The sequence below is a fragment of the Lutjanus erythropterus genome, chromosome 19 (assembly GCF_056507025.1).
Source record: "Lutjanus erythropterus isolate fLutEry1 chromosome 19, fLutEry1.hap2, whole genome shotgun sequence".
Lineage (NCBI taxonomy): Eukaryota > Metazoa > Chordata > Actinopteri > Lutjaniformes > Lutjanidae > Lutjanus > Lutjanus erythropterus.
Genome location: NC_139335.1, coordinates 24468795 through 24540883, shown reverse-complemented (window position 1 = coordinate 24540883; position 72089 = coordinate 24468795). Strand labels below are relative to the sequence as shown.

The following is a 72089-nucleotide window of genomic DNA, read 5'->3' as shown; positions in this document are numbered from 1 at the left end:
CACACCCTCGTGGCCTGTTGGAACAACACACACACACACACACACACACACACACACACACAGATAGACACACGCTCACAGGGTCAAATACACTCTGTGATGTATCATCCAGAGATTCACAAGGGACTGTTAGAAGTGAGGAGGGAACATGTGTTGGAGTTAGGTGACTGCTGTGTGTGTGTGTGTGTGTGTGTGTGTGTGTGTGTGTGTGTGTGTGTGTGTGTGTGTGTGTGTGTGTGTGTGTGTGTGTGTCACTGCTCCCTCCCCTCTGTGTAGTTAATGTAAAACGTAAAAACACTGCTGTAATTACAGCTGCTCCCCTATCACTCTTATCTTTTTTATTTCCCTTCCTACACGTTCTCCCTTTTGTTGTCTTCCTTTGTTCCTTCCAGAAGTGGGACCAAGTCATTGTTTTTCAAGTCAAAAGTAAATCTTGGGTCTTCACACTACAGCTCAACCAATGTGGGATTTTTGAGACATATATTGATAGCAATTTTTGAGGGGAAAAATTCACCAATAACCAATATGATGGCCGATATAGTGAATTTTTGAGCTGGAATATAAATAAAAGAAAAAACTTTCTATAAGGATTGTGCACTGATGTGACTAAGTACTGAGTAGGCTATTTTATTCAACAAATAATTTAATTAAAGAATAATATATATTTTATTTAACATGTTAAAGAATTAAAAATATGCATATGCAAACTAGCTGTAGAAAGGAACATTGAGAAAAGAAAGATAAATACAAATTAAATAAATAATTAAATCTTCATCTGTAATTTTTGTCCCACGTTTTGCAAACTGGACGTAATTTTTTTTTGCTGACCACCATGTAGTTTTTCTTCACTAACAAAATCAAATTTGGTATCTTTTTTCTATTTAATCTCTTCTCTCCTGCAACTTGATTGGATGCTGTCAGATTGGTTCAAATGAAGTGAATCCTGGAATTAAGTGATGACTTGCTTGACAGTTAATTGTGTTCATGTTAACTGATTCAGTAAATGAAAGGAAATTAAATGATTTGTGGATTTTTAAATAACATACTTTTTCTTCATTGGGTTTAGGGGAAGGTATCAAGTATTGTCAAGTCAAAGGGTTCAAGTGAAGTCATGAGTCATTGATGTTAAAGTCCAAGTCAAGTTGCAAACATTTTTTGAATTTGTCATGTCTAAAGTTATCAAATTTGGAAGAAGAGGGAAGAAGGAAGATAGGGAGGAAGGAGGAAAAGACAGAACCAGAGGTGTGAACTCAAATTGCACCTGTGGTTCTTTTATTTTCCTTCTTCCTCTCTTTCTTCCTTCTTACTGGACCTCTGTTCCCTCCCTCCATCCACCAAACACGTCCTTTATGTATTTTTCTTTTCTTGCACTTAAGTATCTGTGTGCAAACTCTCGCTAGAGCCCCGTTCCCACCGCAGGAACTTTCCCAAGAGACTCAGAACCTTTGCAGGAACTGTATTTCCACCACAGGGAGCAAGGTTTAAATTCATTTCTGGGGACAGTTTTCTACCCAGCAAAAAGGCTGTGCACACGGGGTAGAAGTCAAAAGTAGAAGAACTTTGGGAGTGGGTCTCACAGCGCTGAACATTTGGGACTGACAGAGTACTCACAGCAATTTATTTCAACCACCATTTTTAAAATCTGCACCCACAACCTGTTTTGCTTTTGTTCAGTGTGTTTCAACACATCAACATGGAGTTACAAAAGGAAAGCATAAGTAAGTTAAGTGAGTTAAAGAGTCACACACAAAATTTATGTGTAAAAACAGACACCAACTTTTTAGTTTCTAAAAGTTCCGGGTACTTTGGGTGGAAAAGCAGCTTAGCTCTTCCTTCTTTTGTGCTTTCTCTCATCCTGAATGTCTCCTTCCTTCATTCAGTTTTCCCTCCTCGTCTCCTTTCTTTCCTTTCCTTCATTATGTATCTTCTTCAAATCACTTAAAAGTAGTTGTTGCATAAAAAAAAAACTGGTTAACTATTCACACATGGCCTTGCCTTAACCTGAATACTTAATGCCTCACACATGTTGATGTATTATTAAACATGTGCATCACATGTTGCATTTTCATACTACAGTTTACATTAAGCTTACATACATTAAACCATGCATGCATTCAGTGTTTCCTCTTATTCACAGGTGTATTAACAGTACACACACTCACTCACGCTGCTCCCAAAACTGAACAGTCATTCTACAACTGACATCTTGCCACATGCTCTCATAATAGCAGAGGAAGTGTATGAATCTCAGTGCATGCTTAATGCATAAGTGTGTGTCCATTATATTGCGTGTATACTCATAAATTTAAGATGGGAGTGGAAGCTGAAATCATAAGCGACAAAAGAGCAAAGTGTTTCCTTATGGCATGGGACCTAACGATGACACTGGTTTGCACAATTTAAACTCACAACACTGGCTTCTGTGAAAACACACAAACACAGAGCTAAAGAAGGTTAGCGGATGTATAAACTGAATTGGAGTTTTTTGTTGGATGTGTTACCAGAGTTGCACAAAAGATAGGCAGACAACAAATATCATAAATATGAGAAAGTTAAGCTTAAAGGAGCAATATGCAATTTTAACATGGACAGTCAGCTGCACTGATATCAGAGAAGTGAGTATTTCAACTTAACATTTTTCGTATATCTCTGATGATTATGATTATTACAGTAAATATATGAGACAATATTTTTTCTTTTTAAAGTGGCATTGCTGTCTTCACATTCAGTGCGATTTCAGGCTGTTTATTGAATGTCCACCAGTCAGTCTTGTTACAGTAACCGACAGCATCTTTTGTGCAATATTTGTAGCAAAAAATCAGCATCAACATCCCAGCGGTGTGATTTCAGCAGTACTCCTACAGGCTCCGGGGTTCGCATTGCTTCAGGGGATTCAGGCTAAAATACTGTATGTCTATATATGGTAAGAGCTGCTGTAGCAATTTGGAGACCGGGACCTCAAAATCTGCCAAGTACAATAAATACACAGGACTATGTGTTGGTGACATTGCTGCAGGAAAAAAAAATGACAAGCCGCAGTGACATTACTGACACGTTGTACAGGAACAACAGCACTTAGTGTCCAATGGATGGGGACAGCTTACTATAAATAACATCCCAAATGTTTACATTTTAAAGTGCTGTCAATATGTGCACCCGTAGTGTGGAAAAGGTGGCAGCTGTAGCAGATCGTCACATCCTCATATCTAACAAATACGCTCCATGTTAATGACCTTTACTCTTTGTGAGATAAAATGGCATAAAAGCATCTGACAAATGTTCATATTAGTAAATGTATGTTATGATCTTTCACTGACAGGCTTCATATAACAAACTGTGCAAATAACAAATGCCATGACTGAAAATAACTCACATGACATTGTTGTCACCTTGCTGTGTTGTGTGTTGGAAAACAGTTGCCTATACACACATGAAGCAGTGCTGAAGTCACATTAGCAATGGATTTGTGTACGTGGCCACGCAACAAATATATTCTACGTTTAATATTCACCCTTTTAGATCTGGTTTGGTCTCCAAGGGAATGTGGCTCTTTTCTTTGAATGCTCCACTATTTTCACCAGCTAGTTGCTAACCTAAGGTGCACAGAGACATCATTATTTCTATCTGCATCTGTTCATCCAGTAAAATTATCTTGTCTCTATATTCAGATACATTGATTTTTAGCTAAACTAAGTTTTATGAACTGCCCTAAGCCCAGCATCACCTCCCCTCAGGAGATGCTGAAAAAGAAAAAAACTAAAAAAAAAAAAAAAAAAAGATTTATTAATCAAATGATTCTGTTATGCATCAGAAATAGAAACTCTTAAGTAAATATATACAAGTATATACAAATATCCTTCAGTTGATGAAACGGTCACGAAGATGCTAAAATGCTACATAGAGATGAGAGGAACTGCAAAGAGATGATCAGTTTCTGTGATTTTCGTACTAATGTAAGAAGAGATTCATTTCAAATTGCAGTCATTTGTGTTAATATAAAAGTATTGATTAGAGTAGCTTCACATAGTTTTAGAATAAAAGAAACTCAGTCTTTAAAAAAAACCAAATTCTCTGTTTTATTGGTCTCTGTGGGTGCTTTTGTTTCGAGGGATGCTGATGTTTATACCATTTTAAACACTCATTTGAGCGGGTCTTGAAGCAGAGAATGCATTTGGCACTCGTAGCTATGCTGCATCATACTTGTTAGTTTAACTTTACTTTACCAGAAGTTCTGAGGATTTCTTTGTAGCTGAGTTATTTTCAGCTAGGCCATTTGTCTGCTCATCAGATCTTTTCAGTATCTTACATATTATTAGAAATTATACCATATAATAATTCACATAATGATTGTTTTAATTATTATTGTATTTTATTTTTTACATGATATTTTTTAGCATTTTGCTCTTTGAATATCACCATCACTAGACCATGTTCACAGCAGATGTTTTGACCTACTATAGTAGAAAAAGCACAGGTATTACTAATAACATTTATGACGGCTCTCTGAAAGTCATGTCCCACTAAGTCATGACGGAGTGACAGAGAGCCAGCAGGCATAATACCAGGACCATGAAACTGAGGCAGCTAAATAGAATTTAGTCATCATTAATTGTATTATTTACACCTGTGGTTTTCCCACTGTGACATGTCAAAATGTTTTCAGGGAAAATCGGTGCTGCAGTACCGCCCACACTGTGTGAATGATGAACGATCTCCTGCAGGAGCAGAAACACCCTCGCAATTAGTTCCGAAGACGCCTTCAGACGCTCTCTGCCATTCAAAGTGTGTCCTTTATTATGGTGATAAAAGTGCTGCTGGTGCTGTGTGCGCGGTCTTATGTGACAGTAATATTAGATGGCATTCTTTGAAAGATCAGGGGCGCGGTCTCCTCGCTGCGCTGCATCTGAACTTGATAGGTTGCGAGAGCCGGTGTTTGGCGACATTACTGTTGCACGGTGCTTTCTGGAAGACCGCTGCTTTTAATTAACAACAGCTGCAAGAGCCTTTTATAATGAGGGGCTCTCTCAGACCTAATTACTTGGCTTTACTGTTGCACATACAAGCCGGCACACACACACACATGCAGCCACACATCTCCCTACTTCAGGCCAATTAGAGATTCAACATTTAGCTGCTCTTTCTATCTCTCTGACTCTCCTATTTCCTGCTTCCTCTTCCTCTCCAGTGTTTTCTTGTAATTGGTCGTCTTGGGTTTTTTCTGAGAAAATCTACTATTTACTTTGGTTTCTAATGTTCAATCTTTATCTCTTATTTACTTGGAGTCCCAGGCCCTGCAGGCTCTACCATTAAGCAGCGTCTGACACCCATGACTCACCCAGTATGTGGCAGCTTTCTCTAAAATCTCATTTTACATCCCTGGAATTCTCAAGGCTGGACCATTTTGTTTTCCTCTGCATAATTTGGCTTCTAATCCAGTGAGTAGGCTGGTTCGAGCTGCTTAGATCGGCTGTCCCATTAGCCTATTGCTGTTCGGACCAATGATCAGGTCCTGTGGATTAATGTGAAGTTGTGAAGCCTATAGCACCTTTTAGACTGGACAAAAAATCCCACTAACATCTGGATTTTATCTTTAATGGGAAAGGGGATGATCAGTGCAGTAGGTGCCAGTATTTATCAGCTCCACCTCTGACTGGCAGTGATGGAAACATGACACCCAGGTGGACACACTCTCCCCTTTTTTCTCTCATACATGTGCCGGCTTGGCTTGACTCTGTTCGTCAGCCCAGCACAGCAGAGTATACACCTGTTTATAGGTGTGCGTTTAACTGATATGTGCTTGTCTTTAGTTGAGCATCTGTAAAACTGTACATTTCCAGCAAATGCTTCACAATAAAAGTCCCATTCTTTTGTCATAGAAAGGCTTTTATTATGAAGCTGCACAATCAGGAAATGTTTAGTTTTCATCGGCAGTAACTTAACATGACTCTCACAAGGTGAAAGCGAACAAGAAACAAAATAAAGCAGATACCTGAAAGTAGAAACTGCAAAACAGGAGAGATGATAAATTTCAAACCACAGAGTTTCAGTTAGAAGCCACAAAAGTACTGAGAGCTGAACACACAGACTTTTAAAAACCTTCTCTCTCTGGTCTCCTGCACACACAAGTTGAGACTCAGATTTCCAGCAAACATCAAAAAAGAAAAACACAAAGGCAAACTCATTTACTGGCAGTGGGGAAAAGGGTCAATCGCCTATTTTTAGCAGATGTATCCACATTTAAAACCTGGATATAAGTGCTAATTTTGGTGTAAAATTGGTGTACATGTAGGTTCAAAGTCAGTTAGAAGAAGAGCAATTCTCTTCTTCTTGTTTTATCATAAAATGCTGCTGCCTGTGACTCAATCTGGATTCTTGATTTACAGAAATGCATGCAGTCAATACTCATTACATAAACAATGGCCAGTGTTCTGCAAACATCAATATAAAGCCTTAACAGACTTAACATTTGTTCATTTCAACTATTTTTCAAAGGCTGGGTAGTTTTTGTGCTGCGCCTTCTGTGGCAGGTATTGACTCACTGATTTGTTTATGCCTGCTGAAGGTCATTTCATTCATACTCATGCATAAATATGGCCCTCTAAATGTTAGCATAGCCCTCTGATATTTAAGGCTCTAATGGACTGTTCGACTCAGACGTAGTCGGGATGAATGTTGGTTCTGCTGTGCAGAAGTCTGCTGTGCTTGACCTTTTAACTCCCCTCTCACAATCATTAGAAAAAGAGATACATGCTGAGAGGGAAAAAGAAAAAAACTGGGACATAAAGTAATACACAGACACAGAGCAGACTTGTGGGGTTTCTTCAAAAACTCATATTTCTAATATTGTCTTTAAACATCTGCTTTGTTTATTTATTTAGCCGAATATCTAAGGTGCAAGCCAACAGTGGGTGCTGTTTCACATTGTGCATTTTTGCCAGTGATCTTCTGTTCCAAGTGGCAGTGAAGTAGACCTGTGCAGCTAACTGATCCACAGCTCAGTATCCTTATGAATTTGTATGTTCAAGTAGTGTGCATGTCTAACAAATCTAAATCTGCTCATCACTTAACCACCAAACTACTCAGTTTCAATGTTGATATTTAAATTGTGACACGCTCTTACTGTTTTACCCAAGTTAATCTCTACTATATGCAGAGATGGGCACAAATGAATCAAAAAGTATCTTGACACAAATTCCTAATATCTGCACAATGTACATAAAGCTAAAGTTTCTTTAAATTTGATACAGGCAAGTTGTCATAACAAAGATATTGATAGGTTACATTGTCTTGGTCAACATCAAGTTGTCATAACAAAGACATTTTTGTCTTGGTTCATGTCACCATGTCATAATAAAGACATAATTGGCTTGACTAACAAAGACATCTCAGACAAAGTCATCTTTGCATTAAAGATGACATAATTGACCAAATGACACCAGTCATAAACATTCTTTAGACTTCTTTATGTTCATGACAGGTGTCATGAGATTGATGACAGTTATGACAGTCTTATGCACACCCCTTTAATTGAAGTGTTACCATTTTTTAAAGTCATATAATGATATAGTAGTGTGCTGACAAAAATATAATAAGTGTAAATGGTTAATACAGTAGGCTACATAAGAGTTATTAAGGAAGGATATTACCATTATCACTGTAATAATCACAAAATATAACATCAAAATTAAAATTATCTGAATAAAAATGTCTTCCCACTTCTTTTTAACTTGCTAACATGCTAACAACTCACTAACTTAGCCTGGAAAAATGTAAACACAGGCTCATTCGTTGCCACTGGGTGGCCATTAAAAATAACTGTATAGAAATATCCGATCTTTTTGCAGATGGTCTTGTTAGGTTTTGTAGTTCATATAGAGGTAATGGAAATAGTTTCATAACTAGTTAAAAACTCCTTGTAATAGCTTTAACAAAAAATGTTATGTGCATTTGATGTTGTAACTTCTTGCCTGATATATGACTAAAGACTAAAATTGCAGCTTTACTTGGTATGAAAAAATATTTAAAACTACTACTACTAAATACTTTAAAAAGTACTTTTTGAAACTTTCCTTTCACTTAGTGAATTTGAATCTCTCTCAGCCCCACCCCCATCACCTCCTCTCCACTATTGATTGTCTTTCATCTGCTCAACATTGCATTTAAGCCACACTTAAGGCACCTAAACGGTTCAGAAAGCTCACTTCTGTGGGTTGTGGTTTTTAAGAGGAAAAAATAAAAAGAGAAAACTCTGACGCTGCATTCTGCCATGGCCTCAGGAGTGGGATGAGAAATATCCCAATTAATCAGTATAGCGAGAAAAGGAAAAAAAAAATAAACCCTTGAGTCAGGTCCACTTCACGTCCCCTTTAATCAAATCCACCCCAACTTCCCTTTAATCACAGCACTTTTCTCTAATGCTAAATACTAAATAAAGCCTGGAGGGCACAAGGGGGCGAGAAAATCCCCGGGAGATGGTCTGTCATCAGTTGAGCTTGTTACTGGAGTGGAAAATTAACCTCTTCATAGACACCTGACGCAGAGATGGAGCGAGGTAGAGACATAGGTTCCCCGAGCACAGACAGTACATCCTGTCATTTGTATGCATTGCAGCACCAGCCCTAACTAAAAATCACGCATTTGTGCATTTTGTGCAAGCTCCCTTTTTGTTTCCCTAATAAGCCTCTTCTGCTAAGATCCCAACCTTTCTCGTCTTTCTTTTTCCCTCTCTCACTCTTCGGTGCGGTGAATAAAAAACTGCCAAATGAACCATATTTGTTGATTAGCCGACATCTTGTTCTGTCTGTACACATTCTGTTTCTAACCCTACACTTCCTTCTACAATTTTGAAAGCGAGACAGGATCTCTGCAAAAATGACACGTGTTAAGACTCAAGTCTTTGCTTCTCTGTACGGCTTTACTCCATCTCAATGATGAAAGCTCTGGCAATTGGCCCTTCGAAGCAAGAATTTTCTCTCTCACACACACACACACACGGACACACACTTGCCACCAACGTCCTCATTAGGGCTTCCTGCCACTTCAGCACTTTGTATCCTGTCTGGTTTTAGCGGAGCCAATTTAAATGACTTGCTTGTAGATTTGAATCATTTATGGGTGAAGTTTGGCATTTGCGAACCATTCCAGGATTTTCCACGTATCTAAATGTGATAAAATGCACCCAACATGTATCCTTGACCGGTTAATTTCCTGCTTATTCCTTTCCTTTACAAGAGCGGTGTAAGTGATATCTAAGACAATGTTAAATCTCAGCTTCGATGTCACCAAGACACATGATTTTGATTCCCAGTTTTAAATAGTCAGGCCTTTCCGTCTGTGCTTACACTGTGGAAATTGTTATGACCAGTGTGAATAGAGAGATATTCAAGTGACAAGTTCATAAGTGGATAGAGATAAGCCATTGCTCTCATTAAATAATCAATACATCACAGGAGGGCTGACAGCAAAATCATTTTCATATCTGTGAGAAGCACTTTTCTACAAGCCAGCAAATATGTTACAAGAGTACGAGAGTGATTCAGTTTAGATTTACTGAAAGAGGTATTGCACATTTAAACATGTTTTTTTTTAGCTGTAAACTAAACTGTATGTAGTTCTGTGCACACACACAGTATTTTGTAGTTTTTTATCATGCTAAAATATGAAAATAAAAGGAAAACAAGTGAAAAAGAATATTAAAGACATATATAAGAATATAGAATAGAATATGTTTACAATAAAATAACAATAAAGAAATAAAATAAATAAATAAAAATCAAGTAATAAAGAAATTCAGATATTGGAATCTGATATTGTCCAAGTTATTTATGAAAATATATTGGGACATTTTATAAGTTGGCCATTTCCAGACATATTTAACATACTTGGGGTTGCCCAAGTGGGGCACTGACTTATGCAGGGGTGGTATGAAGAATGTGTGTGCATGCATACATTAACGTACCATTCTTTAAAGTCTTTCTTTAAGTAAGAAATTGTACTCCCAGTCTACATACAAAAGAAAACATATTTAAAAATTTAAACAGGTGGTTCAAACTAAGATCCTGCCTCTCCTGATGTCCAATCATGCTTGAGTCATAGTGAATCAAAAATATTAACAGAAAGGAACTTTTTTCCTGAAAATCTTGAATACTTGCTGAAAAATGTGAATTCATATATATTTTTAAATATGTATTACACAGCACTCCATCACTTAAATGATAAATGTGGCCGAGGTGGTCCATTTTTTCTTTTCCCCATTATCCATTTCTGACCACTGTCACAACCTTGTCTACCTACTGTGCAAAATTTGAAGAACATTAATATTGCCATCCTAAAAAATACCTTCATCAGTTACCAAGGGCCACTGTGTTGTAAATCCAATTATGCATGCTGTCACTGTCAGCAGGTAACAGTAGACACAGAGTGTAGAAGGGAACCCCAGGCCCACCAGATCAGGTTGGACGTGTGTACATGTGCAAAGACACACTCTGACACTGATATGTGCATTCACACACACAAGTACAGCTGCACATGCACACACATATTGCACACACATGCACACACCAAGGCATTATAGAAGGTCCCCATCACACTAAACAAAGGTGACAGAAAACCTTCTCTGACATCTCTTCCATGATCCCTCCATCTTGAGACTATTACATTTTGACCCAAACGATGAAAAATCTCACGTGAGTCTTGCAAATCTGGGGTTCCCTTGTAGACACAACCAGAGGACACTGAGGGGAATAGATGCAATGTTCCAGTGCAGCAATAGCAGCGCTGCAAGACAGCAAAATACACAAAACGGTGGCCAGATTCATCTTAAGGTGTGTCATGTCTCCTCTGGATATGATATCTACATTTTTTTCTTCTAGTCTGGTTAGAAAATATCTTAAGGATTTCAGATAGATCTCATGTGTTGAGATTACCTGAATTTAACCATTAAGCAGTCGTGTGATCCATTGTTATTATAGAAATATTGATTATAGCATCTTTAAAGAAGTCAGTTAATGTGTGTTTAAAATGTAAAAGGGCAGCAAATGATAATATGCATGTTCAAGGATCAATACCTTAATAATGTTAAAGGGCAAAAGGGCAGAGTCATTGTGATGCTAACTCCCTACACCTCAATAATTTCTCGACCTTGCTTTTCTGACTTTTTTCTGCATTTACTTGAAACTCTGTCCATCTCTTTTCCCCTCCCATTTTCTCTGTTGGGACATGAATCACTGCTAATGTTTAAGATGCTCTCTTGGAGTGTACGTAACCCCTGCCCCACCCATTCACCACTGTTTCCTATCTCTCCCTCTCTTCCCTCTGTCTCTCATTCACACAGAAGAACTGAGTCATACACAGTACATACAGAAAGCAATACACACTTTGACAGAAATATGCAGATATCCAAACTGAAAACATGTCTTTTTCCTTCTTGTGATAAAAATTGTGTGTGGCACATATGCCCTGTAATTTACAGAGCAGAGCTCTAATTTTGTCATCTCATTGTGAACATGTCACCTCAGTTTTTCCTGATGTTGTTTGTGTATGTGGGTGGGTCTCTGTCTGAGAGTGTATGTGTGTGTGGGCTCGTTTAATCTGATGGTGCAAATGATGTTTGACGTTAATGAAATGTTTAATGAAGCCATGGCCAGAGGGCAGGTGCAGGGAGCCACATGCACATAAACGCACACACACGCACACACACTTACCAAAACACCTACATGCAGAAATACAAGTGCACACGTGCACACAAATGCGCAGGTTGGACGTGTGTACGTGTGCAAAGACACATTCTGACATCAATATGTGCATTCACACACACAAGCACAGCTGCACATGCACATACATTTTGCACACACACACCAAGGCATTATAAAAGGTCCCCATCACACTAAACAAAGGTGACAGAAAACCTTCTCTGACATCTCTTCCAAGATCCCTCCATCTTGAGACTATTAGCACCAGGAAAACAAAAGCTTACGTTGTTTGTTCAAATGCGTACAATGGGTTTTAATTCTTTAATGTTTTGAGCTCCACAAATGAAAATAGTCACCACCTTTAAAGGAGAAATCTGTAATATATTTACAGTAATAAATCATAAAATAACCATCATCAGAGATTATGGAAACATGTTAAGAACAACACTGCAGCCACAGCATTCTTACATGAACTTGTGTTATTGTTTGCCTTTTCCACATTAATCAGAGTGCAAATTAATGTGTCTGTTTTGTGTCTGAGTTGTAACAAATAATGAATAATCTTTTACAAGCAGTAGATGTTTATAATGATTAAATTAAGCAATATGCTGCAGTGTGTATTTTCAGAGCAGTAGGCGATTGTTTTTTGGATAACAAGCTTAGATTTACATTGACAGACAGCTGAGGATCAGAAATACGCTCCTGCAGTGTTCCTGCAGCTTACTTGAGCTTCCCTGAGTCTGGAAAGGAGGAGGTGGGGGAAACAACAACCATAGATTGTATATTAAACAGAATTTCAACCTATTTAATATACCATCTATGGCTCCAGCTCACTATTTGGACTCACAGTTGTGACATATTGTTCCTTTAAACTGACATGGTGGTAGATGTTAAGAATATCTAAAAACCTCTGCACATAAAACGTGAAGACAGAGAAAAAACGTTTTTTGCTTTGGGTGAACTGACACTTTAATTTGAGTCACAGACTAATTAACAGGCACATGGGCTAACAGCCTATGTTCTGTTAGCTTGCAGAAGTATTAAGTGCTGTTTTTAACCTCTCACACTGCCTGGGCTTGCAGGGTCAGAGTGCTGTGATTTGCAAAGACCTGAGCAGTTGGAGAGCAGCCAGGGGCTCCTCAGGCATGGCACCTTTGGTTTGTCTGAAGCGCCGGTCTGATAATCGGGCCCTCAAAGCCACGGTGTTGCTGAAATTTATTCTGCTGAGCTGTTTTCATTTTGGCTGTCTAATCAGGGACTGGCTAGACCTGGACGTCAGGTAAATGCAATTAACCACCTCACAGCAATGCACTGAACCCCAAATTCTGAAATGGAGAATCAGTTGTCCATAAGATCTGATGACTAAAGGAGTTTTGTGGGTTCTTTTGTTTGTTTTGTAGCATAAAGGGACTATAACTTGCATTTTAACTCCGTGGTAAAATTATAAATAACTTAAACTTGTATCTTGCTTGCTCTCAGTAAAAAAAGGTAGTATGGTTATCAAAACATAATGAATGACACAAAGACAAATTACCAGTTTCTCTATGCTGACTGCATATTTTCACAGTGGAATTTCTGCTTACTTGCTCACTACAATTGGTCGGTGTTTCAGTTTTGCAAAACTGCAAAAGCTTGCTCCAGGCCTGTCCTTAAAATCTCCCAAAATATACAATCAGGTCTAAACCTGGTTACGTTTAGGCAAAAAAATAATGCTTTGAAAGGTTTCGGATAGCACTATGTTTGAGGTTACGATAAGTACATTATGTTACATAGCCTATGTCACTTGACGTCACATTATAGCTTGTTTGTTTATGTTCCTACCATTAGCAAACCAGGTACTTATTTGCCATTTTCAGTGTGTAGTTTGCTGTATTAGTGGTTGTTGTTTCCAAAGGACTTTATAGCAGATGTCATAATGCCAGCTGAAAGAGTCCTCCAATGACAGGGCTTGTACCCACAAAGTACATCCTGCAACCAGACAACAATGTGCATGACACAACATTGGTATCTGACAACCTGGGAATAAAAGCGGGCTATCCATCTGTGATTTAATAGCTTGAATGGAACGTTTTATTCTCATGCTGCATACTCAACACAGTCAATGAGGTGACCAGGGGCAGATTTAGTCATTTCAGGGCCTAAGGCAAACACAGGCATGGTTCCACATCTATTGTTCTCCTCTTTTTTTCAACGCTTGAATAAATATTAAATCATAAAATCAAACTTTTATTTGTGGCTGAGTGCGGAGGATGAATTAAGGAGTCTTACCGTCTCAGGAAAGAAGTTGTTCTGAAGTCTGGTGGTAAGCCAGTGGATATTTCTGTATCTCTTGCCAGATAGGGCTGGGGATTGTCTTTTAGTATCCTCCATAAGTTTATGTGGTGTTTTATCCGGTCCTTGGTAGCTCCGGGCCTAAGGCAATTGCCGACCTTTGCCTAATGGTAAGTCCCCCGCTGGTGGTGACTCTGCATAAATAGATTCCCTTTCATTAGGGACAGAAATGAAAATGTGCAGAAGATTCTCAAATCTGTGCTTGCCTTAAATGTTGTGCATTTAAGATTTGCATCACAGGGTATCGTTCATCCAAACACAATGAGTAAATGATCAGAGTGATCAAGTTGTGTTTTGAATGCAGCGTTACAAGTTCAAGGAAAACAGATACAGATACAGTTACACCCAAATGAGCTTTTCCTTGTTCTCAGTCGAAGGTTTAAGCTTGTTTTCATGTATTATTTTCCTAATGTGAGCCTGAGTGTAACAGAGAGTAATGGCTATATAAATAAAATTTGCTGGAGTATTGCCAGTTTGAATCCAGTGTGTGTGTGTGTGTGTGTGTGTGTGTGTGTGTGTGTGTGTGTGTGTGTGTGTGTGTGTGTGTGAGGGGGGCATCCTCTCCTCTCACTGCCTGCCCCCACATTGTTTGGGTGCCTTTGAGTGAAGCACTTAGCTCTGTACTGCTCCAGCTGAGCTGTTTGTTATTAACAGTGAGGCAAAGCTCCCAGGTGTGAGTGTGTCTGTCAGTGAGTGTGAAAAACAGCATTACATTTGGACCAAATCGGACAGACCAAACACAGCCTAATTTTCAAATCATATTTTTGTGCTACATTTGGACCAAATCACACAAACTAAATGTGGCCCAAATTTCAACCTCTATTCTGGGGCTAAACTCAAATTTGAACTAGGCTACATTTGAACCAAACTAGATGGACTAGACATGGTCCAAATTTCAGTTACTATTTCTTGGGCTGCATTTGGACCAAATCCACTAGACACAGCCTAAATTTCAATGTCTGTCTTGGACTACATTTGGACAAACTCAAATGGACTGAATACAGCCTAAAGTTCAACTTGTATTTTTGGGCTAAATAATGCCCATGCCGGCCAGATTTAGCTCAAAAGACAGCGTTGAAATGACGTCAGGCGCTGGGGGTGTGTATAGAGAATAGGTTTTGAACCACTGGAAAATTGCCTATCACAGTAAATGCATTCACCGTGAGACCATCACACATAGACACACACAGAGATATACACAAAGCTGTTAACACATGCAAAGACAATGGGACAGAGAGGCGGTAAGAGAGTACTGGGAGAACACAAAAAGAGCCAGCGAGATAGCAAAGTGGAGCAGGTGGGAGGAAAGAGAGGAGATAAGACTGATAGAACAAAAAGTAGTAAAATGCATGTAGAGGGGAGTCATTAATCTTTGAGATGCCCCTTCCTCTCTTGTTCTAAATTGCCTGCTATTTATAGGCTGTCGTCGGGACTGCACCCGGGTGTCGAGGATGTTCTCATTGGTCCAGAGAGAGGTCAGAGGTCAAGTGATTTAACTCCAATCGCAGACTGTATGTCTCCTATATATGTGTGCGTGTGTGTGTGAGTGTGAAATGATTTAACTCCGCTCTGAATGTGTGTCTCCTGCGGCTTCATTATCCAAGCCGGAGAATCACACACTGAGGCAGCAGAATCACCTTTTAATGGGACTATTTTCAGCGAAATGGAAAGGAATGAGGTAAGGCAACACACACAAGTGAACTAATATATTTATAATCAGCAGTGACGCAACCCATGCTTTAGAGAGGCAGCAGTACAACTTTTTAGATAGTTGTGCTGTTAGTAAACTAACTAGTGGGCTACACACATCACCGAATTTGTCTGATAAAACTCGGTGAAAGGTTACCATTGATCTTATGAAGCAACAGACTATTCCTTTTAAAGGTCCGGTGTGGGATTTATTGGCAGATTATGACAGAAATGGAATACTATACTATTCATAAGAATGTTTTCTATAGTGTATAATGACCCGGAAATAAGAATTGTTGTGTTTTTGTTACCTTAGAACGAGATGTTTTTATGTACACAGGGAATTGGTCCTCTTACACAGAGGTTGCCATGTTGAACTGCCATGTGGACAAACCAGACACTGGCTCTAGATATGGTTTTTTGTGCTTTGCACAAGTTTCATGGCCAGTGTGGTTTTTTTAGGCTTTTGGAAGGAGAGAGTGAGGATAGATGTTTGTAAACTGCAAACTGGTAGGTGCTACTAAATCCTACACACTGGTCCTTTAAACCAAAGGTGTCATTCATTAAAATGAGATTAATCTTAATTTAAACACATGTAATTTACATTTTTTCCTCGCCTTATACCCTGTTGTGACTTATGATTTTACCAGGCCACATCTGTGGATAATTCGCCAGAGACCAGCCCATAGCGGAGGCTCTGCCTTACATGCAACAGGCAGTAAATGTCCAGGAAACCCAGCAATTTTTTTTCCACTTTCATAATTCCATCCATTCAGTCTGATATCATTTGGAAATTCTAGAGGAGCTGCAGGATGAGGCTTGGCTGAGTTTGGGTTAGGGTCCAGTTTTTTGATCTGCTGGCATGAACAATTAACCAGCTGTACTTTGGCTCATGACCAACCATCTACTAAATCTTGTGCGAGTTTTTGTGATTGGTCATGTCCATTACCACACCACCTTTTTGCCAATTTGCATGAACACGAACATGCACTTTCACACACACACACACCTGACCTGATTGCAGCCATTGACATAAATTAGAAATGAAAAACATGAGAGCTCCCCAAAACTGAAGCTAAAGCAGCTTGTTTGCCCCATTGTGGCTGGCTGCAGTATAGGTTATAAATCTTTTCTCCCCAGTGCTAATAGATAGGTCAGGGACATAACTAAACCATCAAAGTGCAGTGCGTTTTAGGCAGTTTTTATCATGGTCATGTTTGTTCAATTGTTCATTTTTCTGATCAGTTTTCTTTTAATTAGTTATTTGACGCTAAAAAGGGGTTTCATGCAATTATTGACAGCTGAGCTTTGCTTGGCAATGGTGTCGGCCAGCTGTGTGAGCAGGAACTCGAAAGCGCGGCTCCAATGATGGTCACTACTGCGCAGACTCTGGCTCCAAATGATGTCACCAGCGCAAGATGACTGCACTCGTATCCAGAATAGTTTGGCTTAGTTTGCACAGTGGGAGGAAGAGGAGCCATGGCATCCATCTTTATTTACAGTCAATGGTTGCTGCTAATAAAACACTCTCCAATAATAAACCAAAACTGTATGGACCATTATAAGCCGGCATTAAAGGCTGTGCAGCTCCTAACAAATGTCATTTATTCTGGGTGATGAGATTCATCATGATGAGACATGCAGGTGAATGGGAATTGTGCAAGTTTACCTACAGCACCAATAATCATGTTGTCTAACAATGCAATAAAATTAAAATGAGTGTGAGGAAGATGTCAATCTGTTCAAACCCACACAGGCCTGAGGAGATTAAAATAATAATTCACCTGCATAGGATTTATAAACTATTCTAAAAACTAAAAGTATTCTAAATTCCAAATTAATAATAAATTGAAAATCAATCAGGAATATCTGCTTCTGCTGAAATATCCCAATTAGAGTAAAGAGGACACTGTTTCTGTAAAAAGTTCTTGGTCTTTAAATTTTTAAATGAAATTGTTCAAGGTCTTTCATATTTTACATTCATAAAAATGCTGAATCCTCATCCTGCTGAATGTCCAATACGTCTGAGGAGCTGACAGCTCGCACAGTCACGTCCTTCAAGGAGCGACTTCATTTTTAAAAACCAGCTGCTGCAAATGAATTTTTGGGGATGAAATCCACGTGGACCCTTAAAAAGTTTCCAACTCCCTCATCAGTGTCACAGCTCGGTTCCATGCCAGGCTCGGGCTGCCAGTGTCCTGAAGGGACAGCTGTTGTCACGACAACCGGAGTGCATGTGAAGGCCAATCAGATGAAAACCCCTAGCCCACGTCAGGTCCCATGATGTCTGCACTTCACTCGCAATAAATTGTTTTTGAGCGAGTGTGTGTGTGTGTGTATGTTTGGTAACAACACGCCTGCTGGCTGTGGTGTCCATCTTGGCTGTGTCATCGTATGCTGACCTGTCTCTGGTGATGGTATGTGACACCCCTCTCTCCTCTGCCTGCGTGTGATCTTTTGTGACATTATTAACACTTTTCTGGACTCCTTGTGTGTCTACTTATCTCTTTATAGTGAAACCAAATTTGTGATTTTGTGCAAATATGTGTAATTTTATGTTCATGTGTAAGTGAGTGTGTGTGTGCTCCTGTGTGCGTGTGTGTTCCCAAGCCCGCAGGACCTGTGGAAACTGGCAGCCTGTTTGTTTTGCAGTTGTCATTGATTATGTGGACGATGATGTTGCTTTAATTGCATCTATGAAAATGTATCCTGACAGCATTGCAGTGTGTGTGTGTGTGTGTGTGTGTGTGTGTGTGTATGTGTGTGTGTGTGTGTGTGCTTGCATGCCTGTGGGTCTTATTCTTCTTTACACGATGTGGAAAGTTTGCTCCTTATTTGACCTCAAAGACTGCAAGGCAAAAACTAGGACACCACAGTAAGCACACATTAGCACACACACACAACCACAGTCAGCAGATTCATATCAACCTGACTAAAGCACACTGAGATACATCTTTCATGTGGCTGAAATGAGAAACGTGAACTTAGGGGAAAAAAATATGAAAGGTAGTCAGTGGTGGAGAAATGTTCTTTTAAACCCGTTTAAATTGATTTACACGTATGATTGCTTGTCGGTGTAAAAGATAATTTTACAACTCAAGAAAGTATAAGTGTAAGCATAAGATGTTGTCTAAGTATAAGTAAAGACAGTTAGTTAGGAAGACTACACACCCAGAAGTCGAACATGCTGACACTAACTACTGAAGGTACAATGTGTTTGTGTTTCATACCAGGATGTAGTCACACAAACATTGGGTGTTTCCCCTTGTTTTTCCCTTTTTTAAAAAAGACCAGGAGTCGCTAGATAAAACACTTCAGGTAAGATAGCGTTACAACAGCGATGTTGGTGTTGATGAAGTATATTGTGCGAGAGGAGAGATGTAGTTCACTGACTTTCTTGTCTTGTAAAATTATCTTTTAAAATAACAAGCATCATATGTGTAACTCACGACCCAGCTCATATGGGGAAAAAAATATTTGTCTCTCACCACTGACTACCTTTCACATTTTTCTGATGTGAGGTCAGGTAAGGACTTTGCTTTTCTGTAGGGGAACCTCACAATCCACACCTCCTAAAATCCTAAAACCTGCCTAGATTGAGTGATACTTCTAAGCTAGCTAATTATTAAGCTAGCTATTAACTTTTTATCTATTTGAATGGTTTCCCTCTACTTTTATACTTCCTAGGTCCCACCTTTTTTATTTATCTATTTCTTTTAATTTGGGCAAATGTCTCAATATTGCTTAACCTGTTTAATTATGGTTCAGCACTAAACCGGGATTTACTAAAAGGAGATTAGTTGTGAATTGTGCAGCAGAGCTCTGCTTAATTTTAAATCTGGCTTACTCCTTTTAAATGTAGTTTTGCTGAACTCTGATTAGAGCTAATTTTAGATTAAATTAATCCCTTGTTGAAGCAACCCAGTGTTAGGGTGCAGGCCCAAACTATAAACAACAGCACACAAGCAATGCTACACTTTATTCCACTTCCACTTCATGCATCTTAAGAGCACCAGAAACTATTTGATATCAGGCGTAAATGTCCCCAAGAAGCATTGGAGAGGGACGGAAATTGGGCACATTTTAGCCGGATGTTGAAAATGTGTAAATGCAACCGGCCACTGAATGATCTGTGTGGGTGAGGCAGTGATGCTTTGGCTTGTAAACAGTGCAAAGGGTTTCATTTTGTAGTTTGGCTGTGTACAGCAGATAACATCAGGAGCAGCTGTCATTGCAGCAGGTGAACATGACGGTCGCTGGCTGAGAATTAGAACCTGTTTATCTCTCCATCTCACAGTCTCTCCCTGCTATCTGTCCTTCCTACCTTTTCTCCTCCCTTCCTCTCCTCTTTTTCTCCATTTTCCAACCATTCCCTCTCTCATCTGAAACACTTCTACATCACTCCTGAAATAATTTTTGTCCACACCCCTGCGATCTAAGCTCTGCATTGAGCTTGTGGGGTTAAGAACAATAAACCCTGTAAACCAAATCACACACACACACACACACCGGACAGACACTACCCTCCTACTGGAACATATAAGCATGGCTCCATGTAATAAATTTACAGCATATCTTGCACACATAACCACAAATATGTCCACATAAACATCATCAAGCACATGCAGTCGTGCATGTATGTTTCCACACACGTGCACCACTACAGGAGGTGCAGGACTGCCTCCTAATGACTGTCTCACTCCCGTCTTTACTATCCTTTCATCTTTTTTATGTCATTATCCAGCCTGTGCTCCACTGCCTCTCATATCTCACTTTTCCTCCATTTCCTGAGTGTCCACATTATAACAGATATGGCTCTGGATCAAGATGCAATGTGCGTGTTACTTTTTTCTCCGTATTTCAAAATAATATTTGTCTTCCTCTAAGACATGTTCCTTCCAATAACTATTATACAAAACTTTTTCTGCTAAGGCGTGTGGGTGAAAGGAGAAGTACCTAACACTGCCTTGCACAGTTACACACATCACCGCTGTCAGGCTATAGGTGACTGGCTGCATGTTCTCACAGTGGCTGCTGCTGTTGCTGCTCTTGTAGTTTGTTGTTGAAGCTGTTATTTTAGCTTTCATTTGGATGGAACCTTCTGGGGATGGTGAGCTGAATCAAATATTCATGATAGCAAAGAAAGGAAACATCAAACTCTATGAGCCTACTTCCAGAACTACAGTGTACACGCACTCGCGTACTGTGTGGTGGGGAATAGAGAAAGAGAAATAAAATGTGCTTATATGGTGTTATTGTGTGTAATTCTTGGTTTTATCCCCTATATGTACGTGAGCTCATTAGCCTCAGACATTATAACCATGCTGAGTCTCACGAGGGAAAAGAAAAAAAAAAAACTTTTAGAAAATAACCATTCTTCCTCCTGCATAGATAATAAACTGGAATAACTCTGATAGTTGGGGACTGCTGTGGACATGTTCAATTTGTTCACTGTGGTATCACAGACTTTGTTTTCTAAGTGAAGCCACTGAACTTTCTCCACTGTGTATTATCTGTCAAGAAACCTAGCTTGACCTTTTGATTTCCATGTCCATGTCTCTTTGCTCAGAGAACCAGAAGAAATATGGCTTTTAGATTTAACGCTTTACTGTTGAAAGCTCACTTCTTGAAATATTAATGCTAAATCTTGTCAAACAAGGATGTTGCATTAACATTCTTAACAGTCGTCTCCTTAGCCTGCTGCTGCCCACTACCCTCCAATGTTTGTGTCTTATTTTGTCAAAGCAGGTCGACTGTGGATGGATTAAAATGGACCACCAACCTATCCCCTGTGGCAGCTGAACAGCTCCATTTCAAAAATAAGATAAAGGAATACCAACTCAAAATAGGGACTAGATACTGAAACTAGAAGAGTGTATCTGGTGGAGTGCAGGTCTGCACCAGGCAACAGATGTTGAAGCACCTGCTGCAGTGCCACAACAACTGCCATATGCAATCAGCTAAGATTTTCAAAGTAAGATGAAACAACAAAATAAATCTGTCTGGAGCTGCAACTATTAAATTCCCCCTTTTTCCTCAGCAGGGTCAACATTAATGTTTTTTTTTCACTCACTCAGTCAGACAAGTGGGTCAGAAATGTACTTACCCAAAGATGATTTTTACTAAATTTGTTTTATGTGCAGTTATATTTACAAAAATACACATATGAAAGTCAATTCCCATTATTTAATCTAAAGCTGCAATGTGAGTGTTTTTAATTTACATTAATTATTTTTTTAGCATACTGATTGTTACAATCTTGTTGAGATAAATATTCTGTGTAAAATCATATAAGGGAGGGGAAAAAATACTGCAGTGTCTATAAAATATCAGAAAATTGTGAAAATATCTAAACCCAAAGGCATTCAGTCCAATGTAAATATATGAGGAAAGGCAGGACATCTCCTGCTGATGTCTAAAAACAATTCTAAACAATTCTAAAGTTGAAGAAAATAAGGCAGATACACAGTACTATGTCAAACAATCAGTTGCAGCTGATGAGTACAGTCTCTTGATCCTGTCTTTCTGTCTCTCTCTACATGGATGTGTTAAATATGGATTTGTGAGAGTGAGACCTATCACCATTTTCAATCATGAATACAGCCTATATTACAGCCTAATGCAGCTGTAATGGATTAACTTTAGCAATGAAAATCAAATCTGTAATACCATGTCTCATATGGCTCACTGGGTGGCTGTAAAAAATATAGTTAAGTCTGATGCCTGCTTAGAATAACACACACCTTTACTGTGCATTAACATACATGTAAAAAGAACATTAGTTATGTACACAATGTCAGTACACGTTTAATTAATCAGATTTTTCAAAATATTTACATCCACCTGTGTTAAATTGTTCCAGAGGCCGAATGAGGTGCTAATTGATGTATGATAGCTGGTGTGTGTGTGTGTGTGCCCGTGTGTGTGTGTGTGTGTGTGTGTGTGTGTGTGTGTGTGTGTGTGTGAATAAAAGACACATCACATGCGTACATGTGGGTAAAAGATGAAATGTAATTGGGGATTTCAGATGTCTGGAGTTGTTTACCAAGTTACCGCAAATGTTACGTTGTCGATGGTCAGCCTGTCACTCCAAATTACTCGCTCTGAAAAACACAGGCACGTGTAAAACACACACACACTCCCCTCACACATTTCCTCTTCAGTGTACATGAAATGAGTAAGTCATAAACACAAGAATGAACACAAACACAGTATATTCACCATTAAAAAAACATGAGTCAACTTTGAATTACTTTCACTTATAGACAGCCATGCACACACACACACATACAAACATACACACACACACACACAGCCCCCATTTTGAACCAGACATTGAAAGTAGTGTAGTGGCTATTCATCCAAGCCAGAGCACTTGGATGCAAAAAGAGAGGAAGAGATAATGACAGCGGGGGGAGGGGGAATATGTAAGACAGGACAGTGTGTGTCTGTGTGTGGGCGTGTGTGTGTGAGTGTGTGTGGTGGCTGGGGATGGCATCAAAGAACACTAAAAGAGAGAGAGAGAGAGAGAGATAACAGCAACTTTAAAACAACAACCATAAAACTTTGATGTGCTGCTAATTCAGTTGCCAGCAGCTCCTCTGGCCATCAAACCCATCTGAAACCATGTTTAACTGCACACTAAATAGACAATGGGCACAATGGTTTTTTTTTTCAATCCCAACAAGAAGACTAGGAGTGCATGTGATAGGGTAAATCTGAAAATACCACATGTGAAAACATTTTAACCTTGGCTTTCTGAGTAAAGAAACTGTATCTCCACTCCACTAATAATATGTGTCTCCGATTGGCTATATGTCCCAGGGTACAGCAGAGACTGCCACTTCACAACCTTCTGTTCCCCTCCAGAAGAAGAGAGTGACCGCAGCTCAACAGAGAGGAACAGGTGGAACTCAGGCAGATGGAACTCAGATAGAACTTTAGGCAGAAATGCCAGGTGGCGGTGGAGGAATCAAACCATCTAGTGAAGCCCTGCAACTTTCACTGTGAAATGACGGTGCCTAGAGGTCTTTTTACACAGTTATAAGGGCAAGCAATTTCAAATCAGCAACCCCAATGGACTTTAAAAGGCGATACTGAAGTGCACTGAGACTTTATCCAAGTTCCATGGAGGGACTGAAGGTCCTTTTTCCTGTGAACTGAAAGCCTCTTTGTACCTCTAAGGAACTGGGAGGCCATCCTCATTCAGTGAAACCGCTCTGATTTCCGCCACCATACCTTGCTGCATACTACTGGGTTTCATCTTTTATCTTGACATGATGTTCTTGATGGTTCTGAGTCAGTTGAAGAGGGGGTGAGCACACTGCCACAGCTCTGCGCCAGGGATGAGGATCCTAGGAACCCCTGCCTGTTGATGTAGGCTGCTGTCTCTGTGCTGTCGATCGAGGAGTGTAAGGAAATCAGTTCCAGGACTCGTATATGCTTGGGACACCCAGTGGCTTGTAAAGTGTCTGTTGTCCCCACATCCCTCATGTTTGGTGCACCAGTCTACCAATCTGCATCTGTGAAGACCAGCTTCTGATAGACCACTGGTCCTTGAACACTTCCCATCTGTATGTTGGCTGAGTCTCTCCATCAACAGAGGGCTCTGGGAAATCCCTGAGGAACTACTACCTTCATCTGCTGGAACTCCAGTGGACACAGGCCAGGCTCAACTGGCACCTTTGGACAGGTTGCATGTACAGGAGGGTGAGTTGAACCACTTGCACCATGGATGCAGTGACCTATCAGATTAAACAGGAGCCCCTCGTGGATCTGAGGATGCGGCTTGAGGCATCCAAAGCTTCTTCAAAATGAGTACAATGGTCACCTCCCAGAGTCAAGAACCATGATCACAAATATAGTCACCTGAGAAGAGCTTGCATTTTTTGTAGTTCAGGCACAGACCTAGTCCTGGAATGTGCTCCAAGAGGAAGGCCACATGACGGCCATATTGCTTCTCTGTGATCATACAGACAAACCAAACATGGAGATGACTGAGAACCTTGAGCCCTTTACACATTTAAGTGTATTTCCAATTGTTTTTATAATAGGAAAATGACTACATACCTTCTTTATTCGCTCTCGCTCAGCAAAAAAAAACAAAAGTGTGCATCACAGTTAACATCTGGTAGGGAGTGAGGCAAGGGAACTCATCATTTAGTTATTTTCATTGACAGGGTTTTGTTGTCTAAAAAGCATTAATTTCATGTGGGCTCATAAATGCAACCTTAATGTTACCCCGAGGCAAACTCTTGCCTCTTGCTGCTACACTCAGATGTCGATCAAATCACCATTTTATCATTACAAAGTCGTCTGACAAAATAAACCTAAATACAACTTAATAGCAACACCTGTATTGTATCATTGGTTGTAATGATATTTCAAACGAGGAAATTCATTTGGGAGTAATTCCCCCCACCCCACTCCTTTTATGTTGTACACCACCTGCGATCGCAAATGCAACAGTTTGAAAGAACTGAAGTCCAAAGTTTACCAGGCAGTAAGCAACACTCCTAAACAAGCCATCGCAGAGAGTTTCTTAAGGATCACGGATCAGGAAATGTTAATTGCATAAATAAATGTGCAGATGTTCAACCTGCACCTCCTCAGGCAGCATGCATGATGGTCTGGCAATGAAACTAGCTGTCAAATTCCAAATACAGAGACACATAAGTGAAACAGCTGCAGCTTAACATTTGGCCACAATGATGCCGTAGCTATAATGACAGTGTCGGTTCGTTGGCAGGCTGTTTGTCTGTCCGGCAGTTTTGAGTGATATATCTCAACAGTCCCATAATTATTGTTGCTATATCTTTCTCTTCTCACAGTTTACAATAATAATAGTATCAGATTAACCACTCGTTATCTTTTGTCATTTTTTAAACAATGGGTGAAATAGAAGTTGGCTAAAGCAGCTTCTTATTTATAGCTGGCAATCAATTTTGGCATCTGAAGTTACAACTTTCAATGGTTGACGTTATTCAAGGATTCAAGGACATTTATTATTATTATACAACCAACGAAATTAGAGTTGTATAGAGTAGGTGTTTTTGTGTAGGAACAACAGTCTCTGGTTTCCCGTTGCCTGGTTCATTTTCCTGACTGGACATTATCCAAGGGCAGCCTTAAGTTCCAGCTGTAGCATGCCTCTTATCTGCACTCACCTCTTCTCCTCTGGGCGCAGTCACCCACGGTGGTGCATCCAGCTGATCCAAACCTGTCGCTTCCCTTTCCAAAGCCTACGATTGTATTTCTGTCATAGATGAAACATGTTTCAGCAATAAATCAGATACAAAATAACAGATCAAAAGAGAAAAATAACTAAATTTGAAGGAGCTACCAGCCACTGCATCTGCGTGCAGTGGTGTTCTTTGCCCTCTATGAACTATTGGTAGCAAGCTAATTACTGTCAGCTAACATTAGCTCCATGAGTTGATTAAAAATACAGACTCTGGCAGGATTTTTTTGTTTCCACTTGCCATAATCAGCTCCAACACAGTGGGGAAATACGATACTAGATGTGCCAATCATGAACAGTTTTCTTCTTTTTAATGTAACCATACAAATGAATGTAGTATGAGCTAACTAATGATGATGATGATGCTATTTGGCTATGAAAGAACACTTTATTGCCACTGTGGCTGGTATTCTGACATGTTATTATATGCAGCTTACATTAGAGATGAACAACACACAGATAAATCCATTTCTTACACTTTTTCTCTTGCATTTTCTTTCACCTTTTCTTTGCATCTCAATCCCACACATACCACTTTGGCAGGTGGATGAATCCAAAGCTTAATAGGCCTGCTTTTCTCTGTTATGGTTGCTCGGGCTATGATTGAACACTCACAACCTTCAGGGACACACCCCCAGATAATCTGAATGATTCTGGTGATGCCTTAACTTTTTTAAGCTTCCAAAACTGTTGATGTGCCCTGACCTTTACAGCATATGGGTAAATCAAGATTAGAATATGAATAAATAACATGCATAAATAATCTAAAACAGAAGGTGACTCATGCATGGAGGATTTTGTCCTGTCTCTGTGTGTGTTTGTGTGTGTGTGTGTGTGTCCATCTGCTTTCACCTGTTCCAAGGTCCCTGTGTTCTTAAGATACTCTTATATATTAAGTAGGAATGTCCTCATAATTCATCACAGTTTTGTTTCCCACCATTTTAATGTATTAGGAATCAAAATTCAAATAAGCCGCATTCTTTCAGAAAAATCATCAACAGAAAGATTCAGAAACACAACTTTCACAGAAGCAATCTTGAAATTTCATGGGTGAACTGAAGTAGGGCATTGTGAGTGCACATGCCTCTTTATAGTAAAGGTACAAATACACAGAGGATAAGTCTTGAAATGTTGTTTATGCAAACAGACATATACACAATAAACCAACATTCCTGCACCATCAGCGGGCCTGGTATTCCATATCCTGTTAAACATCCCCCTCTAGTGTTGCAACATTAGAATGCAGTGGCCGGGATGCAAAGTTTCAAATATGGCAGGTCAGTGTAGGATCAGGCTGCATCCTCTCTGTCCCTGACCATCAGAAAAGATACATGACTTGTTACCAGTCGTTCATATCCAGGTCGATGCTTCTGTGGAAGTGTAACGCCTCTATATTGTGAAAACATCATCAACATCAGACCATGATTCGTTACATGCCCCACAAAAAGTAGCCCTAGCGTTGTTGGATATGTGTACTTTAAGTGCATTTGTTTAAGGCATGGTTACAAAAGTTTAAGATTTTGATGCTTTTGTTTAAGCATGCACTTTATAAGCAATGAGCAGTGTGTAAGCTACTGTACCTTCCTGGAGTCCCTGCTGGTTATTGATGATGGCACCTCCTAGGAATTTACTGGGAATCTTTTGTTTCCTCTATACAGAGCAAAGCCCGGCATGTGAAAATATTAAAGGCATTATAGGTGTACAGGTGTATGATCTGTGCAAACAGGCCAAACCTGTACGTGTGTTCATATCTCTCTGAGCGTAGAGATCAAGCGATCGAGTCAGCTGACTTGTGAAAACAAAAGCCATGTCTTCATGTCAAAGTCAAGTCAAGACACTCAAAAAACTCCCCTAAAACCCTTTAACAGGGAAGTCAAGCAGTGACGAATTACTTATCGTGACTCAAATAAGTCTATCCTGCTTTTTCTCAAAAAGGTCCCCACAAGGGGACTGTTTTGTGTGTGTGTGTGTGTGTGTGTGTGTGTGTGTGTGTGTGTGTGTGTGTGTGTGTGTGTGTGTGTGTGTGTGTGTGTGTGTGCATGTGTCAGTGCTCCTCAGAGTATGTTATGCTAACAAGCCTCCAACTCTACTGACAAGTGAAAGAAACCAGGGGAGAAACATAAGGTGACAAAACAAACAGCAGAGGGAAAATCCCCATGTGTGTCACAGAGCTGACAGGAGGCTCCACAAACTGCTTTAATGCTGACAAACCAAGTTTAAACATAAACATAAAGGAAAAACCAGGATTCATCTGCAGTTTTAACTGCCATGAAATCCAGCCTCATTATTATTATTATTAATTAATTAATTACCTTTTAATTTTTTTTTCCTTCAGAGCTCTCACAATTGAACGCTGTACTACTCTTATCTTTATAATCAGTTTTATTCATTTTATTTAATTGTTATTATGGGCTAACTCTCAGGCATTCTGTAGGTAACCTAGTGCTCAACATCAGCGCTCCATAGGGCTGCATGTTCAGCCCCCTCCTGTTCACACTGTATACTTGTGACTGCAGCCCCTGACATGGAGAAAAATCTATTGTGAAGTTTGCAGATGACACCTTTTCAAACAACAACAACTTCATCCTCGGTGTCAGCAAAACCAAAGAGCTGATTGTTGACTTTTGGAGAAAAGAGACAAAAATGCACACCCTTGTCTACATCAGTGGAGCTGAGGTGGAGCAGGTTAGCAGTTTTAGGTTCCTGGGAACCTAAATGTCATCAACATCACACACATTTCCACCCTGATAAAGAAGGCTCAGAAACATCTGTTTTTATTAAGGAAACATAAGAGGGCCATGTCAATTTTTTTGTTAGCTTCTACCAAGTTGCAATAAAAAGCATCCTATCTGGAAACATCACAAACTGGCATGGCATGTGCAGGACCGAAAAACTCTAGGCGGGTCATTAAAACTGCCAAGAACATCATTGGTTCTTATCTACCGAGCATCAGTGATTGCAGCGAAGCGAAGCTGCCTGCCCAGAGCACGAAGGATAATAAAGAACAATATCCGCCCCAGCCACGGCCTTTTCACCCTGCTGCCATCAGGTACAAGATACAGAAGTATCTGCTGCCGTACCACCAGACTGAGGAGCTGTTTCAACAAATAGAGGTGTTACTTGTACAATTCAGAATGTTATCAAGCACATTTAATTATTAATGTATTTATCTGTATTTGTACTGAAGTGTTAATTATTGGGAGATGAATGACTCATGACTAATGTTTTGGTGATGGGAAAAAAAATCTCTAATTTAAAGGTTCTACTACAATCGGCTAAATATTTCTTTAAGCCCTGCTTGCAGTAATTTTAGAATGATATCACCTCCCCCTCCCCTCACCCTCCCTAGCAGTCAGTTACAAACGTACCTCTCAGCGACTCTCTCAGTCCAAATCAGCCCAGCGGCTCACTTCAGTTCCAACAACCCAACACAGAAGAAAAACAGTACCCTCCTGTCTCTGTCTTTGGACTGTGATGGCTGAAACATGTCATGAACACGTCCAATAAAGCTGCTAGATGGAGCGCCCATTTTTCAGGTCATTCTCAGGTCATAGTGATGTGTGTGACTGCAGCGTGGACACACCCTGAGCTTTTCAGAGCAGAGATTTTTCATGATTTAGACACCTAATTTTACTCATTTCAATCAAAATATGTCTTTTTTTTTGATTATTCGAATTAGGGTGGGAGGTTAATAATGTGTGACAAACTCAGGACAAACATGAATTGTTGCTTCACATGATCTTTAATTAAAATGATCACTTGAGTCATGTAAATGGGGCAGATTTAGCCATACAGGCTAATTTTCATCTGCAGTCCCCTGGCAGGTTGATGGTATTAAAAAAACATCACATAACATACAAAAGTACAAGTCACTATATAAAGAAAGCACATAATCACATACAGTAAACAAAGACCACAGCACATAAGAAACCATTGATTCATTATAAATCCTATTTGCAAGTGTCCCAGGAGTTTGAGAATTATGGCTCTATTGATACAGAATACAGTTCATGAGAAAAGATTGCAACGAAAGAGCTATTACCTTTATTACCTAATAGTATCCAACATAGTTATTCAAAAATATATCAAAGTCAAATATAAAAGATTTGGTGGATGGAAGGACTCACGTACAGCTGGACAACCAGAGAACAGTATGCCTCCGGCCCAGCACCTTTGGCGGGCGGAGGCATAAACATATAATGCAAAACCACAGAGAGAGAGAGAGAGAGAGAGAGAGAGCACAACACAGACCAAAGCACATAGCCACAGATAGAGCACGCAAAAATAACAGCACAAATAACGAAACAGTGACATGACATAACTTCATTAAAATGTACTTTCATCCACTTGTGGTTCTTGTTTGCTTTAAAACAAAACACACTGTACACAACACATACTGTACATATATTTGCCTGTGCATGTACCCACAGGCAGGGAAGATGAATGTCTTTCTCAGTGCCAACAATTCCAGATATTAGAGGTGCAATCAAGATTTCATTTTAGGGAGATCAATACTGATTTCATATTTGGTCTGAATGGGCCACTGTGTGTTTTTCTGTTAGCAGAACTGTCAAGGTAACAACAAAAAATCACATGCAAGCAGGAGACTTGTAGATGAAAACATTCAGGTGTGTCAGTTTTAAAAAAAATAGAGTAGATAAGACAAACAGAACAGTGAGAGAGACTGCAGAGCTCCTTTCAGCTGCATCTGGTTCATTTGTTTCATGATCAATATCACAGGTCCAGGTAGAATTGTGAGCTTTATGCACTGAAATTGGCATGTAGATAATTCATACTTTTAATAGTTTACAGTCATGTTTGGATGCACTGCTCCTTCAGTTTCTTTTTTGCACATATCCAGCACAGATGAGCTTTTCTGGGCTGTACGTGTGACATTTTCAAAGATTTGTTTATTTTAATTTACAGATGTAAACTGATGCACGATTTAGACAGAAACCAGGATGGAGAGGTTCAGTGAAAGCTGTACAAACAGTGTACAGATGGGTCCATTTGTCAGGAAGTACCTCAAAAAAGGACAAAATACCCGCTGGCCAGTCCAGATACACTCCTATCGTACTTCTGGATGTATCGTTCATAAACTCCAGCTGGGAATTGTTATGACGAAAGCACCCAGTATGATTCCAGCACCAAGACTTTTCATTTTGTCCCAAAGAAAATTCACTTGAGGAGTCTCCTGCCCTGTCTATACTTTTGTACGCCACTCCAACATCAGTAGAATCACACTCAACCTCCCAGTAATGGCGACCGGTCAGACCCTCTTCACACAGCACTTGATAGTTGCCAAATCGGTCTGGATGATCAGGATATGACTGCTTCTCTGTAACATTTGTTGCCTTTTTATACTTATCAGATGCAAGACTGCGAGAGCTTTCAGAAATCATGGATGTATTCACTGGGGGCTCATTGGCTCAAGCTCCTTGAATATATTTTGAAATGATCAAATAATCTCTTTTGAGTAGTCAGTAGGTCGTGTTTAGGCTTTAAGGTGAAACAAGAAAAACTGAAAAGAAAATTATTTTTGTTCCTACATCTTGGCACTATTTTCTAAATGCATTTTTGCATATACAATACCTTTATGGACTTTGTGTTAAAAGTTCTTTGCAAACTATCCTGCAGTTTTTTTCTTTGTTTTTTTTTTGTTACCTTGATCCAAAAATGTGAATGTAAATTAAAAAAAAACTTTTCAACACTGTAGATCTTGCTACAATTTCTTCTTCTCTACTCAATGTTAATAACCAGGGTGTGGACATCTTGGATTATTTTTTATATGTTGTCAAGGAAATTACAATGTTGTTCCAAAAAGCAGCCACCTGATTGTTCTCGTGCAAAAGCCTCATCACTCATAGCCAAATATGATTATGTGAGGGAAGAACTATTGCTGACTTAGCACACTAATTTTCACAAAACTACAGGATGACATGTGGAGAACGTTTTTTGTCTTGCAGCTCATTTTAATGCAGTACCCCATATATGGAACAAATGGATTCACCTCATGGCCTGCGTGGAGGATCAGGCTGTTTCCTCTCTGTCCCTGTCCATTTGTCCATAAGAGAAGATGTATGACATGTCACCAGTCGTTCATATCTACGTTGGTACCTCTGTGTTTTCATAATTGTTCACATAGTATTCTCAATAACAATCCCAGGAAAGCCTAAGATACCACAGGGTCAACAGGTATTGATATTTTCATAATATATTTGTTTGATAATGTAAAATATACTCTATACTCTTTATCCATGCTCTTGTAAATAGAATTCTACTAACTACACTAAAGGTTCTGCATGTTATGGCAACATGGTGTGGAGACATAGAGGGAACATCCGATGATAATGGTCGACTAAATGTTCCCATAACCTCCTGAATGTTCCCTGAAAGCCTACATCATGCCCTTCCAGAACTCTTCTGGGAACGTTACAAGTCAGCATAGTTTACACCAGCGGGGACATTTTCAGAACGTTCAAAAATTTCTCTGAATGTTCCCAGAAAGTCTGTCAAAATATTTGTTTTGTCGACAAGCCAAAAGATATTCAGTTTACTGTCATAGAGGAGTAAAGAAACCAGACAGTATTCACATCTGAGAAGCTTGAACTTTTCTTAGAAAATGACTCAAAACAGTGAATCAATTATCAAAATAGATGGCAAGTTATTAAATAGTCAATTAACGATCAACTAATTGATTAATGCAACTGTAATATTATCAGAAAACTGTGTGTAAATGCTTGTGTCATATTTTTGTATTTTGTCACTCAACTGCATTTAAAAACTCAACTATTTTGTTTTAATCTACGTGCAGCTGAAGTGTTGTGCAGTGGAATGAATGAATGCTGCATGAAGCTGGGTTGTGGTTATTTATTTGTAAGAACAGTAACCACCCTCCATATCTCTGACAGTCAGGCAGATGGGAGTTTTCTTTGTAAGATTTTTGTTTGTCTTTGCTGGAATCTGCACACAAACACACACAGAAAATGTTATTCTACAGTTTTTATTGGACTTCATTAGAATTATACAAATATGTTCCTGCATCTTCAACATACGTTCATCCATCTGTGGTTGTTGTTTACCTTAATAAAAAATACACATACTGTACATATGTTTGCCTCTGTACATACCCACAGGTAAACATAACAAAAAGAGAACTAACAAAGCAGAGAAGAAGAGTGTCTTTCTCAATGACTTCACTCAACATTTCAAGCAGATACTAAAAGATCAAATGATCACTGTGTTATGTTTTTTTTCTGTTTCTGTTCTCTTAAGATAAAAAAAAAATCACATTCACTACAGATGAACATATTCTGGCATGTAAGTTAAAACAAACAAAACAAAAGTAGGTAAGATAAGGAAGGACAAAACAGTGAGAAGGAATGCAGACCCCTTCAGCTCCTTCTGGTTCACTCATTTCAGTGTCAAGATCAACATTTTATAGTTCAGGTCAGTCAGTTTTTGAAATGAAAAGCATGTACAACTGTGTGAGGTACTGAAGTTGGGATGTAGAAATGGAATACTATTACATTCCTGTATTCCACTGTCATTTCATTCATTTATTTTTTTGCATGTTTCCAGCACAGATGAGCTTTTTTGGTTGTACATGTGGCATTTTCACACAGGTTTTTGGTTACTTTATTTTACAGATGTAAATTGATCCATCATCCAGATGGAAACCAGGATGGAGTGGTTCAGTGAAAGTTGTACAAACAGTGTACAGATGGATCCATCTGTCAGGAAGGACCTCAAAAAAGGACAAAATACCTGCTGGCCAGTCCAGATACACTCCAATTGTACTTGTGCGTGTATCGTTCATGAACTCAAGCCGGGAATTGTTATGACGAAAGCTTCCAGAATGATTCCAGCACCAAGACTTTTCATTTAGTCCCAAAGAAAATTCACTTGAGGAGTCTCCTGCCCTGTCTATACTTTTGTACGCCACTCCAACATCAGTAGAATCACACTCAACCTCCCAGTAATGGCGACCGGTCAGACCCTCTTCACACAGCACTTGACTGCGATCAAATCGGTCTGGATGATCAGGATATGACTGCTTCTCTGCAGTATACGATGCCTTTTTATTCTCTTCTGTCAAAATGACATTCAGGCCTGCTGTGTTGGGGTCCAGTGTCAGATCACAGGCATCTGCAAACAAGACAGAAGAAAGGTTTAATTATTGGAGTTCTGTGTGTGTTTTGTTTTTTTTTAACTCTGACCCTTTCAGTAAAATCTTGTATCATCATGTAGTGAAAATGTGATGTCATCAAACTTAAAACTAGTCTGTTTTACACACCCCAATTTAAAAAGAAGTTGTGACACTGTGTAAAATAAAAAACATGAAATAAAAACAGGCAACAATTTTCAAATACTTTTTGAAATACGTTTTGACTTGAATTCAGTTGAATACAGTACAAAATCAAGATATTTAAAGATACTGTAGGTGTGTATTCTGAGTTTGTCACATGTGTTATTAACGACCCAGCAAAACTTTAAAAAGTATATAGACATACATACATTTTCTCTGTCCTGAAACACCGGGGGCGTGTCCATTCTGCTGTCTCAGTGTCAAACCCCACTGAATTGAAGTTTATTATTTCTTTCAGGTGTATGCTTGGAGGGTGTGTGTGTGTGCATGAGGTCGTGTGTAAAAAACACTGCAGTTTGTCTTTTATACAATATATTTCAGAAAAGAAGTATAAGAATAATTTCATTTCTTAACATTTTGTGAGTTTATCTCCACCAGCTATAAGCCTAGAGGGGACTGTGTGTGTGTGTGTGTGTGTGTGTGTGTGTGTGTGTGTGTGTGTGTGTGTGTGTGTGTGTGTGTGTGTGTGTGTGCGCACATGCGTGACCAACTGACCTGGAGCCTGACTGCCTCTGGCCAGATGCGTTATGTTTTCAGGTCATCTTATTCTTGTGAATGTAATATCTCAACAATCTCTTGAGGGAATTTGTTCAAACTTTGCAGAGATGACCACTTGATGATGAACTGATCAGATTTTGGTGGTCAACAGTCAAGGTCATACTGTGACCCCACAAAACACATTTTTGACTATAACTCAAGAATTCACTAATTATGACAAATTTCACACAATTCAGGATTCTAGCAGTGTTGGTGAGCAACTACTTATATTTAACTAGTTACATGTAATCAAGTTACAAATTTAATGTAATCGTAAGCTCTTAGTTTCTGAGAAAAAAATATGTAATTGAATTGCAGCCACTAATCAGTTTTTTTTTTTTTGGTGATTACAAAAGAGTTCATAAAATATATTACTTAAAAAATTACTAAATAATTATATTCTTACACTTTCTCAGTAGCTTCAAGTCAAACCAGCATTCTTCATTTTGGTCCACACTGATGGAAAATAGAGGGACAGCAGGTGAGAGGATAGGAAATACTGTCACATATGCTTTTCAAAAAAAGGACATCTTGCTAGTTAATCTCAATAATAAAAATAAGAAAATAATGATAATAATGAAAATGAGTCTGTTAAACAGCCTGTTTTATCATACTTGAGTTTGTGGAGACTAAAGCGTGAATCCTTCTGTATTTCAGTCAGCAGTTTAACTCCTTGATCTCCCAGGTGATTAAAGCTCAGGTCCAGCTCCCTGAGGCTGCAGTGGTCAGACCTCAGAGCAGAGGCCAGGGAAACACCTCCTTCTCCTGTCACTTTACAGAATGACAGCCTGGAAATCAAACAACTCACATTTTAGGTGCTCTGCCTTGGCCATTCTTTCTGGACACACTGCTCAGCATGTCCCACACCCAGCATGAACCTTCAGGTTCATAACATGTGCTATAACATGTTTATGACAATGTTATGCACATGCCTTCAAATAAAATCTTACCTTTCCTGCTAATGTAGGCTAATAAGTCTGATAGCTTATATATGAGCATTTTCAGGAATTGTAAAAAAAGAATACACAGTAAAATGTAACAGTAAAATGGACACAGTAAAATATCTTTCAGAGGTACATTTATATGACTGTAGTCCTCACACATGCCACATGTATTGAATCCATCCACAGTGATGAATAGAGTGGACAAAATATTAGAAACACTTCTTAGCAGTAAACAGTACAGTTCAGCAGCAGCACTGCATCCAAAATCCTCATAAGATTGAATCAATACATCTTATAAAAAACTGAATATAAAGTCCATGAACATCTACACAACTCCACTGCATCAGAGAGCACTGATGTTGTGTTTGTGTAATGCAAAAGGTTGAATTTGTGTTTTGTGATATCAGTTAGTAAAATCAAAGTGAATACAAGATATTCATTACACTGACCTGAGTGTTTTCAAACCACAGTGTGGGTTCATCAGTGCATCACAGAGCGCCGTCACTCCTGAGTCCTGCAGGTCGTTGTAGCTCAGGTCCAGGTCTATCAGGTGGGAAGATTTGGAGCTGAGTGCTGAGGCCAACATCTTACAACCTTCTTCAGTGAGTCTGTTGTGACTGAGACTGAAGACAAATGTAGGAATATAATTGAATCTGTTTACATTACACACACATTATACAGAAAATTTGAAAAATATTTGCATAGATAACTACATAAAAACACTGACTGGTCCCCGGACTCTGAACAGCAGATGAACAAGTGCCTACTGCTCACTGGGACGGTTTAAACACAGAGACTGAATCTCACTGTACCTTGTCAGACATTATTTTGCCTACTAGTGTACTTCCTGACATGTATTTTGTTTTCTCCTCTCCTGTATTTTGAATGATATTTCAGCTGTAATTGTGATTTTTTTCAGTGCAGTTTATTGTAATGCAGTCTTTTACCTCAAAGTCTTGAGATTACAGTTCATGCTCATCAGCCCAGTAGAGAGGATTTCCATGTCTGAGTCTTTCAAATTGGTGTAACTCAGTTCCAGTTCCTGCAGGCAGCACTGGTTGGATGTGAATGCTGTTGCCAACTCCTTACAGATTTCTGCAATCCTAGCATTTCGGTTCAGTCTTTTGGTACACAGATGACAAAACTTTATATTAAATTAAAAATATATAGATAGGTCATACTGTCCAGCTGACAGCAGCTACAGCTTACATAAAAGCACAGAGTGAGGTGTTTAACACATAATCTTACTTTATAGAGTAATTGATTCTGTGTTAATATGGTAAATAGTTTTTTCTCAACAATGATACATCTATCAAGAAGTAGTGGCAGGACAGCTGTTACTATAATCTTTGTACTGTAAAACAAATAATTATAAAGAACACTTTAGTCATATGACATAGTCAAGAAATCAAGTAAAACCTCCTATTCACCATTAATACTTCAATATTTTCAGGAAGAACATGTCTGAGACTTACCTGAGCTTCTCCAGGCTGCCTAACCCATCAGAGAGCACAGAGCATAATGAGCCTCTGAGTATGTTGCTGCTCAGCTCCAGTTCTCTTAGATGTGAGATGTTTGATTTGATAGCTGATGCCAACTGTTCACATTCTTCTGGTGTGAATCTATCACCTGACAGACTGCAAACACAGTAGAGAAAAAAGGTGTGTGTAAACAGCAATAGTTTGCTTGAAGGGATAGTTTACCCCAAAAATGAATATTCAATCATTATCTGCTCACCGTCATGCTGATTGATGGTTGGGTTTAGTTTTTTCATCCACAAAACACTGCTGGAGTTTGACGGGAAACCAGCGTTGCAGAATTTCCCAAACAATTGAAGTGAGTGGTGACCAGTTTACAAATGAAAAAAAAAAAAAACATAAAATGCCTCCATACTGCTTGTTGGTGTAATTCAAGTCTCTTAAAGCCCTGACATGTAAAGTTGACTTGAAAGTCATCATTTACACCATGTTTTTAGCTGAAATCTTCACTGTAGATCCTGAGATCAGAGCCAGGAGTACCTGTGCGTGAGCATTGTCTGAACTGAGTGCATGTGGCGGTGTGCACACAAGTTCATGGCATGTTGGGGCTTTAGGAGGATTACACCAGACGAGCACTATGGAAGGTTTTTTTTTTTTTTTTTCATGTTTGAAAACTGATCAGCATTCACTTCAGTTGGGAGATTCTGCAACGCTGTTTTTCTGTGAAATTGAATATTCATTTTTGGGTGAGCTGTACGTTTGAGGCTATGCTGTCAGCATGGCAAAAAGGTTGCATTGGATGCAGATGCAGTGGTTTGCAAGTGTCCCTGTTTGTTGGGGATCATCCCAGGTTGGCTGCAAAAGATGTTATAATGTACACTAATGGCCGATTCACACTACATGCCTGAGCAGCAGGTTGCACATGGTGTTACATGTTGGCTTTTCGAGAAGATTATGCGCAACTGCAGTGACACTTCATATAGAGATTGGGGGTCTTGCCTTTGCACAGTTCACAGAAAAAATACATAAATGATCTCTTGACACTCATATCTACATTATATCAGCAACAGGACACCTGTTACTACGGTTTCAATGTCTATATTTGTTGAATATGTCACAGACATGAAAAGATCAGGTGCAGGGTAAAGTTCACCACAGGAGTGCAAGCCACAGCAGATCAGCAAGGTAGCGGTTGTGCACAGGTACATGCATGTAGTGTGATCAGGCAGTGAGCCCACTTGAAATTCAGAAGATGAACTAAAATGACTTATCTTTGTACATATTTAACATCTTACACAATTGCATGAATATAAAGTATTCAGAAAGGACAGAAAAAACAAATGGCAGCATAATAAAATTAAAGTTTATAGTTTTCTTACCTCAGAGCCTCTAGTTTACACAGAGAATTTATCAGTCCATCAATCAAGATATCTGAGGCTTTTTCATAAAAGATATCATTGGTGAGATGTAGTTCAGTCAGAACAGAGTTTGGCATTTGAAGGGCTGAGACGATCACTTCACAAATCCAAACATCAAGATCCACCCCTGACAATCTGCAGAAATAAAACAAGACATAATACATGATCAGATAAAGTTTTAGATTAATGCAATTAAGAGCAAAAACAAAGCAGCTCTACCAAGTGATCAACTTGGTAGTGCTTACATAACCAACCCACCTTACTTTTCTGCTGTTCCTCACCGCTGGGATGAGCCTAAAAATACCTCTTTCTGATGGTCTGTATTTTTTCAGGTCGAATTCATCAAGAGGCGTATTTGACATTAGAATTGAGTCGGCCAGAGCTGAGCACTGGACAGGGGAGAGCTGTGTTTCTGGATCATGATTTGGATTTAGATACTTCTGCACAGTCTCATGTAGGGAACTGTCTTTCAGCTCGAACAGACAGTGGACAAGGTTCAGACATCTTTCAGGTGAGCAGTCTGCTAAATCAATTTCTGTTAGACTTGTCTTAATTTCCTCAATCACTGCAGAGTGTTCCTCCCTTTGCTGAATCAGGCCTTGAAGCAGTTCTTGTGTTGATTGTAGGGACATGCCAATGAGAAACCGGAGGAACATGTCCAGTTCTCCTGTCTTTCGCGGAGTTGAATTAGCTATGGAAATTTCCATCAGCTCATCCAAAGGTAAATCAACAGGATCTACATCCAAGAGAGTCTTAAGCTCTTCTTCAGACCCCACGAGCAGGTAATCCCTGAGGCTTAGAGAGTCTATTTTTTTGGTTGCAAAACTGTGGTACACAAACAGAGCAGCAAAGTATTCCTGAACTGTCAGATGCACAAAGCAGTAGAGCTTTCTTTTGTTGAACACACTCTCTTCTTTGAATATCTCTGTGCACAACCCACAGTGAACTCCAGCTTTCTGTATGTCAATGCTATACTTTTTCAGATCGTTGCCAGTAAATATAATTTTGCCTTCTATCAAATGTTCGAATGCCATCTTGCCTAATGTCAAAATGAATTCTTTATTTGACTTGAAGATCTCCTCTGCATCTGACTCATCCTGGTTGTCATACTTTTCGGTTGCTACTTGCATTTGAATGCAAAGGAAGTGTGTGTACATCTCAGTAAGAGTTGTGGGTATCTTTGTGGTTTTATCTCGAGTTTTGTCCATTTTTAGCAGCAAATGTGCAAGAACTTTTGCTGCAATCCAACAGAAGATCGGTATGTGACACATAATGCGTAAGCTCCGGGACATCTTAATGTTGTCAATAATTCTTTCAGCAACTGCCTCGTCCTCAACTCTATTCCTGAAGTACTTTTCTTTTTGTGCATCATTAAACCCTCTAACCTCAGTCCACTGGTGTACACATTGGCGAGGGATGCGGTGAACTGCTCCTGGTCTTGAAGTTATCCAGATAAGAGCAGAGGGAAGAAGATATGGTCGGATCAGGTTGGTCACCAGAATGTCCACTGATGACTCCTTTGTGGTGTCCGTCCATCTTTTGGTTTTCTTGAAATCCAGTTGAAGTTGGCTTTCATCCAGACCATCAAAAATGAATAAAACTTTGCGACTAGCAAATATTCTTGAAAGTGCTGTGTTTTTAAGTTCTGGATGGAAGTCTTTCACAAGTGTCTCAAGGCTAAACGGATCATCCATGACCAGATTGAGCTCCCTGAATGGTAGCACAAAGATGAAGTCCACGTCCTGATTGGCTCCCCCATCTGCCCAGTCAAGGATGAACTTCTTCACAGACACAGTTTTTCCTATACCAGCAATCCCCTTCGTCATCACAGTTCTGATAGGTCTCACTGCTCCTTTGTCTTGTCCTGATGAGACACTATCTTCTGGTTTACTTTTAAAGATGTCATTGCAGTTGATTTTAGTGCCCTCAGCTGTTTGACTCTTTGCCTTAGCTTCAATCTCCCAGATCTCATGTTCATTATTGACACTTTCACTCTCTCCCTGTATAATGTGAAGCTCTGTGTAGATTTCGTCCAATGATTTTGCCTCCTTATGATCTTTTTCCGTGCCCTCGAACTCATATTCAAATTTTTCCCTCAGATATGCTTTGTGCTTCTTGATGACTTCTTTGATGACATCCTCTGCTGCAATGAAAGAGTTGATGTCAAAACATAAAATAACCGTGAAACACATTTGACCTTGTTAATGTGTTATAATTACAAGATAACTACACAGTTAGAAAAGAGTGGAAATGACATTGGTCAGTGTTTTATGTCTGTACAACTCAGTTTATTACTACACTCATCAGAAATACCTCACATACTTTCACATATGTCTGGCTGAATGTCCTGGAGGATTCTGTAGAAGGCAGATTTGGCTTTTATAGTTGTGAGGGCCCTGAAGAGCTCCCTCATCTGCTCCTGGCTGGTCCTAGCAGCCTTGATGTTGGCGTACGTCTCATTGTGGATTATCTTCCGTTGGACCATCTGATCCACTATTGGCATCACTAAAGTGACACTCTGAATGAGGTCAGGCCTGTTGTTGTCCACCCAGTCAGCTTCTTAAAAATAAAACAAACACATGATGCTACACGTCATCATATTTCAGACACAGGTACTTGATACATGCATGCAGCAGAATCAAACATCTAAAGTGTGTACATGCTTTTCTTGTGATTGTCATTTTATGGTCACTGTTTGACGCATCCTGAGTCCCTCTGTTGAGTTAAGCAAGCTGGTACCCAGCTGTCAACTTTCTCCTTCTTCTTCTTCTAATTCTCCATTTATGGATCTCTGCACCTAAATGGTATGGCTAAAAACCATCATTGCATTACATTTGCTCTGGAACACTTGTTGTCAATTTGGGGGATTAAAGGTCATACTTAAAGAATTCATAGACTAAATTTCACTGCGACATCATAATGCTCTGCAAAAACACTTGAATCTCTCTATCAGTCCTCTGTACTGTGTATTGTAAAAATGAGTGAAACCAACTTATTTTTCACTGGGAATTATTTACTGGAATCATAAATGTAAATATAGTGATTAAAAAACACTCAGTACCTTTTATTAAATTTCTTCACTACATATATTATACTGTCAATGATGCAAACTGGAACTCATCTGGTTGGTGGAGACAAACACCTGCAAGACGGTAATTCTAGTTTTGGTTGGCATTTGTAGATATGCTATGTGTTAGGCTCGTCTATGTTTAGAGAAAAAACACATTTTGAAGATGGATAAAAGTTGTGGCTTGAGGAAGTGTAAAAGCAACATTTAGGTCAAACTTCACATCTTAAGTTAGCAAAGGTAAGCAAAATGCTAATCTACCTAAATTGTTAGCTAGCTAACTAGATAGAATTTTGTTAACATTAGCTAACTTAAGATTTGACCATATATAGCCAATATATATGTGCTATGTGCTATATATAGCATATATAGCACATAGCAGATCTGGAGTCAGTTTGGTAGGATATGGCTATAAATATATGATTTCCCATTTGGATTTTTATTTATAGATATTATCAATTAAATTTCATTAATTTTCAAGTAGTTACCCATTCAGCAGACAAACAGTTCAACCCACAAAAACAAGTTGCAAGAAGATAGTGTTTGTTCCTCAAATTATTTATTTTAACTCACCTGTCTCCTCTGTGTTGGCTGAAGCAGCATTATGTGTTTCAGAGAGGCAAGGACTGAAATGATAAAATCAACCACGCTTTACACATTCATTTTATAATTTGTTTATATGTATCATACTGTATTATTAATTTATCTATGTACATATAAGACACTGGTTTAGTGTAAGTCTCACCTTGGAGTGTTAACTTCAACCACAGTGTACTCGTGGGGCAGAGCGCTGCTCTTCTCACTGCAACTCAGTTTTGCAGCAGGAGGATCTTGATCTTGTTCTCGCCTCCTTAAAGTTTCCTCTTCTGCTTTTGCTTTTATGGCTCCTCCCTCTTCCTGCAGAGGAGGCTGGAAGAGAGGCGACTTCTCTCCACCTTCGTTTGTGGTGGAAACCTCATCTTTCTTTTGTTCACGTTTGTAAGAATCACTTTCTTTTGATTTACCTCTCCTGACTGCAGAGCATTGGTTCCCCATAATGTTATTTCTTCAGTGTCCACTCTGTGAATATGTCATTTGGAAAGAATTTAAAAAATGTCAGCAAGTTTTCACTGGAAAAGTAGGTTTCTCATGCCCTATTATAAACTTCCTGACATTACGAAGTGGCTTTACAAGTACAAGTAGCTTTCCACAGTTACAGGCACACATCAAAAAACAACTTTGTGTTGCAAGTAAACAAATAAAAGCAACGTTTGTCTGTATCTTTATTTTCCACACCTCTAAAACGAGTCATGATGTTCTGTTCATAAAATATTTGACCTGACAGTTCTTTTTTCCCTTTGAATGTTTTTAATTTGTTAAAAACAATCTCTTTAAATTTCTCTCTCTCTCTCTCTGTCTCTCTGTCTCACACACACACACACACCCAAGAACAGATACATTGAAAGGTCTTGAAATGTGTTGTCTTACCTTTGTGCCTTTGTGTCTGATGTCCTACAGTAAGTTGCAGCAGGAAAGGCTCTTTCATTTTCAGTGCCTGTGGGTGTATTAACTTGTGAACGATATGGAGAGAGATACAGTTTATCATAGACAGGAAATGACCATTTGGTGGGTGGACCCAGCTGAGTGCGCCTGTGTGTGTCTGGAGGAGTGAGAAATAGAAAGAACGTGAAAAGTGAGGGTGATTTCCCTGTTGCTTTACAGACCACAAAACTGTTCATTTTTTTTCTGTTGAGTGGTACAAAAGTCTTTTCAGTCACTGCACACTGTGGACCCCCAAACAATCAGAGGAAACTCACACTTCCTTCTATCACATAGGACTGCAGCTTCTAAGTCCATTTGGGCTGCATCATGTGTCTGTCATTTTATATAAAAGCTTATTCCAGAGTAGGCCATTGTCTGACGTGGACAGAAAACCATTATACATTAAAGCCAGACAGGTAGCAGCTCTCCTTTGTTAATAATTAGCCAGATGTTTATTGAACTGGGCTGCATTGTGAGTTAGTTTGTTTGGTTCTTGCTCTAATTCTTATCAAGCCAGACTTCTATGCCATATTCTCAGATCTTTATGCCATATTCTCAGACTTCCAAGCTGTTTAGCCATATTCTGACTTGTATGCCATTCTTTATTGAAATCCATATAATAACCTTGCAAATGATGTAAGAGAATAAGAAAGTTTCATTTGGCTCATGCAGGAAACTGCTGCCAAACAAAATAGCAAAATTTACACTGTGAAGAGCCTGAAATTTATTATTGTCCTATTTTTCATTAGCCAGTGAGCCAAACGCTCATGGCTGCATTTTGCATAAGGTTATAATAATGTATAGTTTTAATACTGCTATTGTTTATGTACATTCAATCATCAGATAAATAATTAATAATTATGAATAGAGGAGGAAAATGTACATCATCATCTGATCATGGATTTGCAAGTACCTATAAAGAGCATTTGGCACCATTTGGACTTCATCATACTTTATTATTTTACATGTTAAAAAGCAAAAATGTCAGATAAAATATCACTGGTGGCAGTTCAGTTTCAAAATGATCTTTGCAAATAGATCAATCATTTGTTTTTTCAAGTATCATTTATTGTGTGAACTACTTTTGTGGAAACGTATTTGAAAGTCACAAGAGTGCGTCATATCATTTTCAGCTTGCACTAACCTTACAAATCATATGTGCATCAACTCACAAAGAATTTTGCAACCTCTACTCTAAATTGCAGACAGTTCAACAGGTACAAATGTAGCGTCACTCCAGGATTAATAGAACCAAAGGATGATCAAGCAAGTGACGTCTTATATAAAACTTTTTGCTCATGTTGGCTGCTCCCACAAAAACTGTTAGGTATCACCATTTGTTAATCATTAGCCAGATAATCATGGCTGCATTTTGGCATAAGGTTTTTGTGGAGGATTTTAGCAACTTGCAATATATAGTTTTAATACTGCCATTGTTTATGTACATTTTAAATAATTAGATCAATCATCAGTAGCAGCAATCAGGTTATGAAGTTATATTTTTGTTACACAGCAGATTTTAATGGAGTGAGGAGGAGAATTTACATAATCTGATTGTGGATTTACAAGTGCCTATAAAGAGCATTTACATTTGTACTTTGTCATACTTTATAGTTTTACAATGTTAAAAATCAAATGATATCAAAAATGCCAGATAAGGCATCACTGGTGGTGGTGTTTTCAGTTTCACAGTGATCTTTGCAAATAGATTAATCATTTATCAGCATCCAGCATAGCACAGTGTCTTTTCAAGTATCATTTGTGTGAACTACTTTTGTGGAAATGTATCACTTCATCATCTGAAAGTAATTTACAAAACGTACAAGAGTGTGACATGTCACTCGCAGTAACCTCTTCTGAATGTGTTCATTTGTGCTTGAGAATGTAACCTGTGACACAACCAGAAAATGTTTTTATTTCTCAGATTCACTGCTTTGTTCACTCACAAATAGCATCTGACAAATCCTGTGAAGTATACATTTAACCACACATTACCCATTAACATACAGCATTTCTTAGAGGGCGGCTGAAAGTGCAACATGATCCTTACGAGCCATTCATGCAATTTCACAGTCACAAGTTCTTATTTTGATTTTTTGCCAAGACTGCATGCCTTATCTGATATGAGCCTGTCGGAGTGCAGACACCAGAGGAATGCATGAAAATGAGAGTGTGCGCTGATGTTTGCATAGCCATTTTTCCTGAGACCATAGACAATTAATTACAACTCCCATCCCTGAAATGTTTTGCTGTAGTTCCTGTCTATTGACCTCAACTAGCAGTTCGCAAGCAAGAGTACGCCCCTATGTATGAAGATATGATCTGAAAACTCGCAGATGCCTTGCAGACACCTGAAAGATAACAAGCAGGCTTAACATCTGGTCGTGTCAGGGAAAAGTTGTGCAGCCATGCAGCAACTACGGACAATGAAAACAGACATGGGCTGGGTAAGGAGAGGAGTCAAGAGGGGGTGACAGAGAAGGAGAGATGGAGGAGCATCAGAGCAGCAGCCAGAAAAGCCTAAATATAGAGAATATATGTATATAAAAATGCTCCGCCTGTCAAGTGCTTGAGCCACAATATTGGGGTTCTCTCTGGGTTGTGGCACAACAATCTGTGGCTTCCTGTTGCTCGGGCCATTTTGTCCGTTTCATTTTCATTGCTGGACGTTTGCCTGGAGCAGCCTTACTGTAAGTCCTAGCTGTAGCATGGCTCTTATCTCCGCTCACCTCCACTCCTCCTGGGGTGGTGTTCACGGCGATGCATCCAGCTGATCTGACTGTGGGTTTGACGGATGCCGACGGCATTGCTGATCGCCCGCTGTTCTTTAATCCAACGCCCATGCTTCATTTTCCTACGACTTCTTTCATCAGTGGTGCTTGTTTCAGCAGTGAAGCAGACAAAATAAAAAGAGAAAAGTAGCATGCTGCACTCTCATGCTTAACTGATGATAATAATATCACATCTCACAAGTGTTTTCATGACAAATGCAGTTTAGAGACCAGTCATGTAGTGTACAAAGCACAACTTCAACATTTATGATTACAAATTAACAAATGCTACACTCCTAGATTTGAGGTCAATCGTTTTCATAGATAATGGTATTCCATTAACTTCAAGAGGTAAATGTAAAAGCTCACAAAACTAAAATAACAAGTATACCTGTGTTTTCAAGCACACATTCATTAAAGGAGTAATATTCCATCCACATCATCCATTTTAGAGGAGGGAAGGGACTGAGGAAGCAGGTCACCATTCTGCCAACACTTCACTTTAAAACTTTACAGAGCGCATTTGCTCCCTAATCACTCTCTCTGCTCCACCTCTGCCTTCTCTATCTGGCTCTTCTGCACCATCTCTTTTTTTTCCCCCCTCTTTCCCTCGCCCTCTTTTTATAAGCTCTCTCTCCTCTGCTGTCAGCTCTAATTAGGCCACTGTGTGTGTGTGTGCACGAAATCTGTGTGTGTCAGTGTGAACGTGGGTGCGTGTTTTTTAAGTGGTCTTAGGAGGCCCATCACTCTGCTGCGCTCTCCCACCGGGTCCTGCTGGTCGAGGGGAGACGCACACACACATACACACATTAGTGACTATTGCTGATGCTGGGAGCAGACATTCAATGTGGGTCTAATGACTCCCTTTACAGCTGCGCTCCCATTCCTTCATACACAGCATAATATCAAACTGTGCCTGACCAACAGCGCAAAAGCAGACCTTCTTTGAAACCTATAAGCCTAAATTGTTACAAATCGTGCCACCTATAGATGCATTACACGCGTATTCTGCCTGTGGGAGAGAAAATAATTACACTCATATGTACTCTGAAAGGTAATGCAGGTAAGACAAATGTAACCCACTCTTAAGCACTACAAAGTACACCTCACTCTAAGTTCAGGAGAAGCTAAGAAATGAGTAACAACTGCAAACACTTTGAGCAACACAAGTAATTTAGCAACTTCAAACTATAGTTTTCCTTCACATTTACAAAAGAGGGAAAATGGAAAAAAATGAGAGAGATTTGAGCACAGTTGTGTCAATAGTCCTTTAAAGTTTTGGCTTGGTTTTGTTAATACCTTAGTGTTAGTGTGTATTGTCATTCTCTTGTGTTTTCTCCACAGTTATGAGGGTCAATTCAAGTCAGGGGGCCTGTACCATGGACGGGTTTAGGGTTTTAGTCCACCTACTGGTTATGGAAGGGTATTACAGGTTGGGAACACACATGTCCAAGCTGAATTATGTTTGTTAACCCACTATATATTTAACCAAATCTATGTTGCTGGGCTTCAGTCTCCTCGACAATGGCCTTGATCTCATCTTCCAAAGACTTTGCTTTTCTCTTTTGATCCATGGGTTTTCCTGACTAAATCCTCATTGGTGCCAGCATCATATCAGGGAAACTGTTGATTGTAAGACATTTTCAGTTAATTTGAGATTTGTGTAAAACAAATGGGCTTCTTAGAACCTGTGTCAGAAGGGTTTGTTTTTATGCTCAGTATCTTTTATGAATCAAACATAGGCACGCCATCAGAAATGACCTTAAGACTAAGTTCAACATATTTTATAAATGTGACTGGCAGAATCAAACTACATAGGATTTTTTTAGAGGATAGAATACACTGAGAAGTAAATAAAAGCACATAAAGTTTTTTAAAAAACTGCACAAAAAAGGGAAAAATTAATGTGAAACAACTTTTTACATTTTACTTTAAGTATCAGCTCAGAATTATTGTATATCCACTCTGCACCAACTCTAACTTTTGTAATGGATGCAGTCACTAGATGTTAATTGCCATTATTTAGAGCTGGATACCACTATCTCTGAGTGGAAAACATTTTTCGTGTGTGTATGTTTTGCATGAACTGCCCCTTTGAGGTCCAGCCAGCTCCGTGAGTCGGGCTCACAAGTCTCCCCGAATTTGACTGAGTATGCCAAGCCTCTGTTGTGACTGATAGGGATTGTGTCCTGTCTTCTTCACTTACACATACTGAATGTAACCAGACAGCACAAGAGAGAGAGAGAGAGAGAGAGAGAGAGAGAGACCGTTGACTGCTGCCAGCTGGCAAGAAAGCACAGCGCTATCAAGCAGGAAAAAGAAACATCTGGAGCACAACAGTAGCTTTGTGTGTAAATGTGAAATAGAAGGATCGGATATAAAATATGTAGTCACAATGTGAAAACTGTTTTCTTTTATTAGCAGTCAAAAATCAACCAGACTAAAATCACAGTTCCTTTCTATCTGCCTCTATGTGGTGATAATACTTCTACACACCAGATCTCATGAACTAGCACTGGGGAGCTAATATAAGAGCACTGTATTGTATTGGACGAGGAGGAGTGATGTCACTGATGTCATTTGTCCAAAATGTCCTAAATGCGCTGGAGAGGGCAACAACTGGATCTACTTCCTCTGTAGCTGTAAATGTTTTTCAACTTGTCCCCATAGGAGAACCATTTTGTTTCCTGTTAAATGTTCCACCTCGAACCCAACATAAAGGGTTATACCTACAACCATCTGTCAAAGGTTCTACCCAGAACCCCCAATGAGAGATTCTACAAAGAACCCTTCTGTGGTGTAATGGTTCCATCCAGAACCATCATCATATTCCAAAGGTTTTATCTAGACCACACTCAGGGGGTTCTCTGGAGAAACATTTTTATTCCAAGGGTTTAATCTAGAACACACAGAGGGGGTTCTACCGAGTTACCGCTTTATATTCCATGGGCTTTATCTACAACACACTGAGGGGGTTCTACAGAGAACCTTTTAACGTTTCAATGGTTTTATCTCAACCTCACCTAGGAGGTTCTACGGAGAACCTTTTTATATTCCATGGGGTTTTATCTGGAACACACTGAGGGGGTTCTGCAGAGAACAGTTTTACATTGCAAGGGCTTTATCTAGAATTCACCCAGAGGTTCTTCCAAGAACCCTTTTATACTATGGTTCAAAGAACACTGGACGAACCCGATGACTAAAAACATTGTTCTTTGGATGAAAAGGGTTCTTAATGGAACCCTTAGTCATACAAAGAACCCTCGACAAGCCTTTAATTCAAAAAAGGGTTTTCAGAAGGGTTTCCATCTGCTGCTTGTTAAGTTGATCAGTAGTACTGAGCAGATTCCAAGGCAGTGACTATGATGTACACAGTGATATAAGCATATTTACCCCTGGTTGATGACGGCAAAGTGCTCCTATCAGCAGTAATAATTCAAACTCTGTCTAAAACTCAGTATATAATAAAGATAAATATAAAAATAATGTAAAAACAAATAGAAATATTTAAAATTTTTAAAGAAATTAAAAACAATAATGGCACTTTTTTCATTTACTTTTCGTATTTTATTGTCCAATGACAAATATTCAAAAATTATAGTAAGCATACATTTAAACTTTGTCAACTTTATTAGGTCATGAGAAACAAACAAACAAACAAACAAAAAACAACATTCTGTTTACAGTAATAACATATTGTGAGATGACCTTTTATGAAATAACAAGTTTTGACTTATAAGCACCTGAGTGTGTGTGTGTCCTTCCTAGAAGCAGAATAAACAAAAATATTGTGTTACAAAAGCTGCTTCCATTGGAAAGTAATCACTGCTGGAGGGCACCACAGATGAAGTGAAGCTTCATTTGGGTGCCATTCCATTCTGTGTTATTTCATAGTAAAAACTAAAAATTAGTTCTGTTTTGTCATTACAACTTAACAACTTCAGTAAAAACATGTGAAGAGTGGGAAAATCTCAGTAGTCGCCTGTGTCGTCCTTCTCTTGAGCCCATATCCTCCTCCTGACTACTCAGGTATCGCTGCACTTACAACTTTACTGTAAGGTCCGTACCGGCCAAACTTGTCTTTGCCCACCACAGCGACACACACCTTGTACCCGGGCTTGTACTTGTGGATCATCACACATATGGGCAGAGGGATGGCCTTCACCTCACCAATGATTTTCCATTTTGGGAAAACGCCACTGCCCTTGACCTTTTCCATGGCCATGTAGACGCTGCAGCGGGGAGAGAGAAGGAAAAGAGAAGGGGCAAAATAAGCATAACGTGGAAAACCACTGACAGGCTGAACTCTGCCCCCATCTGGTGGTCAGATGGTGACATAAGCAGTATAGTGTAATATTCCTGAGACACATGTGTGGAAAGACATAACTCCTGAAATCGAACAGTTCAGAGTGGCTGCTTGTCTCCTGAGCACGGCGATGATGGCAACATTACATTTAATTCAGATGTTCCAGATGTTGTCTTGATATCTCAGATCCTAAGAAAAAATCAATACTGATTGTAGCCACCAACTTGTACTGATTAACAATAAGCTGAACAAGAACTTTTCATCACAGCTGGTTTTTAGTTGGTCCAGTTAATGTTGATTTATAGAATTAACTGAACACAGCAACAATTAGTGACCTGATTCTCTCTCTCTGATTTCAGTTTCTTAAATGTGAGTATTTTTTGGTTTCTTTACTCCTCTATGACAGTAAACTGAATATCCTTGGGTTGTGACCAAAACAAGACATTTGAGGACATCATCTTAGACTCTGGGGAACATTGATAAATATTTTTCACCATTTTCTGACATTTATAAAAAACACAATTATTAATAGATTAATAAAGAAAATAATCAACCAATTCACTGACTATTAAAATAATCACTGGTGTCAGCTCTAGTTGAGTTGAACTCATAATTTCAAGGCAACTTACTGCAATAGATTTTGGAGTTTTGAGGCAAATGTAATCTCTTTAAATCTGAATTAAACTAAACAAAAAAAGCTTTTCCAACCCTTTGAGTTTTACAAACTTAAAAAAATGCATTTCAAAATTGAGTCACACTGAGCTGTGAAACTCATTTGTCACTATTTGGGTGCCTGAAAATTAAATGGTTTTAATTGAAAATATTAAAATATTACCCATTAGTCATTTTTACTTAATTTAATAGTTTTGGGGGGATTCTAAAACTCAAGTTTATCAAAAAAATTAGAACTAAATTTTCTTAACAAATAATTAGCAGGTGGTCCAACTTTTTCAAAACTTTAAAGGTTTGAGTGAAAAAACAGACAAAAATCTGTTGCAGATTTCCCAAACTTAGTCTTTTTTTCAGTGTGGCGTTGTTTTCCTCTTGTGAGTCTGTGCGGGCGTACGTGTGTGTGTGTGGCTGTGTGTAACTGTGCCAAAATGACATCTACCAGAGCAGGATCTACCACAAAAGTAGTTCTGAGTAGTTCACCAAGTGTTTATATGTCTGTGGACAGATTTTGTCAAAGTGACAGTGTCAGAACGGACTGCAAGACATAGTCACTAAACTTCAGTGTTGTGTAGCTGAGATTAAACTGAAGGCTGAGATCTAATACGGGTGTGGTCTGAGCAAGAGGGACCCCGCAGACTTTATTGCAACATACTCAACACACTGCTTCTCACCTGTATCCATCCATGGGAGGCGCAGAAGGGTCTATCTCCTTCACGTTCCAGAGCACAGAGAGGCTAGGGGGATTCCTGATGAGAGCCAGATGTACCTCCGGTTTCTGGGGGATGTTGTACGAGGCCGCTTCCATGTTGAGGACGGAGGGGAAAGTAGTGGGCGGAAGAGGAGGATACACGGGTTTGTCCTTTGGAAGTGAGGACTGTGACAGTGGAGGTTATTGTTAGTAGCAAACACTCAAGTCAAATAGTGCTGCGAGTTAGCATGAATGTGTGTTTTACCTGGTTTGAGTCTGAGTGACTGGGACGGTTACTGTTGTCAGGGGAGAGACATTCTTTTTTCACCGGCCCAGGTTCTGCCTCCTCAAACTGCTTAGACTCCTCAACATGGCTTTCATCTTCCTGCTCATCATCTGGCTCTTTCTTTATGATGCTCAAGAGTTCCTGAATTAGACAACAGTGTGGAAAATAAAAATGAATGAATGGAGGCAAGACGCAAAATAAACATGAACAATGAGAATAAAAAAACTAAGTGACATAGGATTTTATGGAAACATTTTTTTTTTTCCTTGTTTGAGTAGCTTGCCATTAGTTACACATAATAATAAACATATTAATCCATGGTATGTTTAGAAAATTATATAACAAATATCAAAGCTTCCTACCTTCTTAGGAGAGCCATGAGGAGGAGGAACTGGAGGAGGCAACTGCTTACTTAAATCTGCCACGGCAGCCGTCAAAGCTTAAAACGGATTAAGTACAATGACAAGTTACAGAAGAAGGGACAGGAAAGAGAAGTCACTTATTCATGTACTCACTGACTCATATTATTTAATTTGGTTCATTATAAAAGCTTATCATGTCAGTTTTTCTTGCTGCTTGCTACATTCAGCATACATTTAACACAGTTTAAACTTATGGGATTTAAATATCTGCTTGTACATATAAAACCATTTTACCTTCATCATCAGCATGCATCTTCTTTACTGCCCTCTTTGTGGTTTCCTGGATAGAAACGGGCCAATCATAGTCAGGACTAACTGATGTAGGGTTGTATGAGGCACTTATTGATACTCAGTGTACAGCACATACCAGTCCACAAGACCCCAGTGTGGAAAAGTAGAGAGGGGCACCAGCATGAAAGCTTAAGGTCAATATCAGTGTAAGTGTGCACTGTATTTCCAGTTTGGTTGGTTTGCAGAGAGCGATACTTGGCTTATATAACAACAGTTTCCCCATCACTTTTAAAGTACTATTTCAAACACAAAAACTAAGTGACAAACCCAGAAAGAAGGAATGAAGTACATATTTACCATCATTTGAAAGAGCTCCCCACTCTTGTCCATGTATTCACTGCTCTTTTCGTCTACAGAAGCATAAAAAAAGCATGGAATAAACACTCATGTGACCCACAAATGCAAATACTCATTAGTGCACAAAGGCTTGTTGGGATCTTACTTTGTGACACGGTTTCCATGGGTTCATTGTCAGAGTCTTGCCTGCAGAGTTGGACAGCAAATCAAATCAAAAACTGATAAAATGCAAATAAATCAAAGACACAAATTCCCATCAGGGCCTCCATGACCTTCACTGAGGACTACTAAAATTGGTTCTACATACCTGACGGTGCCAACATTAACATGGGATGGCAGCGGGTTCTAAAAGTCAAACATTTTGATTTATAAATTTGTAATGTTTTTACACACAATTCACATGCATTCATGTGTATGTGCATTTGCCTGCATCATACCTTTTCCTCTTTCGTTGTCATGCAGGCAAAAGCTGCTTCAGCTCTCTTGGTTAACCTGTTAATTCGAGCCTGAAGAAAAGAGGAACACTCTGTAAAGATTTATTGGGTTTAAGTTATTCTTATTCTATTTCATGTTTGCTTTTAAGAGATAAGAAATAGCAGGATGACAAAAATATGAATGTTAAGATTGTAAGCATCTGTGCACAATTCTAATTCTAATGGGGGGAAAAACTGAGGAGGAACAATGAACAATGGATGAAACTAGACAGCAGAAATATGGATTCTTAAAAGATTTACCAGCAGCTGTCAAATTCAGAAAGGGCCAAGGGGAGGGAAAAAAACAAAAAGGCAAGAGACTGATTTTAAAACAGCTTGATGAAATTAAGGAATGAAGAAATTAAGAAAAGACGGAACAAAACAAGTTCAAAGAACAAAGAGAGGCGGTGAATATGTCGGGTCCTGTCATCAGTCAGTGAGTTTAATATGTGTGCACCAACCTCCAGTTTTTGGATGAAGCTTTCATTTCCATGATCCTGCTGTTGAATAGTTTCTATTAACCTCTGTAACTTTGTTTCATTTTTTTTCGCTGCACTGTGAACCTCCTGATCTATCAGAGACTGCACCTGTGGGCGCGCACACACACACACACACACAAAAAGTAAAAATACATGCAGGCATATGACAGAGCTAACTGCAAATACATTTTTATAATACAGTATATGCATGTGCATATGCAAGACTATACTTTTAATAATCGCACAATATTGTCTCTTACCTCAGATTGGGAGAACTTAATCTTTTTATCACTGCGTCCAGGGGAACGTGACACGGAAGGCATCCCATTCTTCATTCTTCATACATACAGACAAACGTACAGACGAAGAGTCAGGATTCATTTTCTCTGCACTGAGGGGTTTCAAAAAATTCACCCTTTTTATCTTGGTACCTGTACAGTTATTCATGGAAATATGTCACACTGAGCAAAGCAAGAATGATGCATCTGTTTTCATGAAGAAAAAAAACTTACATCTGTCAAATGTAGCAACATAAAACATTAACTGAACGTCATCTTTTTTTCTCTACAGAGCCCTGTCTATTTGTCATGGCAAGCAGTGTTATAGTGTTTTGAATGTGGAAGAACCGGAGGCAACTGGGGTGTAACAACACTTGGTGTGTAGAAGAAACTAATCTGCTAATCAACATAACAAGTGTTGTAGATTATGTGACATTAAAGCTATCAGCAAAATGCACAAATGACTCATTACACACAAGAACCAGAACAGAGCCGACATCGCATTTCACCTAATTTCATTTTTACATACTACAATCTGAAGTATAAGCCTGAGGTATAACACTAAATACAACACATGTATGAGCACAGTAGTTTCACAATGGTTGTATAAGGTTGATTCAAATAAACTGATACTCGCACTGCTTGCACAGTAGCTGTAGCTAGCCAAAATCGCTAAACAATAAGGTAAAATACATGACATATACCATGACACATCACATAAATGCATGCAACTACACTTGGTGCAGCCTGCTGTAAAGAGAAATGGTAAAATATGGTGTGATAACCAGAGGAGCTACTGCAGTATAGAGTACAACCATAGCAGCTACATGCCAGAAAGCAAGGTGTGCAAAAGGAGCATTTCAATCTTGATAAATCACTTGCAGAAGCATCACACAACACATTTCATTAAGTTGTACAAGCAGTTGAGTGCAAAGAAGACAAATGTACTGCAGCAGCAGTAAAAGAAAAAGAGAAACTTCCTCAGGGTCAGCAATAAAGCAAAGCAAGTAACAGAGTACAGCTTGCATTCCGGCATCCAGAGACTCAATTCTTGTTCCCAAACCTTCATTTCATCTCTGAAATGCCTGTCAAGCACATTTATATGAGGTTTATAGCTAAATTCAACCTTAAGAGTTTTATACATTGTGCTATCTTAAGCAAAACGCATATTCCTTCTCAAGGCTTTACTGAGACAGATAGCTGCACAAATAACCTATAGTTTAGGTGTATTTATTTAGCATTCTATAGCAACAGACTGGATTAAACAGGCAGCAGAACAATGCAAAACATTTTCTATTTGCTGACATTTAGCATCAGGCAACTAGTTCCCTCTGTTGACCAGTTAGAGTCATCACATCTGTTTTTGTCATTGTTTTCTTTCAGTAGGTGTGTTCTCACATCAACAATTAAGTGAAAAAAGAGCTGCTGAGTGCAGCATCTCTTATTATTTTTGCAATACCGTGTTATAATACCAACGGCATATGAAAAATAAACTGTGACTGAAAGTTTAGGTCATATCACCCGCCTCTAATGCCAGGGATTCACACCAGTCATGCTGAAAACCACATGCTGCATTTGCAGCAAGCCATGCAGAATCAAACAAACAAAAGCAGGTCCATGCCGGTAGATCATATTAGAGGTCAAACTGTCAGCCACTACTGTAAGCCAAACATTTATGAAGCTGTTCTGCAAGCGTGAAGCTGTCGGCGGTTAACTCACACATCCAGAAGATACAGGGCGACTTCTGCATCAGACCTCAATCCCATTTGTGCTTTCAGTGCACGCCACCTCCCACCTGCTGATCCAATGTTCACTCGAAATCTTGATGCATTACTGGGCTTCCGAAGCAAATGTTTGCCCTTCTTGGATTTGATGGAAGGAGTCTCTTTCTTGTGAGCTGGTCTTTTGAGCTTCTTGGAACCATGAGTTGGATCTTGAGTATTTGCCATACTTTATTTAACCTGCAGTGGTTAAATGGTGAGGGATGGAATGGTGATGGTAGAACGTGAGGGGTCATAAGACAATGTGCAAAGTGAGGGGGGTGGCTGGCTTTGTCCGCAACTCATCAAAGACAATTGGAAGGCTGAAACCTGGCAATAACTGCAGCCACCGTAAGTTTTGTTTCCCTCACAGACTGTACATAGAAATGTATAACCATGATGACTGACCACAATACAATCCCTAACATTAGTGTAAACAGTTGGCAGATGGGCCAATCTAAAAGATCAAAGTACACATCAAATCATTTTTTCCTAAAGATAGTTTCTGTCATTTTAGGTAGTTTTTATTACACTGGAGTTTATTTAAGTGTTAATTTTTCTGATCAGTTTGGTTTTAGTTAGTTATTTGATGATTTAAAAAATGGCATTTCAAGATATTATTGACAGCTGAGTTCAACTGAGTTCTGCAGCTACAACGCTGATCACTACTGCACAGACTCTGGCTCCAAATAACGTCATCAGTGCAAGATGGAAGCACTCTAATCCAGGATATTTTGTCTTCAGGTTCGTACAGTGGGAGGAAGTGGAGATGTGTCATCCATCTTTTATTGATGTCAGTGATTTACCTCCACATTAATGGATTCCTGTTTCAACAATATCATGGTACATACATACTGTTGCTAAATATATTCTTCACTGTAAGCCAGTATTCTACTGTTCTGATATCAGTGTAAGACATAAAACTAACTTTTTAAACTAACCCTGCATCATATTATACTTTTTTGTCATAGAGTTGTGTCTAAGCATCAGTGAGTCCACAAAGTTTTAAAAAGTGTGATATATTGCCATAATAGTTATTTGTCCAACCTCTATTGTCTAATATGTTCCTCTTCGCCAAGCTTCGTCTGTGCTGTAATTAAGTCCTTAACTTCTTTGCAATGTTGCCAAATGCTCTGAAACACACAAAAATGTGCAAATTCAGATTAAGAGCAACTTACAATGCAAACTCTACATTTCAGTATATGCTACTAAACAACAAAAGCCTTCAAAAGTGGACTTGCATTAATATGCTGAATTAAATTACAACTACATGACAATTTTTACAACACATCCCATGAAAAAATAAACTTTCTCACCAGTGTCTATATGAAATTAACCGCATACTATTATGATCGACTAATCACCTTCAGTATTAAAAAAGAAAAAGTCAATAATCTCTGATTGCAGGTTCTTGAATGTTTATGTTTTTTGGTTTCTTGACTCCTCTCTGACAGTACACTGAATATATTTATGTTGTGGAAAAAAATAAGGTTTCTGTGGACGTTATCTTGGGCCTTGGGAAATACTAATCGACATTTTTGACCTTTTTCTGACCTTTTATAGGCAAACAACTATTTAACAATTAATGACTAAAACAATCGACCGATTAATTAACTATGAATATAATAATTAGTCGCAGCCTTAAACACAATACAAATCTGAGTGATGTGGACATTTGAGTTTTTGTTAAATCTGCCTTGGCACCATGTAAAAGAAACACTGAAGTTATTTCAACTCATCAGCCAACACTAAAACACAGTTTTCTTTACATGCTGTCTACTTAAATACTAACAAATTCACTCTCACGTCTTGCTAGCTAATGTATCATGTTGACAGCATTTCACGTTGCCCAATGAACTGGATAAAACAAGCAGCAGCAGCTCATGCTTAATAAATTCATTGTTTCTTAAGAGGAAGCTGCTGGTCTGCAAACAAGCTAACTGCTAATAGCGTTAGCCAATTTAGCGGATGTTTTTAGCAGAATATTCCTGTATCTAACGAAGATATAACTAGCAAGCAAGCTGACACGTAGCTATTATACAGCTATATCCAAAATACTCACAAATAGTCACGACTGTGCGATCATTTTTAGCTTGAATGCCTCATTACAACCGTTATGTTGTCTAGTAACATTACAACTCAACTTAACTTAAACTCCGCCAGCAGCAGCCACACGCTATTACTTCCTGAACGATCCTTCAAAATAAAAGCTTCACTTTTTGGCATCCAAAAAGTTGTATTACCGCTGATTACTGAATTGAAAAATATTCTTATACCTAAACTAAATTTCCAAAAAATAAATAAAAATAAATATATAAAATAAATAAATATTTTTAGTTTGCTCCTCCTCTCCAGTAATCCCCACAAAACCCAAAAACTTTCTCGGAGCATCAACAACTTAAATTTTCTAGGATTTTATTTCTGCCTCAGCAGCGCAGTTGATCACCATGGCCACAAAACTTAAGACACACCTTTACAAAAATGCAACTCATCATGCTTCCTACCTGATCTGTATTTCTCGCCCTTCCTGAATCCTCATAGCCTTCTCATGACTTCAATCTCCGTCTGTCTTTGGACAGTCTGCTTGTCTTGCATCACAACTCCCTTCACACTGATTACTCTGTGGGAAACATAGTTTCTTCCACTGCACATTTCATCTCCACACTTACCACATATCCCTAACTGATGCCTGCACACAGGCAGACTGTATCCAAATTTCCGACGTGTGCTGAAAAGGTCTGGGAATAAGAGGCCTGAGTGATATGGTTCAAGAATACTCTGGCAGAATTTGTGATCCAATGTCCAACATATCAGATCCTGTTTAACGACTCATCCAGAACATCCTAGACTATCACCCACTCCGTTACACTCTTTATCTACCTGCATCAAAATCATATAATACAACCATCAACATCCTCTACTGGTGATCTTCTTAAGTGGAAAACATGACACTTGGTATCCACCTCACTGTTATTTTCAATGTTCTCACAAACCCCACAGTGATTAGACCATTTCTTTTACACTAACTTCACCAAGTTTGCCCTTAATTCAGCTGGTTTATCAGAGAGAACTTCAGATATGTTCTCACTCCCAGCCAGTTTTAATTCCAGTCATGTTCTTTTTCATTCTCGTCACAATCTCTTTTCCTTCCCAGCGAGGCTTCGTAGTAAAATGGGTCAGGTAATATGAATGATTCAATTTCAGATTTGGCTCACAACAAGGACATTTATTTCTTGTAAAATACATTTATTGAGATATACATCAGATGAGTGGGGGCGACAGAGGAAAAAATAAGCACCAGGGAAGATGAGTCTTTTTTCCCCAATCTGTTGTTCTGACATTAGAGCAGCAGGATTCACCGAGCAGAGACAGGTTCATTCTTTTCAAGAGCTTGTAAAAGTCTATTCTATAGACGAATCCAGCCAAGTACCGGAAGTTAACAAGCCGCCATTGCTGCTCACTATAGTTAGCGTGAATGAATCTGAGCCATCATATGAAGTTTATTATTATTTCCTATTTTTACATTTACTTTTTATGCAACGTTACTTTTGAAAACAATGTCTAGGAAGTCAGGAAGACTCTGTGCAGTTTGGCTGCTCCAACAGTCGTACCAAACTTCAACTTTGGGAAAAAAACAAAAAAACAAAACCAGAACTCAGACGGAATCATCTGAGGCCAGAGACTCTACAGAGCTTTGCTGACCACGATGTGTCATAATGGATCAAAAATATTAACAGAACGGAACTTTGTTCCTGAAAATCTACCTGATGAAAAATGTGAATTCCTATATATGTTTTTAATATGTGTTACATGGTATTCCATCACTTAAAGATGGTCTGTTTTTTCTCTTCTTAATTATCCATTTCTGGCTGTTGTCACAACCGACATCTAACTACTATATAACATTTGAATAACATCAATAAAATAAAACCTTCACCACTTCATCATCTTCACCACCTTCACTGAGGGCCGCTGTAAATCCAATTATCCATGCTGTCACTATTTACAAGAAACAGCAGACACGGTGTATAGAAGGGAACCCCAGATCTGCAGGATCATTTTGACTAAAACAATGAAAAGACTTGAGGAAGTCTCGCAAATCTGGGGTTTCCTTTTAGACCCAACCAGAAACATTGAGAATGATGGACATGATGTGCCATCGCGGCAATGGCAGCGCTGCAAGATGGCAGAACACACAAAGCGGTCACCGGATTCGTCTATAGCCTGGAACCCTTAAACCAGTGGTGCCCAATCCTGGTCCTCAGGGATCACTGTCCTGCATGTTTTAGATGTTTCTCTGCTCCAACACACCTGATTCAAATGATCAGGCTGTTGTCAGGTGATGACGAGCTGATCATGTGAATCAGGTGTGTTGGAGCAGGGAAACATCTAAAACATGCATGACAGGGGTCCCTGAGGACCAGGGTTGGGCACCACTGCCTTAAACTATCACCCACATTGTGTAGTTTTCTATCAGTCCACTGGGTGTCAGTAGCAGACAGACATTATAGTTTGATGACGTGAATGCATGAAAAACACAGTAATATCTTACATGTTACAGAATCTGCATGGCTGTTGCAACAGAGGCAAAAATAAATACCAAATTTTTATTTAATTTGCCTAAAATAGAAATAGCAAAGCAGAGACACTCCCATTTAACACAGCATATATGAACCATACATTTATAATGTCTGAATGAATCCTACGCAGGGAAACAAACTGTTGGTTAGGTTCTTCAAACAGACTCTCAATCAAAGCAGAATTAATACTTCATGAAGCATTAGAAATATTTCAACTGCCAAACACGTTTAAAAAAATCCCTATAAATACAGTTTTGATTTGATTATTTGTCACTATGGTTATTTGTATAGCTCTACTTCGACTAAGATACAGTACTCTACACTGACATGAAAAACACACTACAGGAAAATGAACACAACCATAGATCAAAACATTTCCAATTCCAAATGACGGCTCTAATAACTCTGAGGTGACTGCTGTGGTCTCTGCTGAGTATCTGTAATAACGTTCGCACAGAACTTAAAAGAGCAATATGTATCAGATGCACATTCAAAAATGAGTCCCACAATCCAAGTAATGAGTTTGAGCCGTGGACTTTAGATTAAATAAGTTGAAATCCTATTTAACATACAGACTCAAGGAAGCTCAGGCAGGCTGCAGGAACACTTCAGGAGCGCAAGATGAGTGCAACATTGTAATTTGACAACAACAAGCGACGACGAATCCTAAAATGTCAGTTGTTTATAACTGTCAATTGTCTGTCAAGGTAAAGTTAAAGATCAGTTTGAGTTCAGTGACTGTCTGCCAGACTCCTTTAACATGTTGCTCAATTTCATCGTTATAAAACTCAAAACTCACATCCAACGTTAATTTGAACCAAATTAGTTAAATTTAATTAAATTATGGCTAGAATTCAAATTTCAAAGGACAGCAGCGCTTATTGTCATAGAAGCAAGTATTTAAATTTAGCATGGTTAATTTCTAAGGACACGGTTAATCTCCAAGGACATATTATTACCATTTAATGATTTACTCAAGTAAATATATTACAGATTCCTCCTTTAAGTTCAAGTACTTGATTTATTCTAAATTTAGGTGTTTTGAAATGATCACAGCTAAACCAAATATAGTCAAACTTTACATAATCTATGATAAACAGTGTTTTGCAAAAAAATCTATTTTTTAACCTTTTGTACTACAATAACTTACTTTGCATCTCGATATAAACAAAATTAAAGGGATTTGCTGAAAGACAAAAACTTGCATGCAAACAGGAGGCTATTATTTACTTTTAAGATGACAACTTCAAAACAACAAACATCACAATCTTGGCCTGCAGTATGTTTTGATCATTTTCAAGTATCATCTCAAGATAGCAGAGCAGTTTATTCACTTCTGTCCTTTCCCTAAATTATAGTAAGTCACTGGGCTCTGTGGTCCAGTGAACATATTCCTATCACAAAACAACCCAGATTATTTGCATCCTCTAAATGTTTCAAGTCCTAGCAGCTGCAGACTTTAATACCCAGCTGGTCTGTCTTAACTGTTTCACCCCCAAACCAACAACAAGAAAGAGGAGAAGAAAAACAGTTACTGTGGGATCAAACATCTCCACAAAGACTGTGGATGGAAATAATTCTAGGAATTGGTAGCAGGTACAATACATTAACACATTTATTGTTGTTAAATGCCAGAGCACGAGTGCGTAACATGTGCACACGGGTGATCGAGATGATTCAGTTTTGGGCCAAATAAACAGAAGCCCAGCCAGAGAGGGAACAACATGCCAAGACTTAATTACTTCATACATCCTCGGTCACCTGCTAAAATACACAACAGTGGTTTTCAACAATAAATAGCTTTTGTCATTTTCTCAGTGAAGCTGTGAACAAAAAAAAAAGACAATAACAAAGAAATGTTCATTCTTATTTCAAGTTTGCACGTTTCTATGTTGTCATTTGAAATCCCAAACATCACAGCACATCATTGGTTCCTTTTTCACCATTAAAACACAAGTCAGTAACATAAAAATACAAACAACAGGGGTTAAAGTCCTACATATTATACCTCAGCTACTGCTTCACTACACTTCCTGTAAGCTATGGTTAACATAAGATCCTATTTCTTCTATTTTTATCTAGGAATTTAGTATTTCAGTCTTAGAAATAAGTTTATTTGCAATTACCTTAACTATACATACACAGCAAATATGTACAAAAAAATTCCATTGACTATAGATTCACAAAAAAAAAAAAGTATGGACCCTTTGAGAAGTCCAGGGGCCTGTGTCCCAGTAAGACATATCTTCCCCCTTGTCTTCAACTTTCATCCTTCATGATTAGATGTTTCAGACAGGTTCCTGTGAATGGACTTGGTAGGAAGCAGAGAACAACGGAACAACAAAAGGAGACCGATCATTATGTTGGGACACTGCACACGGCCTGTGTAATGGCTAAGTAGAAAGGGTAGTGAAGGCAGGTTCTCGCTGAATGTAGCAAGGAGCTTCCAGGGCCTTTTTTTGTGCAGAGCAGTGAGGCACATGTTGCCAGTCTGCATTTGAATTGAATAGATTTGACCTAAATGTGATTTAAAGTCTGTGTAAAGCAATAATTATTTAGTGAGTTGGTCACATCACAGAGACGTGTGTTGTCAGCCACCTAGCCAAATTTGACTGATTACAAAAATCGCTAAGAATGTAAAATTACGTTTCAAAATAATGAAATGCTCTGAAATGCTGGGGATGTGTCCAATCCACTGTCTGAAGAGCCTTGGAGACGGATGCTCTGTCTAGCAGTTTTATTGGACTTGTACAGACGTATATGTTTGAGCCACCAGAACCAGAGGACAGTGATCGATAAACTTGCTCGAGAACCAACTCCTCTGCAACAGGATGGTATTTCATGTCAGGTTGTTGGAACCTAAGTGAGTAGTAATTGCCAGCTGATTTGGAAGGGAATGACAGAATCAATAAAGTTACCAGAACCTGATCCTGAACACAGAAATGGTCTATAGGCTTGATTCCACCAAGTATGGCTGCGGTCCATTACAGTTATGCCACATGCGCCGGAGCTGACTGCTGCCATTTGCAAGCTAATAACAGTAACAAGCTACATTCAGCTTCTCCTGTGTGCTGAACATCACTGCTGATGACTTAGGTTTAGCGCCTCCCCCTCAATGATTGGTTGAATTTGTTTTTTAGACTGCCCTTGCTCACTGCAATTTCAAAGCAAGAAATTCTCAAACATGGTGTTTACTGCTTATTTTGCTACTGATGTGTCTTGTAAAACACGAAAAGCACCACGTGGACACATTAACAAGATTAAAAATGTGATTTTCACTAGAGTAAGGCTTTAATAAAAAGACCCCTTGCTGACTCAGCATCATAACAGACAACAGAGAACTAAACTGCATAGCCTATTTGCCCATGGCAGAAGCACAAAAAGCAAGGAAAGAGGATCTAATCAACAAAATCTGAGCAAATAAACATAATCAGCTGGGAAAAACACTCTGCTGCTGAAATGCCTCTGAAAGCTGCTGCTGGGGGCTGCAGTCGTGTGGAGGACAGATCAGAACCATTGCACAGACGTGGCGTGCCCAGCAGAATCAGTGGGTAACTCCACAATTCAGTACCACACAGTTCTCAGTTTTTCACATTTTTTCAGCAACCATTGCCTAACATGTATAATGTGTTCAGTAGAATATCTCTGAATTTCCTTTGCACAGACGTTGAATAAATCTATCTAGGTGGGGAAAAAGCATTGCAAATCAAATGTGAATCAAGGTGTTTTTCTCAGTTTGTTTCCAGAAACATATTGTGGCATCTTTGGCACATTCAGCGAGAACAATTAGGAAGTAGAAGAGTGTGCGACTATTTGGAGTTGTGAGTGTATAAGGTGGATAAAAAATGTGTTGCTGAATGCAACTGGTGAATTGTCTGGTTCTGAACCTGAGGCTTGAAATTGCAGATCGTTGGTGCATTTTCTTACCTCTAATGGTACTGTAAAATCTAGAGTTTGTTGAGGGGAACTGTATAGCTTTTATGCATTTGTGTCCAAGTCTTCCTGTTTATATATTTAAATGGCTGCAGGCCTGTGCAATCACATCTATTTGCGTTTCCTGAGCACCAGGTACATGAGGCCGCTGATAAGAGTCATGGGGAAGCTGATCCAGGCCAGGATGTAGGAGGAGCCGTATGAGCCTTCCTGAAGACTGGCTACATGAAAGCTCGTCTTCTGAGCCGTGTAGATGGACGCTGCGATCATCACACATAGAGCTGGGAGGAGGAAAGGGAGAGGAGGATGGAAATAACATTTGACAGTTGATGGATGAAGGAATGCCATTTTTAAGTCTGAAATATTGATCCAGCTGTTTCCTGCAGCCACTTAATGCAACTTAAAGGAATAGTTCTGGAAATACACTTGTTTGTTTTCTGGCATAAAGTTAGATGAGAAGATCAAGACTAGAGGCATCATCTGGGTTTTTTCCAATATCAGCCTTTCAAAGTGGTACTGTTGCCAAATGATGCCTGGCTAAGGCAAATCGGGGCTTGAAATTGAACAATATAAAAACAACTTGCTTCAACCATAGATGATATATTAAATAGGATTATGGGTGTCCCAATCCGATATTGATATCGGATATCGGTCCAATATCAGCCAAAAAAAGTATCGGATTTTATTGGACTGCATCTAAAATCTCCGATATAAGCGCTCCAACAAGCAGTCCATTTTCCGCTCCAGCACTTCTATCCATAGGTGACTCTGGTTGCTGACTATTGTTCTCTGTTTGAGTAACATCACTTGATCAAGCTTTTTCTAACATTCCACACTACAAAATAAGTAATAAAAGTATGTATGATTCGTGCTGATATCATATCGGATCGATATCGGTATCGTATCGGAAGTGAAAAAGTTGTATCGGGATGTCCCTAAATAGGATTTCAACCTATCTTCAACCTATCTCATATATCATGTATGCCTCCAACCTGCTATTTGGACTGCTGCACCTACTTTTGGACACACAATTACCATTCTGCCCACTCCATCTGTCTGTTAAATATAAGGCTAGAGCTGGTTAGCTTAACTTACCCTAAACATTGTAAACAGGGGTAACAGCTAACCAGGGTCTGCCCAAAGGTATTAAAATCCACTTACCACAACCTCTAAAGCTCAATAAACCAGACTAGCTGCTTCACCTTGTATCCAGTCTTTATGCTAAGCCTAGCTAAATGGCTGCTGGCTCTAGCTTCATGTTTACCTTACAGACATGAAAAAGATATCAATCTTCTCATCTAACTCTCTGACAGAGACACTATAGGCGTATTTCTTAAAGTTTTAATTTGCCACTATTGACACAGCTAAAGACTACCCCTACTTTATAATGTTTTGAAGCCCTATACAGTAATTTTAAAGGGACTGTTTGCCACAAAATCAAAAATACACATTTTTTACTCTGGCCTGTAGTGCTGTTTATCCATATAGATTATTTAGGTGTGGGTTTTGGAGATATCAGCCATAGTGATGTGTGCCGTCTATCGAATATGACTGAAGTACATGGCAGTCGGCTTGTGTTGATCAAAGAGCAAAAAAATACATTTGAAAGATTCAACACCAAGGTCTATTTCCAGAAACGACTCTCTTTCTAGTAGAAATGTGGTGGTTCTGGTAGATAATACTGCAGAAAGAAAGTAGTTGCTAAATGAAACTGTTCACAAGAAGATCAATGAATTACCTTGAGCAACCAGGATATGATTTTTTGGAAAGAGAGCTTGCTTCTGAGTTTTTCAGACGTGTTTTCTTTGGACGCTTTGACCACCACAAGCTTTAGTGCCATTTAGTCCCATTAGATTCGACAGAAAGCAGACACCTCTACGGCCGATATCTCCAAAACTTGGTAACTCACAGCAAAACAAAAGATAAATGATACAGGTGAAAACAGCAGTTGCAAAGGTGCACTGAAAAGTTAAATGTTTGTGTGTGTTACTCACAGGCCAATAGTTGGATGATAGCAGTGAAAATGAATCTCTCTCCCTGCTGGAGCCTGAAGAGCTGGAGGATGAAGACGAAGAAGCTGACGCAACATAAAATGGTGGCCAGGATCATAGTGGCCTGGACGGCCTGCAGATAGGCTGCAGAGAGAGACGAAAGCAGGTGTTACACACACAAACCTACGGTACACACACATACTGTAGGCTACACCGTTGCACGCTGTCTTACCTGCATCAGCAGTATGGCTGTTCTCCACTGGAAAGCAGGTGGAGTTACAGGAGTACCACAGGTCAGAGTAGATCACCTCGCGTCCGGGTGGTGTCACCACCCACCACGCCTACATCAGGGAGGGACACAGAAGTGGTTAAAATGACTCAATTGTCCTGTACTGCCATGTTGTTGTATGTTCACTCTTGGTTTACACCACTGGCTTTAAATAAAAATGGAATATGTGACTCCACTTCCTCCCAGTTCACAAAACCAAAGCCAAAATATCCCAAAAGCGAGCACTGTTGTCTCACGCTGGGGACGGCATCTGAAGCCAGAGTCTCTGCAGTTGGAGCTGGTTTTCAGGTTCTTACCAGCTTGTCAACTCAGTTGCTTAAGTGTCAGTCATGGCATGAAATTCCTTTTAAAAATAAAATAACTAATAACCACACTGATGAGAAAAACTGAGAAAAAATCAGTGTAATAAGAACTGCCTATAATGATAGAAACCATGTTAGAGGAAAATTTATTTGACATGTAGTTAGATTGAACACTGGGGAGCCAGGATTTATGACTTATACTGCCACCAGCCACCAGAGGGTGATTGATGTGCTTTGGCTTCACTTTTGAGGACTTTTCATGTTGTCCATTTCTAATTTACTATGTCAGCGCTTTATACTCACATTGTGAATGGTTGCAACGAAAAGGAGGATGGCTGCAGCCAGATGGAAGAGGATGATGAAGGCTAAGATGATCAACATGGCTGCCCTTCACTGCGGTGAACTTATTTGCTGGTTGTGGCTGTTTTCAGTAGCTGTCTGTGTCTCCCACGGTGCTGTCTGTGCAGACTGTAAGCTTCAGCTTCAGGCGGACGACAGTCCTGCTGGATGTTGCTGTCACACAGGCTGGTGATCAGGTGGATCAAAGTCCTTCACAAGAAATTAATCTGTTGGGAGCAAAATATATGTAATACTTCAATAACATACAATAACATATGAATGATTAATCCCATGAGTGTCATCAGTTTGCATTAAACACAGATAAAACTATTGATGAGGTCTGACTTTTTACAGTTTGTATATCTTTTGCTGCAGTATTTCTGACCCCTGAATATCTAAACGCAGCATATAGCAGACTTCTGCAACCAATTATCAAAGTGCAACCTTTCCAAACAACAGTAGACATAGGGGAAAAAGCCAGAGAAATATTTTCAGTCTCAGAGTCTCCCCTGAAATTACACAAAATGCTATGAGATACAGTGTGTCTATATGTATGCCAAACCGTGTGTGTGTGTGTGTGTTTGAGTGTGTACAGTGTGTGGGTTTGTGGTGTTTACTCAGCAGTGATTGAAGGCCTCAGTCCTGACTATGACTTGTTGATAGAAGCGAGAAGTCGACTGTTTACATCTTCAAATGGGCAGTTTGTGCTCTGTTCAAACACGCTATAGTAGCACAGCAGCATTAAGAGACAATTTCATCCAATGGGTCCAGGAATACCAGTGCATCAGGATGCTGCTGAGCATCATATCATATTATTCTCCAGCAACAATAATAAAACAATTCTTATTTTCATGTGATAGACTAATGAAAACATATTTCTGAACATTATATTCTATTCCTGCCAAATTCTGCCAACAGATCCCCCTAAATATCACTACACACAATGGACGCTTAAACAACCACAGCTGCAGATGAAAATCTATCTGACGTCACTCAAGCAGAAATCATGTTCATGGAAGATCACATTTAGTTACATTTACAGACTTCCTTCCTCACTCTCTGACGTACCCTGTGTTTCCCAGGAAGTTACAGCAACAGGCGACCAAATTAAACCCACATACCTTGCATCAACTTACTGCTTAATATGTAACATAGGTCAAGTGGTCTTTAGGCATTTCAATGCAGAAGTATTATACATTACGCACATTTAAGGTGCTGGGATGAATGACGCCTTATTCCTTTGTTTTTGCAGCATGACCTTGGCATTTGTAGCATTATAACACAAACTAAAAGTCCATAAGTGTCTGGCTTCAGATAACACTGTTTACAGTCAACAGGTGAGATATGATCGTCGTCTGAGGCCTTAATTTTGTTATGTTTCTGAGCTTTTTTGAGAATCAAGGACTGCATCAACTACAACTGCAATTTTTTTCATAGGGATATCCTGTATTCTTTATTTTTGTGTTGCTTTCCTTTGATTTTGTACAATAATTGGAATTGACTCAAGGGAAAATATTCCATTCATTCCCCAAACAGCCAGAAAACCATTTTGATTGTATATCCAGAAAAAGACTTGCATATGAAATGCTTTGTCAGCATCATTTTGTTCAACATTCACACTTCAAACTAGAACTATCACCTCCAGGTTGTTTGCCTCTGCAAACCAGTCAAGTTGCAGTTTACATCCATATCTGTCCAGACTCATATAATGTATGTAGTGAAGCCTCTGAAGGAATTTAATGAAAGGTATCAAGTAATCACTATAATAACATGTATGATTCCAATGAATTATTTCCAGGGAGAAACATACTGTCTTCACTTAGAGACTACAGAGAAGACTGATAGAGAAAATGTCATCATTTCAGTATTTTATCATATTAGATATTTGTGTGAAATTTTGTCATTATTAGGCTAGTGCATGAATTCTTGAGTTACATGTAAAAACCTGTTTTGTAACGTCACAGTGACCTTGACATTTGATGAATGAATGGTTAGATGAATGAAGACCAAAATCTAACCAGCTTAAGTGGATGTCACTGTCACATCATGATAACGGGATGGTCATGATGTCACAGTGACCTTGACCTTTTGAGGCCCAAAATCTAACCAGCTCAAGTGGATGTCACTGTGACATCATGATAACGGGATGGTCATGATGTCAAAGTGACGTTGACCTTTGACCATGAAATTCTGATCAATGCAGCCTCGAGTCCAGTTGAAGCGTTATTGAGATACTGCGTTCACGAGAATGGGACAGACGGATGGACAACCAAAAACATAATGTCTCCGGCCATGGCTGTCACCAACGTAGAGGCATACCAATCACACCAGACAGAATCTGGAATCAAGAATACATTTTCTCCAATTATACAACATCACTTTAAAATCTGTTTTACAAAAATATGAATGCAGAGTAAAGACTACATCTCCCTGCTCTCTGGGTACACTGCACACATCAAACTCGGTCTAACTCTCCTGTGGGGATAATGCACATTAAATTACATATGCGCACACATATACACAAGTTCAATTTCAGACTACCACCAAAGAAGTTCAGAAGCTGAGCAGGCAGAGACACAAACATGTTTAAAAGCACGTGTGAGTGGAGGCACACGCACACACATACACAGAGCCAGACAGCAGAGGAATTAGCCCTCTCCGCCAAAATGGAGTCACAGTAAAAACAGCCTCTCCCCGCCGACAGGAAGCAGGCCGCCGTTTTTGTGTGCGAGCATGTGGCTGTGGGGTGTGCCAGAGGATAGGCCCTCCCTGTCTGAGTTGGGGGAAGGGGGAACAAGGGGCTAAATAGTAAAACGGAGGTGGCGAAACATCAAAAGCGAGCTATACTCTTTTCATGAGACATGGGGTTTGCGGTTTTGACTGGAATGTAAACAGCAATAGTTGTTCTCGCCAAATGCTCTTGATCATAATCCTCTGAGAATGAAGCTAAGGAGGACAATAACGTGGCAACAGACACTTTAATTTGCACCTGAACTTTGGAAAAAAATAGGAATATGGCACAATTGGAGCTGAAGCTGGTCATGTGTGAGCCTGCAATTGATATGGCAAAAATATTCTACATGTTTTGTATGGTAGTTTAGCACTAAATATGTTTTTATATACTTTTAGACACTTACGTCAAATACAAAACAACACACTTTTAGAAATAAAAGTTCCAAAAAGAGTTCTCCCCAGAACCATTTGCTTCTGAAGAACCATTTTTGCAGGAAGGGTTCATCAAGAGTTGTTGAAAACATGTTAAAAGATGTTTTCTCAATTTAAACAATAGTATCTGTAACATAGATTATTAAATATGTAGAACTATATGGTTCTCTGTAGAGAATGTTCTACATTCTACATGAAACCCTTGGAATATACAAGGATTCATGGTCAGACCACCTGGGTGGGTTCTTGTAAGCATCCTTAGAAGATGGGAAAGTTCTGGATGGATCCCCCAGAGAGGGTTCTGAGTGGACCCATTAGCCCATAGAAGGGTTCTCTATAGAACCTCTCATATAGGTATTTTCTGCTAACATGGAACCAGCCCTGTTCCAGTTCAAGCACCTAATTTTTAACTGTTCAGAGTATTTCCACCAAAAATCCATTGTTTCAGAACACACAAAGCTGGAGCCCAGCTGGAACCAAAAAAATAGCAGGTTTTCCTTGGGAACCAAAGTGGGCTCGTCATGTTCTAGAGGACGTTGTGCATTGTGCAACGACCTCTGTTGGTCCCCAGCAACAACGGTTCTTCTTAAAACTGGTGGCAACGTGGGCTGGTTCACTCTGGATAGTGCCAAGGTTCCAAGAATCTTGAACTGAACTGGTCCAAGAACCGGAGATAATTTGCTGGAAACGGACCTATAGGGGGTTCTGGGTGGAACCCTTCACAGATGGTCCTGGGTAAAGTCTGTGTTGGGTCCTAGGTGAAACCGTTATGAAGGGTTCTACCACGAACCAAAAAGGGTGGGGACAAGCCAAAGAACCCTATATGGTTCTAATTAGCACACAAAACACATTTTCTGCATGAAAGTGTCCATAATCATTCAGGATGCTATAGTGTATTAATCATATACACAGCATAACATAGACAGCCACTGTACATCTTACAACATACATTACTCTTATAGATTATCTTGCGACAGATCAAACGGAGTGGAAATGTGAAACAAACTTATTTTTAGGACTGGCACAAGCATTTAAGAGGTCTGGCTTTTATAGTTTCAGAGCGCAATAAATTCCCAGAAAATCAGCCATTTCTAACATTTCATATGTCTTTAGTAAGGTTGTCAAAAGAACTGAAGTATCAATATTTTTCAATACCACGTTTACAAGCAAAACTCTGCTCATTCAAGAACTTAGTTCAGTTCAGTCTTTATTGTCCTGCCTGAGATTTGGCTTGTAGTACAACAAAACCAGTCACTGTGTGTAGGTTATTAATAAAGGAAAAACAAAACTTTCTTTGTGTTTAGATGTTCTTTTTCTTTTTTCCGTGGTACTGAAAGATGTATCGTTTTTTTGGGGGGGGGGAGTTTGTTGTTTTTTTATTGTATTGAAGTATAAAATTCTGGTATTGTGACAACCACAGTCTTTGTGGCGGCCTGTCTCTTTAGGTTCAATCTTGCCGGATAGTGATGATTAAAAAAATGAAG

The 72089-nt window shown here is 39.2% G+C and overlaps 3 protein-coding genes across 4 annotated transcripts; all 3 read right to left on the bottom strand.

Annotated features, from left to right (window-relative positions):
• Positions 1–32937: 32937 nt before the first annotated feature.
• LOC146309917 (NACHT, LRR and PYD domains-containing protein 3-like) lies at positions 32938–43365 on the bottom strand. Of its 2 annotated transcripts, none has more exons than XM_084744848.1 (12): positions 43230–43365; positions 42508–42821; positions 42336–42388; positions 41018–41254; positions 38954–40838; positions 38657–38830; positions 37275–37436; positions 36747–36920; positions 36249–36422; positions 35470–35643; positions 35262–35311; positions 32938–34098 (listed from the first exon to the last, which is right to left on the bottom strand). In XM_084744848.1, exons 2-12 carry the CDS (start codon positions 42795–42797, stop codon positions 33584–33586), a joined length of 3888 nt encoding a protein of 1295 aa, XP_084600974.1. In that variant the 5' UTR covers positions 42798–42821; positions 43230–43365; the 3' UTR covers positions 32938–33583. The 2 variants fall into 2 exon arrangements, with proteins under 2 accessions (XP_084600974.1, XP_084600975.1); XM_084744849.1 differs by having other exon boundaries at positions 41018–41251.
• A 6230-nt stretch (positions 43366–49595) lies between these two features.
• On the bottom strand, positions 49596–58154 carry atf7ip2 (activating transcription factor 7 interacting protein 2). The gene is made up of 14 exons (XM_084744207.1): positions 58069–58154; positions 57054–57139; positions 55966–56207; positions 54229–54304; positions 53951–54076; positions 53454–53522; positions 53305–53361; positions 53162–53222; positions 53017–53069; positions 52663–52708; positions 52369–52445; positions 51986–52147; positions 51704–51906; positions 49596–50286 (listed from the first exon to the last, which is right to left on the bottom strand). The coding sequence occupies exons 3-14, from the start codon at positions 56193–56195 to the stop codon at positions 50076–50078; spliced, it is 1371 nt and encodes a 456-aa protein (XP_084600333.1). The 5' UTR covers positions 56196–56207; positions 57054–57139; positions 58069–58154; the 3' UTR covers positions 49596–50075.
• Positions 58155–63711: 5557 nt separating this feature from the next.
• On the bottom strand, positions 63712–67688 carry emp2 (epithelial membrane protein 2). The gene is made up of 4 exons (XM_084744015.1): positions 67405–67688; positions 66743–66851; positions 66514–66654; positions 63712–64800 (listed from the first exon to the last, which is right to left on the bottom strand). Exons 1-4 carry the CDS (start codon positions 67480–67482, stop codon positions 64631–64633), a joined length of 498 nt encoding a protein of 165 aa, XP_084600141.1. The 5' UTR covers positions 67483–67688; the 3' UTR covers positions 63712–64630.
• Between the last annotated feature and the right edge of the window lie 4401 nt (positions 67689–72089).

Excerpts from the sequence above, each read along its gene's own strand:
- LOC146309917 (XM_084744848.1), bottom strand. The coding sequence starts at position 42,797 with ATGGGGAACCAATGCTCTGCAGTCAGGAGAGGTAAATCAAAAGAAAGT. Across the intron at positions 42,389-42,507 it reads GTTGAAGTTAACACTCCAAG|TCCTTGCCTCTCTGAAACAC; the intron begins GTGAGACTTACA and ends TTATCATTTCAG. Across the intron at positions 40,839-41,017 it reads TCAGCCAGACATATGTGAAA|CAGAGGATGTCATCAAAGAA; the intron begins GTATGTGAGGTA and ends CTTTCATTGCAG.
- atf7ip2 (XM_084744207.1), bottom strand. The coding sequence starts at position 56,195 with ATGGCAAATACTCAAGATCCAACTCATGGTTCCAAGAAGCTCAAAAGA. Across the intron at positions 54,305-55,965 it reads GCCCTGTATCTTCTGGATGT|AATGAAGAATGGGATGCCTT; the intron begins GTGAGTTAACCG and ends GTATGTATGAAG. Across the intron at positions 52,709-53,016 it reads GGGAGCTCTTTCAAATGATG|GAAACCACAAAGAGGGCAGT; the intron begins GTAAATATGTAC and ends GTTTCTATCCAG.
- emp2 (XM_084744015.1), bottom strand. The coding sequence starts at position 67,482 with ATGTTGATCATCTTAGCCTTCATCATCCTCTTCCATCTGGCTGCAGCC. Across the intron at positions 66,852-67,404 it reads TCGTTGCAACCATTCACAAT|GCGTGGTGGGTGGTGACACC; the intron begins GTGAGTATAAAG and ends TCCCTGATGTAG. Across the intron at positions 66,655-66,742 it reads CAGCCATACTGCTGATGCAG|CCTATCTGCAGGCCGTCCAG; the intron begins GTAAGACAGCGT and ends CTCTCTCTGCAG.